The sequence below is a fragment of the Lactuca saligna genome, chromosome 5 (genome assembly GCF_052625555.1).
Source record: "Lactuca saligna cultivar CGN05327 chromosome 5, ASM5262555v1, whole genome shotgun sequence".
Lineage (NCBI taxonomy): Eukaryota > Viridiplantae > Streptophyta > Magnoliopsida > Asterales > Asteraceae > Lactuca > Lactuca saligna.
This window is the reverse complement of record NC_136421.1, coordinates 4,878,142-4,950,230: the sequence shown is the minus strand read 5'-3', so window position 1 is coordinate 4,950,230 and position 72,089 is coordinate 4,878,142. Positions and strand designations below refer to the sequence as shown.

The 72,089-nt window shown below is 34.3% G+C and overlaps 5 protein-coding genes and 2 pseudogenes across 5 annotated transcripts; 4 read left to right on the top strand and 3 right to left on the bottom strand.

Moving 5' to 3' along the window:
- Positions 1–23,016: 23,016 nt before the first annotated feature.
- LOC144998100 (uncharacterized) lies at positions 23,017–23,823 on the top strand. The gene has a single exon (XM_078957920.1). It carries the CDS (start codon positions 23,017–23,019, stop codon positions 23,821–23,823), a length of 807 nt encoding a protein of 268 aa, XP_078814046.1.
- A 2,648-nt stretch (positions 23,824–26,471) lies between these two features.
- LOC144998471 (uncharacterized) lies at positions 26,472–27,556 on the top strand. The gene is made up of 2 exons (XM_078958220.1): positions 26,472–26,595; positions 27,064–27,556. Exons 1-2 carry the CDS (start codon positions 26,485–26,487, stop codon positions 27,328–27,330), a joined length of 378 nt encoding a protein of 125 aa, XP_078814346.1. The 5' UTR covers positions 26,472–26,484; the 3' UTR covers positions 27,331–27,556.
- Positions 27,557–27,705: 149 nt separating this feature from the next.
- On the bottom strand, positions 27,706–28,794 carry LOC144998089 (chitinase 2 pseudogene; annotated as a pseudogene).
- A 9,906-nt stretch (positions 28,795–38,700) lies between these two features.
- LOC144998077 (ethylene-responsive transcription factor 3-like) lies at positions 38,701–39,697 on the top strand (annotated as a pseudogene).
- A 544-nt stretch (positions 39,698–40,241) lies between these two features.
- On the bottom strand, positions 40,242–42,651 carry LOC145048969 (zinc finger protein VAR3, chloroplastic-like). Its single transcript, XM_078997624.1, has 4 exons — positions 42,056–42,651; positions 41,783–41,885; positions 41,417–41,655; positions 40,242–41,283 (listed from the first exon to the last, which is right to left on the bottom strand). The coding sequence occupies exons 1-4, from the start codon at positions 42,529–42,531 to the stop codon at positions 40,413–40,415; spliced, it is 1,689 nt and encodes a 562-aa protein (XP_078853750.1). The 5' UTR covers positions 42,532–42,651; the 3' UTR covers positions 40,242–40,412.
- A 20,902-nt stretch (positions 42,652–63,553) lies between these two features.
- Positions 63,554–66,069, top strand: MGE1 (Co-chaperone GrpE family protein). Its single transcript, XM_078993968.1, has 6 exons — positions 63,554–63,819; positions 64,361–64,571; positions 64,655–64,851; positions 64,946–65,113; positions 65,475–65,603; positions 65,738–66,069. Exons 1-6 carry the CDS (start codon positions 63,670–63,672, stop codon positions 65,834–65,836), a joined length of 954 nt encoding a protein of 317 aa, XP_078850094.1. The 5' UTR covers positions 63,554–63,669; the 3' UTR covers positions 65,837–66,069.
- Positions 66,070–67,513: 1,444 nt separating this feature from the next.
- Positions 67,514–71,545, bottom strand: LOC144997063 (phosphatidate cytidylyltransferase 1-like). The gene is made up of 12 exons (XM_078956885.1): positions 71,352–71,545; positions 70,540–70,656; positions 70,153–70,406; positions 69,798–69,949; positions 69,419–69,560; positions 69,134–69,290; positions 68,941–68,988; positions 68,778–68,852; positions 68,249–68,377; positions 68,118–68,174; positions 67,913–67,996; positions 67,514–67,827 (listed from the first exon to the last, which is right to left on the bottom strand). The coding sequence occupies exons 2-12, from the start codon at positions 70,624–70,626 to the stop codon at positions 67,741–67,743; spliced, it is 1,272 nt and encodes a 423-aa protein (XP_078813011.1). The 5' UTR covers positions 70,627–70,656; positions 71,352–71,545; the 3' UTR covers positions 67,514–67,740.
- Positions 71,546–72,089: the final 544 nt, after the last annotated feature.

Genomic DNA, 72,089 nt, shown 5'->3' with positions numbered 1-72,089 from the left:
TCATTTATTTTTGTCTTAGCATAACAATTATTTGCTGTATGACCATTACGCCCACATTTATGACAAATAATAATATCTTTTGATTTTCTTTTAGATTTTTTATAATTTTGTCTATAGGGTTTTTTGGCTTTTGAAGCGTAATCTTTACCCTTTTTATAATTTTCTGGAAGATTATATTTCTTTTTCCTGAAATATTTTGAAGATCTTTTCTTAAATACTTTAGATTTTGAAGTAGACGGACCATTCAAGGGCTGATAACCATATTGTTGGCAAAAATTTCCCAATTCATTTTTACTGTTAATTCTATCTTTTTTGAGTTTTTCTTTAAACCTAAGATCAGCACAAACTGATAATCCCTCTTTATTAATATAGTTTATTAAATCTCCATAAGTTAGATTTTGATAAGGGATGGTATTATTAAAATTTTCTCTTAATTTTTGTCGAACTCTTTCCGCAAAGAGTTTTGGAAGGCCAACAATAAAACGTTCTTTCCAATAAGACTCTTTACAATCGGGTCTTGAAAAAACTTTAACAAGATAATTATCTTTATACCATCTAAAATCAGTAAGTTTTCTGCAATGTAAATTCATTAAAATTTCTGAAGTTTTTTCTTGAAAAGTAGTAGGATCCCCTACAAAGTTTTTGATAATAGCAAAAATTAAAGTGTTAACCATATCATCTTCAAACGTTTGTATTTGTTGATTATTTTCTTGTTTTATAATAGTTTTCTTAGCAGATAAAATATAATCCTTTTCTTCTTGTGAAATCTAGAAATCCCACCAGCCTTTAAGACTGCCAGTAAAACCAGAAGTAATAATATTAACAATTTGGAGTTGACTATTATTATGAGCTTTATAAGCATTAACACCCATAGTCATTTCTTGTACAATATTCATAATTTGATGTTCAGAATGGCCATCAATATTCCATTCATAAACAGAATTACCATCATATTGAGAACGATCAAATTGAAAACTTCGTTCTTCAAGTTGAACATCTGGAAGAGAGGGTCTATTTCCAATAATTTCTTATGGTTGGTTTTGGATTTTTTCCGAAAGTGCTTTGCTTTGATTGATGAATTTTATTAAGATTTGAAAAGTCATTAGTGAGTTGATTAATATCATCATTTGTATCAAATTGTTGAGCAAGAGTTTCAAAATTTGTTTCACTATTTTCAGATTCTTCATTCGTAAGAGTATTAATATTATTAGTGTTTGAGATATGAAGTTTTGAAAGTCTTTTTTCTAATTCGTTAATTAAATATGTATTTCCTAGATTAAAATTACTATCGATTTGGCAAGGAACAAAACTTAAATTACTAGTGCTTGCCATATCTTGCTTGTTAATGTTTTTATCTTTGAAAATTTTTTCTTCAATTTTAACTAAATGCTCGGTAATACTAGATAAGGTTTCATTTGCATAATTATTTTGGTAAATAATTTTTTGAAGACCATTTTCAGTAGTTAATTGATTTGGGGCTTGAACTAAAGGAGTTGCAATAAACATATCGTTAATAATAATTTCTCATTTTGGTGGAAAATTAGCAATAATTTCTTTATTAGAAATAATATCTTTATATTTTTTCTCTAAAATGGGAGTGATAGAATCATTTTTAAATGGGTAATTTATTTTATGTTTAGGGGCATAAATTAATTCAAACCATTGAAAAAAAGGAGAATGAATTTTATTTGATAAGACATAATCTTCCCAAAGACCTAAATGGAGAAATCTTAAGTAGTATGAAAAATTTTCTTCGTGCCAAGCTCTTTTTTTACGGTTATAATCTTTATAATACTCAATATTTTTTAAGTAATCAAAATCAACTTGATATTCTAAATTCGAGAAATTCATTTTAACAGGTTGTTTTTGTTAGGATTGAAGAAATATGCTTTATCGATTCTAAATTATGACTTCTTGATTTTTTGTATTTTTTTTTATTCTTATCTTTAGCCTAGAAATTTTTTCTATTTGTTTATTATATTTATTAGTATATGGAGATATTTTGTATAAATTATAATTTTCATAAGTTTTAGTTTCTTCTAAATGTTGAATTGTTTTGCATATATTAGAATTTATCTTCCAATGTCTTTTTAACATATTAGCCCAAAGCTTATTATTTTGTGAACAATTAATTTGTATTTTAGAACTCATAATTGTTGTTTAAAATTCTGAAGTTCATCAATAAAATCTGATTTAGTAGGACTAGGAAGACTATTTTCACTATTTTGATCATCTTGATATAATGGTTTGGGAATAGAATTAGTATAGTCAACAGTTTTTAGTTTTAAAGATCTCGACTTTAATAACGAAGATTTTGAAGAGCCTGTTTCTGGAAAAGAAGTTGATAATCTGGATGATGAAATATTTAAGGAAGAAAAATTTATATCTACAGAACCATCATTATATTCAATAATATTTGAGATTTGTTTTGAAGAGTCTAATGGTTTTGGATCAATAACATTTTGTAAGTTCCAATTACATGATTGGGTTATATCAGACCATTTTAATCTTTTTGGTGTATGAACTTTGGTATGGTTAGTATTTGCTTCAAAAATAATTGTTTCATTTCTAGGACTTGATAAACGTGTTTTTGGTTCAAGTGTAGTTGTCATAGTTTTGTAACAAACACGATAAATTATTGCTAAAGGCTTTGTATCATCTTTAAATTCTAAATTTTTTGTTTCTATAGTTAAAACCAAAGTATCTAAAATATTTTTATCAAATAATCCTACAGAGAAATTCGGATAACAATTGAAATAAATGGGTCCGTTAGCAATATTTGTTTCAGCCATAGCTAAAATAGAATTTTGAAAATCTTTATGTCTCCTGTCTCTTAAAATAAGGAAAACAGGGGCATCTATTCCAATTCTAAATAGAGGCTTGATAGCAATTTGGACTAAACCGACATGTAAAAATTTATATTTCGTTCTATGCTCTAGAATAGATCGTGATGATAACAAATGTAAATTTTGTTGGTTTTGTCCAATAGACAAAGTTTGTTCTGTCATTTTAATAGAATAACCTTGAAAGTAATCAAAAGTTCCTATTTTATATATTGTATTAATATTAGTTTTAGGTATTGTCCAATTATTCAAACTTTGTTCTATGTTATTAACGGTTTCTTCAATAGAATTTATTTGATTATCATTATTATCTTGTTCATTATTGATATTTTTACCAAGAATATATTTTTTAGATAGTATGCCTGAAAATTTATTCATATTTAATTAATTTTGTTTTAAAATTCTATAAGAAAACTTACCTGTTTAAATAATGGTGAGCAGAGGGGATTCGTCCCGACGATGATTGTGGTCCGGCACTGCGACTTACGTCCTTATCTGCGCGCTTTACGCTAATCCAACCAATCACTGGTCTTGTCTCTGAATCATGCTTATTAAAACTTATATTTTTCTTATAGGATATTAAACCAAATTTAAATAAATTTGAAGTAAATATATCATGCATAACCACCCCAAAAACTTTTCTTGGCTCTGATACCATTGTTGTTCTTCAATTTTATAACTAGAAAATGACTATATAACTAGAAAATGAAATGACTATATAACTAGAAAATGACTAGTTTTGTTTTTAGATAACGTATCTGTTTGTAACGAATTTTAATACTTGCTCTTATGAATCGTCTAACATCATGAATATGATTATTGTTTAAAATTGTGCCTTGATTATTAGGTTTATAAGAATCTTTAAGATTTTGCTCAGAGTTATTAATAGATTCTTGAATTTGCTGTATTTTTAAAAGAATATTTCTATTAGGAATACAATTCATCAAGATTTTGCTAGACATAATTAAATGATTTAACCATGAATTTGATTAATTTGATTATTAAAAACGAGTACTATTTTAACAAAAATTTCAAATCTTGTAGAATTAATAGTTAGAATAACTCGAAATGAAATTATCATAAAAACAACACAACGATAGAATATTTTAGATAATACCTTCTTGAATTAGGCTTGAATTACAATCAGTACATACTTCTGGAGAAAGAATTATTTGAAAATCTAAAGACTTTGAACATCTACTAGTAGAAAGAGAGACTCTTGGAGATTTTTTAGACATGGGATGAACATTTTTTAGAAAATGAATTTTTTTCTTGTGTCTTCAACTAAAGGATAGTCTCTATTTATAATTATCTTGGAGTCTTCAAAGTCTTGAAATCATCTCGTAAGAATCCATGGCCAATCAATAATTACTTGCAAGTGGTTGTCCTTAAAAGTGGTTGTCATTCATCTTTTGAAACAGTTGTCGTTTGTAATCAATGACCATCTTCTTTTGATAAAGCAAGCAATTATAGAGCATCTTCTAAAGTTTTTTGTCTTCATATCATCATTGATTATAGATTTGATAATAATTTTGATAAAAATTGTTTATACATAAATACATGAATACCTACATAGTATATATGTATTCGTACTTGAAACGAAATTTTGATAATAGAAGAAACGAAATATCCTACATTTAAAGTATTACATCAAATTTATGGATAATGATTTCTTATTCTTCATAAGGATCATCAAAAGGGTCTTGAGCGTCTTCAAATAAATCATTCTTTATAGATTTTGGAGAATCGTCAGAAACTGATGGAGTTTGGCGAATTTCTTGAAGTAATTTTTGAAGTTCTTGAGGAGAAGAGGTAGCAGCATCTTTAATTCTTGCAATTAGATCCACATCACTTTTGGGAAGACTGTTGATAAAAGTGGCTTCGACTTCTGGTTTTTGAATATATATTTCTTGATAATGTTTAATTACTGCTTGTTCACTAGCTTGAGAAATCTTCATTTTATCCCACCATTTTGAGCGAAATTGGCGATTAAGCCAGGGAGGAGAGGAGTCCTTTGCTTCTTGATAATGAAAAGTCCAAGACATTATCCATGGAACTTTAAATATCATAGTGAATTGTAACATGTATTCAAATTCTGGAATTTGTTGAATAAACAATTCTTTAAATTTGAGATATCCAACGTAAATTTCTTTTGGTAAACAATTTGGAAGAATACCCATATATTTGTACCAATTGATAAACCATCTTGTACCAATTTGGAAGAATATTCATATATTTTGTAAACAATTTGGTACAAATATATGGGTATTCTTCCAAATTGTTACCAAAAGAAATTTACGTTGGATATCTCAAATTTAAAGAATTGTTTATTCAACAAATTCCAGAATTTGAATACATGTTACAATTCACTATGATATTTAAAGTTCCATGGATAATGTCTTGGACTTTTCATTATCAAGAAGCAAAGGACTCCTCTCCTCCCTGGCTTAATCGCCAATTTCGCTCAAAATGGTGGGATAAAATGAAGATTTCTCAAGCTAGTGAACAAGCAGTAATTAAACATTATCAAGAAATATATATTCAAAAACCAGAAGTCGAAGCCACTTTTATCAACAGTCTTCCCAAAAGTGATGTGGATCTAATTGCAAGAATTAAAGATGCTGCTACCTCTTCTCCTCAAGAACTTCAAAAATTACTTCAAGAAATTCGCCAAACTCCATCAGTTTCTGACGATTCTCCAAAATCTATAAAGAATGATTTATTTGAAGACGCTCAAGACCCTTTTGATGATCCTTATGAAGAATAAGAAATCATTATCCATAAATTTGATGTAATACTTTAAATGTAGGATATTTCGTTTCTTCTATTATCAAAATTTCGTTTCAAGTACGAATACATATATACTATGTAGGTATTCATGTATTTATGTATAAACAATTTTTATCAAAATTATTATCAAATCTATAATCAATGATGATATGAAGACAAAAAACTTTAGAAGATGCTCTATAATGGCTTGCTTTATCAAAAGAAGATGGTCATTGATTACAAACGACAACTGTTTCAAAAGATGAATGACAACCACTTTCAAGGACAACCACTTGCAAGTAATTATTGATTGGCCATGGATTCTTACGAGATGATTTCAAGACTTTGAAGACTCCAAGATAATTATAAATAGAGACTATCCTTTAGTTGAAGACACAAGAAAAATTCATTCTCTAAAAAATGTTCATCCCATGTCTAAAAAATCTCCAAGAGTCTCTCTTTCTACTAGTAGATGTTCAAAGTCTTTAGATTTTCAAATAATTCTTTCTCCAGAAGTATGTACTGATTGTAATTCAAGCCTAATTCAAGAAGGTATTATCTAAAATATTCTATCGTTGTGTTGTTTTTATGATAATTTCATTTCGAGTTATTCTAACTATTAATTCTACAAGATTTGAAATTTTTGTTAAAATAGTACTCGTTTTTAATAATCAAATTAATCAAATTCATGGTTAAATCATTTAATTATGTCTAGCAAAATCTTGATGAATTGTATTCCTAATAGAAATATTCTTTTATAAATACAGCAAATTCAAGAATCTATTAATAACTCTGAGCAAAATCTTAAAGATTCTTATAAACCTAATAATCAAGGCACAATTTTAAACAATAATCATATTCATGATGTTAGACGATTCATAAGAGCAAGTATTAAAATTCGTTACAAACAGATACGTTATCTAAAAACAAAACTAGTCATTTTCTAGTTATATAGTCATTTCATTTTCTAGTTATATAGTCATTTTCTAGTTATAAAATTGAAGAACAACAATGGTATCAGAGCCAAGAAAAGTTTTTGGGGTGGTTATGCATGATATATTTACTTCAAATTTATTTAAATTTGGTTTAATATCCTATAAGAAAAATATAAGTTTTAATAAGCATGATTCAGAGACAAGACCAGTGATTGGTTGGATTAGCGTAAAGCGCGCAGATTAGGACGTAAGTCGCGGTGCCGGACCACAATCATCGTCGGGACGAATCCCCTCTGCTCACCATTATTAAAACAGGTAAGTTTTCTTATAGAATTTTAAAACAAAATTAATTAAATATGAGTAAATTTTCAGGCATACTATCCAGATCTGAAGACTACAGGTTCGAATCCTGTCCCCGCCTAATCACTTGAGATCTTTTTTTGGGTGGTCAAAGTTGTGTTGCCAGCTAGCGAATGTTCGGATGGTGAACAGTTCAGTATCAAGTCTGTAACGAAGCTAGTACGGTTCAATGGTTTTAGAATAATAGTGAACCGGGTAACTGGATCGCCCCGGCGGGGTTGCTCTGACTCAGACGGCCGTGACGATATTGATGCTAGTGACGATATCCTTGATATGGAGCTGGAACTGCTAACTAGAATGAATGCGCTAACTATGGCTATGATGCCTGAAGATGAAGACCTACTTTATATCACCCTTCAATTCGAATTAGCAAAAGCAATGTCTCCTTGCATAATATGGATTCCAAACATTCATGATCTGGATGTGAATGAGTCGAATTACTTGTCCCCAGGTCTATTAGTGAACCTTCTCTCCAGGGGAGCCTCAAGTCAGCCCATCCATCTTCCCTCGCTCTGAAGCTAGAGCAAGCTCCGTTTCAATCCAAGGAAGGTTCGGAAGGTAATACCAGGAAACTAAGAACAAATCCTCGCTTCGTAGCCAGCCGGTCTAGCTTTTGAATATGAGTGAAAAGTAGCTTCTGCTTCGCTATTAAATCCCTCACTTTCTAAGAAGATCAAGGGCAAGCCCTCCTACGATTACGATGACTTTTCCAACAGCTAGGCCATCCAAGGGGAGGGATGACAGCCCTAGCCCAGCTAACTTCACTCTTATGATGATTCAATTGCTTACACCGGCTACTGGTTGAGCTGCTACGAAAGCAGTTACCTTTCTTACAGCAGGGCAGATGATTTCACAGTTAGCAAATCTTTCTTCTGAACTCTCACAAAAGAGCTTACTCTCTTTCGAAAGACCGGATACGGTTAGATCTAATTCTAGCACTTAGAGTGTCCTGCTCCCCCCTTTGCCATTGTCACTACTGGTACCTGACCCCGTCGGCTCGACATTTTTGCAAACACCGACCCGACCCTTACTCAATAGGGCAATTCAAAGAGGAGAACGAGGACAGCTGACTACCGCTAAAAGTCAGACTACGAGTACACATTGTATGATTGAAAACTGCCGCTGCATACTACCCGGTAATTGCAGGTCTGACTGATGCCTTCTCTCCAACAGCTGCTTGATTCTGATGTAGGGTGGGATAAAGTTGCCAATGCGAGTCACGCGCAGAGTTGGACACTTTTTTTGAAGCGTGATGCTGATAAGTCCACTCGATAAGATACAACTTCCGGGGCCTTATGGGGGAGGGCCGACCTTGGTTTTAGCTACTGATGACGGGGCTGCATCGGGGACCGGAACAGGGGCACGAAGCTGCTCTGTGATATTCCAGATGAGTTGAAAGACTATGATCCCCTCCCTTGACATCCACTCGCCCTAATGAATAAGCAGGAGAAAACCCATAAGCTTTTATCCGCGCCATGGCCTGCCAAAAGTAGAATCGGGGGAGGCTTTGGAAGAAAGGTTATGAACTAGAGAGGGACCTCCCTACCCCGCGGCAGATTAACTAGAGGAATGCCAGGTGATTTTTAAAGGAGGCGGTTGAAAGACCGGCCTTGAGAGGACATTCTCTTTCTTGAGCTTTCGTGGGTTACAAGATCGACTAGCACATCCAGCTTACTCTATCGACAGCCTAGCCAGATGAAGGATCAAGGAAATCGGGATCAGCTGCCTTTACTTTATTTAAGGGGGTCTTGAATCTCATGTCATCAAAAGTAGGCAGGCTTTGAACAACCAGATAAGAATCAGTTCCACTTGAAAGGGCTTTCGTCCATCTTTCGCCCATTTATCTCCGGATGCAAGCATTGATCTTGAATGGTGCAGTTATCATCTCTCTTAGGAGGCACTACCTCCAGACCTGCCCGACTTCCTCAACCTATCGGTCGAGTCACTTCCTTCCACTCGCCTTACAAGGACCTACTGGACTATCGGCTTTAGATAGTCATCTTCCTCCCCTTATCCTTCCTTTTCACTCGCTTCCTCTCGTCTTTGAGTCGAGTAGCTCTTCTCGATTGCTCTCAACCGCTTCTCCTTGAAAAGGAAAGGTAGGAGCACTTTAACAACGGAATGTACATATGCGCGCGAAGGTGCCGGACAATTTAAGGCTCTTTTTGCCTTCAGTAAAACCGGGCAAAACATTGACTAAGTTGATTTAATTCGCATGAGAGGGCTTCGGGACAATCGAGGTGTCAAACATCCTCATTTTGTCTGTTCGCAACTTTCTTTCAATTGCTGGCAGTTGTCCCTGTCGGTGGACCACCCCCCCAAAAAAAATTCCTAGATTGAGCTTTCTTTTTTTTGCCAAAATGAAAAAGAAGTTCTCGCTTATTTTTAGAATTTTTTTCATACTTTATTTAGATGTGGGCACTCTTCAGCCCGAGGACAATCTCTCAAATACACATTAAGATGTTGACCCTTTTTCTTTTCTTTGCTGATTCCTCTCAATGAAATTTTCCATGTTGCACTAAGTTACTTACGGATGTATGCATGCAGTCCGGGAACACTTTGGGGTAAACACCCATCCAAACAACTCCAACAAGAAAAGGTATAAATATGAAAACTTCTCTACCATTTAGATCGGAGAATTTATGGAGGAAATCCGGTTTTAAATTCCCAGAAACCACACGATTATATAGCCAAAGGGAATACGCCGCGCCTAAAATCATCCCAAGCGCTGCTAATGTGGCTACTAAGCTATTTCTTTGGAAAGCTCCTACTAAGATGAGAAATTCCCCGATAAAGCTGCTTGAAGGAAAAAATAAAAAATTTGACCTGAACTCTTTCTCAGGATACCACCACCTGCACTCTCTCCCATAGTAGCTGATCCATCTATGTTGAGTTTGGTACATTTTGGGGGAGGAGGATTTGATCCATATCCCGCTTTTATTTCCCTTCGGGCTCCTTATTCCGAGGCTGTTCTTTATCACGGCTCTTCTGAGGCTTTCCAACCAACTCCTCTAATAGCAGAAAGCTTCCATGCCCTATTCTCTATTTTGGAAAAGGACCTCTTACGGCAGTTGACAGTGGAAACTTTCCAGCTAGCGATTGATCCAGTTACCGGTAAAGGACAGTTGACAGAAGAAAGAAGAGAGATGAGCTACTATCACTCAAGAACTAGAAGAAGGAAAGAAAGAGATTCACTTCGCCAGCCTTGAACTCCTCTTTCTTGGATCGTTGTTTGCGACAGACCGATTAAGGTACGAACGAAGTGACGGGCCCTTTTAGAGAGAGGGGGCGGCTTTCTTGTGGTAGTCATTGCGAACATCTCTCCTCTTCTCTTAGCGTGCACAGTTTGCTTACGCCTTAGGCACATCTATCTTTCTTAGTTTCACGCTGGCCTAATGAATTGAATATGAATAAAAGTCAGTCTTTTAGTAAGCGTATATAAGCAGCTGTTTAGTGTACATTATGGCTTTGGGGTCGACCCCGGTAACAAAGAAGGAATCCATAAAAACTTAGGATCCGACACCATGATAAAATACTACCCTCATGATTAGACCATGTCCCTGAGATTTGATAAAAGAAAGGTGCATTTGCGGTTAATTCGTTGTCATTGGATAAGTTATTAGGAATATGACGGAACGGAAGACCAAGGAAAGAAAGAAGAATGCACCAAAATGCAGGTGCTGCACCAAACACTGGTGGTTCTTTCTTGTTGTAAGTGAATGCAACGAAAAGACCCGGAAATAACGAATAATGAAACAATTCATATATTGACGTGCTCATTTCAAAATTTATGCTTTGTTATTCCCATCATCCTGTGGTTTCAGGATGATCCACAAGAAAGGTGGCAGGATTCGAACCTACACTCTGACCATGCCTCACCGCCTTCAACCCATTAGTCTCCGTTACAAGGTAGTTCTTCTCAATCAGCGACCTAGCCACGTGTAAACAAGGAATTTCGTCAATCTAATATTATCTAATAGTAGTAGAAAAATAGCATCGGTGTCTATTACTATTAGAAGAGTTGCCTCCCCCAGATAGCCTAACCGAACAAAAACTGAAACTCTCAGGAAATAAGCAACCTAAGGCTATTTGTTATGATTGGTAAGTTCCCAGCTTCATATATCGATTTATGCCTTGATAGACTCCTTGAGCACCCTTGGAAAGAAGGAAAGCGTTCATCCCAGACAACTCCGCAACTACAAGACGGTATCCTCTCCTTAGCGTAAAGCACCCCCTTGGATTCATCCGAAATCGATTCCGATTCAACCGCAAATGCTCTTTCCAACTCCCTCAATAAACGCTAGCATGCAGCTCCCAGAGCCCCCCATTTTCTCTCCCTTAAAGTCCTTTATGGATTTCAAGTCGGGAATAGAGCTGTGACTTATTCGGCGCTATATCACAATTCATTCATTCTCGGGCATAGCTGTTCACGAAACGTGGCATGGGACATCTGTCGGCGGCGGGTGAATTCCGAGCGAGAGGTCAAACCAATCCCATTCATCCTGGTCTGATCCGAACGGATCTTGTTGAATGAATTGATCCATTGTTCTATGCCCTACTTCTTAGTTCATTTTTTCCTACTCGGACCCGCCGTACTTCCTTTGACTACTCCTGAGATATAGTGGAAACATTTTGTTCTGGTGGAGAGTGGGGAGTGAAAACACCAATGCAGCAGAGAACGACCACATGAATCGGAATCCGCTTAACTTCTTAAGACAGACGACCGAGAAAGAAAGGCTCCGCGTTCTCCAAGTGGTTGATCTTAGCTTAGCGTGCTAGCCGCTGCTTCATTTCGTATAGTGATAACGCTTTCTCTTTCTTAGCGCTCCGCCCCCCCTTGTATAGTAAGGGGAACTTTGGTTGCGCGGCTTTCTCTTATACTTATAGGGGTCTATTTTCTCTGACTTGACTCAGCTTGACCTACTTGACTCAGCGGTTAGAGTATCGCTTTCATACGGCGAGAGTCATTGGTTCAAATCCAATAGTAGGTAAAACCGACCGAAAGCCCCACTTTTGCCAGCATGACAGCAAGCACGGACTGGCAGCAAGGAGTCATTAAAATATCAATAATGAACAAGATAATAATGATAATCAAATAAATTCTATTGAAGAAACCGTTAATAACATAGAACAAAGTTTGAATAATTGGACAATACCTAAAACTAATATTAATACAATATATAAAATAGGAACTTTTGATTACTTTCAAGGTTATTCTATTAAAATGACAGAACAAACTTTGTCTGTTGGACAAAACCAACAAAATTTACATTTGTTATCATCACGATCTATTCTAGAGCATAGAACGAAATATAAATTTTTACATGTCGGTTTAGTCCAAATTGCTATCAAGCCTCTATTTAGAATTGGAATGGATGCCCCTGTTCTCCTTATTTTAAGAGACAGGAGACATAAAGATTTTCAAAATTCTATTTTAGCTATGGCTGAAACAAATATTGCTAACGGACCCATTTATTTCAATTGTTATCCGAATTTCTCTGTAGGATTATTTGATAAAAATATTTTAGATACTTTGGTTTTAACTATAGAAACAAAAAAATTTAGAATTTAAAGATGATACAAAGCCTTTAGCAATAATTTATCGTGTTTGTTACAAAACTATGACAACTGCACTTGAACCAAAAACACGTTTATCAAGTCCTAGAAATGAAACAATTATTTTTGAAGCAAATACTACCCATACCAAAGTTCATACACCAAAAAGATTAAAATGGTCTGATATAACCCAATCATTTAATTGGAACTTACAAAATGTTATTGATCCAAAACCATTAGACTCTTCAAAACAAATCTCAAATATTATTGAATATAATGATGGTTCTGTAGATATAAATTTTTCTTCCTTAAATATTTCATCATCCAGATTATCAACTTCTTTTCCAGAAACAGGCTCTTCAAAATCTTCGTTATTAAAGTCGAGATCTTTAAAACTAAAAACTGTTGACTATACTAATTCTATTCCCAAACCATTATATCAAGATGATCAAAATAGTGAAAATAGTCTTCCTAGTCCTACTAAATCAGATTTTATTGATGAACTTCAGAATTTTAAACAACAATTATGAGTTCTAAAATACAAATTAATTGTTCACAAAATAATAAGCTTTGGGCTAATATGTTAAAAAGACATTGGAAGATAAATTCTAATATATGCAAAACAATTCAACATTTAGAAGAAACTAAAACTTATGAAAATTATAATTTATACAAAATATCTCCATATACTAATAAATATAATAAACAAATAGAAAAAATTTCTAGGCTAAAGATAGGAATAAAAAAAAATACGAAAAATCAAGAAGTCATAATTTAGAATCGATAAAGCATATTTCTTCAATCCTAACAAAAACAACCTGTTAAAATGAATTTCTCGAATTTAGAATATCAAGTTGATTTTGATTACTTAAAAAATATTGAGTATTATAAAGATTATAACCGTAAAAAAAGAGCTTGGCACGAAGAAAATTTTTCATACTACTTAAGATTTCTCCATTTAGGCCTTTGGGAAGATTATGTCTTATCAAATAAAATTCATTCTCCTTTTTTTCAATGGTTTGAATTAATTTATGCCCCTAAACATAAAATAAATTACCCATTTAAAAATGATTCTATCACTCCCATTTTAGAGAAAAAATATAAAGATATTATTTCTAATAAAGAAATTATTGCTAATTTTCCACCAAAAGGAGAAATTATTATTAACGATATGTTTATTGCAACTCCTTTAGTTCAAGCCCCAAATCAATTAACTACTGAAAAGGGTCTTCAAAAAATTATTTACCAAAATAATTATGCAAATGAAACCTTATCTAGTATTACCGAGCATTTAGTTAAAATTGAAGAAAAAATTTTCAAAGATAAAAACATTAACAAGCAAGATATGGCAAGCACTAGTAATTTAAGTTTTGTTCCTTGCCAAATCGATAGTAATTTTAATCTAGGAAATACATATTTAATTAACGAATTAGAAAAAAGACTTTCAAAACTTCATATCTCAAACACTAATAATATTAATACTCTTACGAATGAAGAATCTGAAAATAGTGAAACAAATTTTGAAACTCTTGCTCAACAATTTGATACAAATGATGATATTAATCAACTCACTAATGACTTTTCAAATCTTAATAAAATTCATCAATCAAAGCAAAGCACTTTCGGAAAAAATCCAAAACCAACCATAAGAAATTATTGGAAATAGACCCTCTCTTCCAGATGTTCAACTTGAAGAACGAAGTTTTCAATTTGATCGTTCTCAATATGATGGTAATTCTGTTTATGAATGGAATATTGATGGCCATTCTGAACATCAAATTATGAATATTGTACAAGAAATGACTATGGGTGCTAATGCTTATAAAGCTCATAATAATAGTCAACTCCAAATTGTTAATATTATTACTTCTGGTTTTACTGGCAGTCTTAAAGGCTGGTGGGATTTCTAGATTTCACAAGAAGAAAAGGATTATATTTTATCTGCTAAGAAAACTATTATAAAACAAGAAAATAATCAACAAATACAAACGTTTGAAGATGATATGGTTAACACTTTAATTTTTGCTATTATCAAAAACTTTGTAGGGGATCCTACTACTTTTCAAGAAAAAACTTCAGAAATTTTAATGAATTTACATTGCAGAAAACTTACTGATTTTAGATGGTATAAAGATAATTATCTTGTTAAAGTTTTTTCAAGACCCGATTGTAAAGAGTCTTATTGGAAAGAACGTTTTATTGTTGGCCTTCCAAAACTCTTTGCGGAAAGAGTTCGACAAAAATTAAGAGAAAATTTTAATAATACCATCCCTTATCAAAATCTAACTTATGGAGATTTAATAAACTATATTAATAAAGAGGGATTATCAGTTTGTGCTGATCTTAGGTTTAAAGAAAAACTCAAAAAAGATAGAATTAACAGTAAAAATGAATTGGGAAATTTTTGCCAACAATATGGTTATCAGCCCTTGAATGGTCCGTCTACTTCAAAATCTAAAGTATTTAAGAAAAGATCTTCAAAATATTTCAGGAAAAAGAAATATAATCTTCCAGAAAATTATAAAAAGGGTAAAGATTACGCTTCAAAAGCCAAAAAACCCTATAGACAAAATTATAAAAAATCTAAAAGAAAATCAAAAGATATTATTATTTGTCATAAATGTGGGCGTAATGGTCATACAGCAAATAATTGTTATGCTAAGACAAAAATAAATGAGTTAAATGTCTCTGAAGACTTGAAAGAACAAATAAGAAAAATTATTTTAAATACTGATTCAGATTCCGATGAAAGTATTTCTGACTTTCAAACAAATGATTTAAATATTCTCGAAAATACTACTTCAAGTTCTGAAGATTCTGATATTTGCGAGTGTATTGGTAAATGTCACTGTAACAATTTAATCAATGTAATCACTAGTGGCTCCATTAATGTTCTTTCACAAGATGATAAAGATCTTTTAAACTCTCTTGATTCTATAAAAGATAAAAATATCCAAGAATTGCTAATAAAACAGATGTTAAATAAAACTAATAACATAACTCCTGCTAATAATGAAAATTTTAATTTAAAAAGTATATACGAAAGATTTACTGAAGCAAAGCCAATTTCTATGCAAGAACTTCAAGAAGAATTAAAAATAGTAAAACAACAAATAAAAGAAATAAAAAATAAAATTTTAATTTTAGAAAAGGAAAAACCTTCTACTTTTAAAAACAAAAATATAGAAATTAATAATGAAGAAGAAAATAAAATTGAAAATGTAACTATTGGTAAACTTATAAATAATCAAGTTTCTCAAAAATGGAACACTCAAATTACTTTAGTTAAGGATAATTTTAAAATCAACCTAACTGCTTTAATTGATAGTGGTGCTGATATGAATTGTATTCAAGAAGGAATTTTTCCTACACAATTTTATGAAAAAACTACATCTAGACTTACTGGTGCCGGGGGTACAAAATTAATTGTAAATTATAAAGTTTCTGATGTTCATATTTGTAATGACCAAGATTACTGTTATAAAACTCACCTAATTTTAGTAAAAGATCTCTCTTCTCCTTTAATTCTAGGAACACCTTTCATTACAAAACTATATCCGTTTATGGTTCATGATGATGGTATAAGAACCAATGTTTTTGGAAAAGAAATTATATTTAAATTTTCTGAACCTCCTCTATATTCAACGATTAATGTCCTTAATTATAAAACGCAACAAGCCAAATATCTTATTAACGAAATAAATAATGTTCGAATAACTAATCAATTAAGTGATAATAATATTCAAAATAAAATAACCGGATTAAAATTAAAATTTGAAAAAAATGTTTGTTCTAATATTCCTAATGCCTTTTGGAATAGAAAGCAACATATTGTCAAACTACCATATATAAAAATTTTTAATGAAAAGGATATTCCTTCAAAATCTAGAGCCATTCACATGAATAATGAATTAGAAAGTCATTGTAAAAATGAAATTCAAGATTTAATAAATAAAAAACTCATAAGACCTTCTAAGTCACCATGGTCTTGTTCAGCATTTTATGTTATGAATGCTGCAGAATTAGAAAGAGGATCACCAAGATTAGTTATCAATTATAAACCTTTAAACAAAGTTTTAGAATGGATTCGTTATCCTATTCCTAATAAACGAAATTTGCTAAAAAAGCTTTATGATTCAAAAATATTTTCAAAGTTTGATATGAAATCAGGATTTTGGCAAATACAACTTCATGAGGAAGATAAATACAAAACTGGTTTTAATGTTCCCTTTGGGCATTTTGAATGGAATGTAATGCCTTTTGGATTAAAAAATGCTCCTTCTGAATTCCAAAATATTATGAATGATATCATAACTCCTATAAGTAGTTTTGCTATTGCTTATATCGACGATGTCCTAATTTTTTCAAAATCAATTGATCAACATTTTAAACATTTAAATCAATTTCATGATTTAATTTATCAAAATGGTTTAGCTGTCTTTGCAACAAAAATGCATTTATTTAAAAATGAAATTCGTTTTTTAGGACATGATATTGTCAAAAACACTATTAGACCTATAACAAGAAGCTTGCAATTTTCTACTAAATTTCCTGATGAAATTAAAGATAAAAAACAACTTCAAAGATTTTTAGGATGCTTAAATTATATCCATGATTTTTTCAAAGATTTAGGGATCATATGTAAACCGCTTTATAATCGATTAAAAGACAATCCTGAACCATGGACTCAAAAACATACAGATATAATTAAATATATAAAACAAAAGGTCCCTACTTTGCCATGTTTAAATTTACCTCATCCCGATGCCAAAATCATAGTTGAAACCGATGCTAGTGATATTGGATTCGGAGGAATTTTAAAACAAAAATTTGTTAACTCAACTGAAGAGCAATTTTGAGCATTGTTTTATGTATTAAGAAATTTGGAGGATATTACTCTGGTGCATGGAATGATACACAGAAAAATTATTCAACTGTCAAAAAAGAAATTTTGAGCATTGTTTTATGTATTAAGAAATTTGAAGATGATTTATTTATGAAAACTTTTTTATTAAGAATAGATTGTCAATCTGCAAAAAGTATTTTGGAAAAAGATGTAAAAAATATTATTTCCAAGTAAATTTTTGCTCGTTGGCAAGCCCTCTTAGGTAACTTTGATTTCGAAATAGAATTTATAAAAGGAGAAAATAACTCACTTCCTGACTTTCTTTCTCGAGAATTTTTGCAGGGAAAATGAGTTCGTCGTCTTCTTCCAAACATGATGACAAGAAGCCAGTCTCTCAAAATCTTGTTCCAGCCTCTCAAAAGCTAGTTCCATTTCAAAATCAAAATCGTTTTTCTCCTTTAACACCTACTTCTAAGAATTCACAACTTTATTCTAATATCCTTCAGTCAAAACTTGTTACTCCAAAAGTTACTTCAACTGACACAATAAGCCCTTTTGCAAAACCTATCACTCCTCAAACTCAAAAATCTGTTACTCCTAGCCCTTCTACAAAAACTCCTTATGTTCTTAATCCAAATTTCCTAAGAGTTCAAATTCTTGAAGATTTTCAAATCCATAAGTTACACCAAGGTTTTCATATTCTTACCAATCATCTCTTTGGACAAGGAAAAACCTTTTATGTTGATTCATATAAAACCCGAGAATATTATCAAGCTATTCTGCAAGAATCTGGTTCAGTCAATTTTGTTCATCGTTCTAATTCTAAAGAGGGAAACATTGATTTTAGCAAAGCTCATATTATCAAAATCATTTCTCCAGAAAGTTGGGTTCCAAACCTTCACTCTGAAAAACCTCTTATAAGTTATCCTGCTTATCCCAAATTTTCTTACTATGATTATCAAGACGCCTGGACTAAGGCATTCTTTATTCGGAATTATTCACATTCATGGTTTATCTTCTTTGATTTGAACTTCAATTGTGAATATCCAAGATGGTTTATCAATTGGTACAAATATATGGGTATTCTTCCAAATTGTTTACCAAAAGAAATTTACGTTGGATATCTCAAATTTAAAGAATTGTTTATTCAACAAATTCTAGAATTTGAATACATGTTACAATTCACTATGATATTTAAAGTTCCATGGATAATGTCTTGGACTTTTCATTATCAAGAAGCAAAGGACTCCTCTCCTCCCTGGCTTAATCGCCAATTTCGCTCAAAATGGTGGGATAAAATGAAGATTTCTCAAGCTAGTGAACAAGCAGTAATTAAACATTATCAAGAAATATATATTCAAAAACCAGAAGTCGAAGCCACTTTTATCAACAGTCTTCCCAAAAGTGATGTGGATCTAATTGCAAGAATTAAAGATGCTGCTACCTCTTTTCCTCAAGAACTTCAAAAATTACTTCAAGAAATTCGCCAAACTCCATCAGTTTCTGACGATTCTCCAAAATCTATAAAGAATGATTTATTTGAAGACGCTCAAGACCCTTTTGATGATCCTTATGAAGAATAAGAAATCATTATCCATAAATTTGATGTAATACTTTAAATGTAGGATATTTCGTTTCTTCTATTATCAAAATTTCGTTTCAAGTACGAATACATATATACTATGTAGGTATTCATGTATTTATGTATAAACAATTTTTATCAAAATTATTATCAAATCTATAATCAATGATGATATGAAGACAAAAAACTTTAGAAGATGCTCTATAATGGCTTGCTTTATCAAAAGAAGATGGTCATTGATTACAAACGACAACTGTTTCAAAAGATGAATGACAACCACTTTCAAGGACAACCACTTGCAAGTAATTATTGATTGGCCATGGATTCTTACGAGATGATTTCAAGACTTTGAAGACTCCAAGATAATTATAAATAGAGACTATCCTTTAGTTGAAGACACAAGAAAAAATTCATTTTCTAAAAAATGTTCATCCCATGTCTAAAAAATCTCCAAGAGTCTCTCTTTCTACTAGTAGATGTTCAAAGTCTTTAGATTTTCAAATAATTCTTTCTCCAGAAGTATGTACTGATTGTAATTCAAGCCTAATTCAAGAAGGTATTATCTAAAATATTCTATCGTTGTGTTGTTTTTATGATAATTTCATTTCGAGTTATTCTAACTATTAATTCTACAAGATTTGAAATTTTTGTTAAAATAGTACTCGTTTTTAATAATCAAATTAATCAAATTCATGGTTAAATCATTTAATTATGTCTAGCAAAATCTTGATGAATTGTATTCCTAATAGAAATATTCTTTTAAAAATACAGCAAATTCAAGAATCTATTAATAACTCTGAGCAAAATCTTAAAGATTCTTATAAACCTAATAATCAAGGCACAATTTTAAACAATAATCATATTCATGATGTTAGACGATTCATAAGAGCAAGTATTAAAATTCGTTACAAACAGATACGTTATCTAAAAACAAAACTAGTCATTTTCTAGTTAAATAGTCATTTCATTTTCTAGTTATATAGTCATTTTCTAGTTATAAAATTGTTTATATATATATATATATATATATATATATATATATATATATATATATATATATATATATATATATATATTAAGCTTGTAATCATATAAAGTATAAGGTTGAATTTTAAACTTGTAAAATTCTAGGGTTTGAAATTTAAATTGTCCAAATTAAACTTTTAATCACAAAAACTAAATTTCAAAACTTGAGGGTTAGTTTTAAACTTTTCAAAACATAAAGGATACAATAACAAATAATTTAAATTAACCATTTAATCTCATAATTATCCATATTTGATGTTTCTTGCAAAGCAATTTACCAATTTAATTAAAATAATTAATCAATTATCACATAAGGAAATTATTATTCAATTAATTGGTAATTATCTTGAATTAGTTCAAGGATATACTCATATATATTATAAAATCGGATTTATATTGACCCATTAAGATAAAGGCAAGTTTCCATAAGATAAACAGCAAGAAATCCCGAAATTGGCTCTTCCTGACGCTCGGACTCATCGAGTACCATAATGGACTCGCCGAGTTGAGGCCCACTCGCCGAGTCCACTATGGGACTCGTCGAGTTCATCAGGCAGATTGATAAAATTTGAATTTTGCAATCAACAATCAAGCAACCAATGCATCAATTCAATAGAAACCAATCAAGGCTCTGATACCACTGATGTGTTTTAGCCATAAGAACATTCCTACGCGCACATACAAACCCTAATGCTTGGATCTAGGTTTCTCTAATTGAACATGCAATGTATCCAATACTTTGATTGATAGATCTAGTATAATAACATATGAAATCTGATCTGAAAGATTACCTTGAAAAACTTGCTTGAATCTTCTTGTCCTTGGAGCTTAGAGTCACAAATGTCACTCCTCTAATGGCTTACAAACACCAACTAGCAAGAGGATGATTAGAGAGAGAGAGAGAGAGAGGGGAGGGTGAGAAAAATCGGCCAGGGTCTCTCCTATACCAAGGGTGCCGATTTCCTCAACCCTATGGGTGTATTTATACTAGTGAGCCTCCTAGGGTTTCCCCCTTAAACCCTAATTGGATAACTTAAGCCCTAAGCAATCCAATCTCCTTATGATAAGCCTTTGGACGATTTCTAGGCTCATCTAATACCTAAAATCGTCCACCCCTTATCCCTAAGGAGTCACTGCTCAAAATACAACTATCATACAATTGACAGTTTATACCCCTTTATTCAATTAATCTCTTTAAGTCACCAAATTAATTCCTAATTAATTTATGACTTATATTAATCAAATAACAATATTATTATCCTTATATTATTCTCATAATATATTAATAATATTTCTTCTCTCATTATAAATCAACCTATCAAGTTGCTATGGTGAAGGCAACCCAAAAGGACCATGCTCAATTGGGTCAAGTACTTACCAAATATAGTTGCAGCCTTAGACACTATTCCAACATGAAGGCCATTCTTGAGTTTGGATCGTCGGCTAAAGCTAAAGATTTCCTGTCGAACAAAAAAAACTGGAAAGATATATTTAACTTTATCAAGCATGTTGGAGAGAATGATTATAAATTTGATCGTGTTGCAAATGTAAGAATTGCTGGATTGCCTATAAGGTTATGGAGTGAACCAAATTTCTCTGCCATTGTGTAGAAGTTCAGGAAGATAATTATTCTGTTTGATCATACTGGGGATAGAATGGACCTCTCAGTAGTAAAAATCGGCATCCTTACGGAAGAAAAGAAAAAGTTCAATGAAGTTATTAAGACTGAAGTTGGTGAAGAAACGTTTGACATTGGTATGGTTGAGTATGAAGATGAACCATGGTTTCCCTTCAAGTTCGATGATGTTGATCAACCATATCAATCTGAACCTGAAGATAATTCTGACGGGGACACAAAAGTTGTTGAATCCGACAAAGATGATGGTGTGCATGGTTCTAATGAAGATGAAGATGATATTTCAGATACATGGATGGATGATATTGAAGATGGTGAAATAGTTAGAGATGTGAATATGAAAAGCAATGGAATTAGATGTTGTGGGATTGTCGATGAAGAAGTATCTTCCGATGGCCCGGATGCAGCAGCAGTCCCGAACCAAGCACCTACGGCGATCTTGGAATCTGAAAAGGAATTTACTCATTACAATGAAGCGAAAACGATTCCAGTTCCCACTGATACTGGCCTAACTGATGATAATGAAGCATGTGGAGATAAGCCTAAGGAACTCGATCGGGGCACAGTTGGCCTGGCCATACAGGATGCTTGTAAAATGGATAGTCCGCTATTGGGCTCCCTAAGGCCCATTTCGCCCACCTCCTTCCCTTCCATGTTAGCCTAGTCGGTTTGTTTTGGACCGTTTCCATACAACAAGCAGACCCCTTCCCCCACTTATCAAACACCCCAACTGCAAGGTATCAATATTGGGCATTCATTAAAAAAGGCGATTCTCTCAAGTCCTCTCCCCGACAAGAGACTTATTACAGTACCCTGTCCAAGCTTTATTTCATGATGGAGATGAAAACGTATCAACACCTGACTCGCATCAGAATGAGATGGTACCAAGATCTTCCCTCAATCAACCTCCAGATGCTAATAAATCTATTCAAATCAACGAAATCAAAGCAACATCTGAAATTGGGGGCTATGCTTGGATTTGAGATCGATGCCAACAACAAATTGTTGGCAGGAATCCTAGGAGTATCAGGTGAGACAAGAACTTCCAAATGAATTTTCTGTCCATCAACATCAGGGGAATAGGGGAGAAATATAAGGTGGATTGGATTCGAACATTAAAATCAAAGTATAGAATATCCTTCTTAGCAATACAAGAGACACAATTACTTGAGGTAGAAAACATCAATGCTCAAGCTTGTTGGGGTGCAGAAAACTTTTGAGATAGTCGTGTAAATTCATCAGGTAGGTATGGGGGTTTGTTGAACTTGTGGGACAGGGACTTGTTTAATTCGCTTGAGTTTATTTCATCTAGACATTACTTAATCAACATTGGCACTTGGAGGGGTATTAATGAGAATGTGATTTGTGCTAATATTTATGGGCCTCAATCCATTCTTGAGAAAGAGGCATTATGGAAAGAATTAATTGGCTTAAAAAACTCTAAGACAAGAATTTGGATTATGATGGGCGACTTTAATGTGGTAAAAAGGAGTGAGGAGAGGTTAAATTCAATCTTCTGCCCAAGAGCTGCTAAGGAATTCAATAATTTCATACATGAATCAGGCCTCATAGATCTGAAAATGGGGGGCCATCGCTTCACATGTTTTCGTAATTCAGATCTTAAACTTAGTAAGTTAGATCGATTCCTGGTTTGCCCAAGATTTTTAAATCTTATTACTAATGTCTCGGTTACTGCTCTCCCAAGGGAAATTTCGGATCACTGTCCCATTCTGTTGTCCTCGGCTCGTAGAGACTTTGGTCCTTCCCCATTTAGATTCTTTAACTCCTGGCTGTTAAGGGACGATTTCGAAAAGACATTCATATCCAGTTGGAATAATTTCGTTGGATTTGGTACCCTTGACTTGTATCTAGCTGCTAAACTCAAACACATCAAGAAAGGATTGAAAGAATGGAGAGCATCTGCCCATCCTAAAGAGGAATTTGAATTGTCTCGACTCAAGAAGTTGATGGACCAACTTGATATGGCAGCCGAGACAAGACAATTAACGGAGGATGAGATCAAGGTTCGTAGTTCGGGGTATAAATCAATAGTTGAGCTGGAAAAAATCAAGGCCCTTGATCTTAGACAAAAATCTAGGATCAAATGGGCTATATATGGGGACGAAAACACTAGGTTTTTTCACGCACATATAAACAAAAACAATCGTAAGAGCTCGATAGATGGTCTGTTGATCAATGGGGAATGGTGTACAGATCCAACATCTATAAAACAGGAGGTATATTCATTTTTCTTTGAAAAAATACAATGAAAAGTTCCCTGTCAGGCCGAAATTAATCAATCACCGCTTCAAGAAAATTTCTAGCGAAGAAATGCAATAGTTGGAATCTCCTATTTCCCTGTGTAGAATTAAGAATGCAATGTGGGCGTGTGGTAATGAGAAGGCACCGGGGCCTGACGGTTTCACGTTTAAATTTATCAAAAAATATTGGGAGGTTCTCTTGGGTGACATTGCAGCGGTTGTTAAATATTTCGAGAGTTATGGGAATCTTGACTCGTCTTGTAACTCTTCTTTCATATCGTTGGTGCCTAAAATCAAGGATCCCCTTCTAATCAGTGACTATAGACCGATCAGTCTTATAGGCTGCGTTTACAAAATCATCTCCAAAATTCTTTCGTTGAGACTGAAGAATGTCGTGGGGAAGTGCATTGACGAGGCGCAATCAGCGTATATTGAAGGTCGGAACATATTGGAAGGGCCCCTGGTTGTGAATGAAGTTTGCTCCTCGGCAAAAAAGAATAAAAAGAAGATACTTCTTTTCAAGGTTGATTTTGATAAAGCCTTTGATTCATTAAATTGGGATTTCCTTGACTCAAATTTAGTGAAGATGGGATTCAGCAACAAAATAAGAATGTGGTTAAAAGGATGTCTTGTTTCCTCCAAGTCCTTAGTACTTGTAAATGGCTGCCCAACCGAAGAATTCTCTATATCCAAAGGGGTCAAACAAGGCGATCCACTCTCACCGTTTCTGTTTATTATAGCCATGGAGGGTCTTGGTGTAACGATGAAGTCGGCGTGTGAACTAGGCATCTTCCATGGGATTAATTTGCCAAATGGGGGGCCAACACTCTCCCACTTGCTATATGCGAATGATGCTCTTTTCTTGGGGGAGTGGTCAAAGCAAAACATCAAGAACCTATCACGCATCTTAAACTGCTTCCATGTTGCATCGGGGCTTAGAGTCAATTTCAATAAATCTAGAGTATTTGGAATTGGTGTTGACACTCAGGAGGTGAAAAATTAGGCGAGACCTCTAGGATGTGAACCGTCCTCCCTTCCTTTTACCTATCTTGGTGTCCCGGTTGGAGCCAATATGAAGTTGAAGAAACATTGGAAGCTGATCATAGACAGATTCAAAGAAAAACTTTCAAAGTGGAAATCTAAAAATCTATCCTTCGGTGGTAGATTGACCCTCATCCAATCAGTCCTCGGCAACTTCCCAACTTATTATTTATCTTTATTTGTGGCTCCAGAGGGCGTCATCAAAACTCTTGACAGGTTAAGGAACAGATTCCTTTGAGGTGGATCATATGAGAGGAAGGTTATTCACTAGATTTCGTGGGACAAAGTGACAGCCCCTAAAGATTCGGGTGGACTTAGCGTTGACACGATAAAAGCCCTGAACATATCCCTCACTATGAAATGGTGGTGGAAGCTTAGAACCAAACCTGGATAATTATGGGCAACAATCATATACAGTGTGCACAATATTCGATCATATACAGTGTGCACAATCTTCTTTCCAAACCTGACGTTTGTTACTTGATGAAGACTTTACCCGGGGTATGGAACAACATTGCAGGTATAAAGAATGATCTCATGAAAAAGAACATCCCTGTTTTCTCGGTGTTTTCCAAGCATCAAGGCCCCACATGTGAAATCTAGAAATATGGCTTAACTCTGGATGGTTCATATTTGGTGTGTGCCCTGAGGAATAAATGGGACTATAGATCCCCTACCATTGATTCTAATTTTCAATGGCTTAAAGAAATACCACTGAAAGTATCATGCTTCATCCGGAGGGCGCAAGCGGGCATAATTCCAACCGTAAATGAACTATCAAAAAGAGGGGTATATGTGGAATCATTGACTTGTCAGATGTGTGAGAAGATAGAAGAATGTCCAGACCATACTTTTGTGGCATGCTCTTATGCAACGATGGTCACAGAAGGGATATTAAGATGGTGCAGGGTGCAAGCTGGAAGCTTTCATAAGGTGAATCAAATTCTAGAATTTCTTGTCAAGTGGGGATCATGTTCCAAAAGAAGAAGGACTTTTATGGTCATTTGTTACTGTATGCTATGGTCTATTTGGAAAGCAATAAACGATAGAGTTTTAAATAACAACCGGCTGCCACCGGATAAAGTCATATATATTATCAAATCCATAAGCTTTCTTTGGGTGAAAAACAAAGGGTAAAATAAAGAAGTTAGCCTGAGCAAATTGATCTCAATACCCGTTTTCTTAACCTGTAAATTCATATGTTTTATGTTGTTTTATCTTCGTGTTACTCGTGTTTCTGTGTTTTACCACTAGCTTTACGTAGCCTATACTGTTATTTTCCCTATTTTATCTTCTATATTAATCTATTGGTCGATTAAAAAAAAAACTATTTATGGAGGAAACAGTTAATTCCTTATCGGAAACCAAACCAATAAACTGGAAACTCGACGTCGAGGACCAATACAACAAAAATCAAATATACTTTTATACAATTTTTTGGAACACGTTAGCGCACGGGGGCCACGTGCAGCCACTACGTTTGCACACATGGAGTTATTGTGAATGAGGTGTCAACCAGCCACTCACATCTCCCTGAAAGCTGACGTCATTTTCACTACTCTTCTGCTTTTGAGATGATAAGTCGCGAATCGTGTCTTTTCGACCACCTCCTTATCTCAATTCTCCGGAATGGGTCGCCGCCATCTTCTCTACCTTCTCTACACATCTTCAGTACGGCCGCCGTCCTCCACTCCTTACTTTACTGCGCCGCCTCCTCCCCCCGCGTTTCTAACTCGCAAGGTACAGTAATTCAATCAATCGATGTTTTTACAAAACCATGATCATTTGAATTTGTTTTTCTTCTTTCCTTCTTAATCTGATATATCGCCTTGTCACCAACTTTATCGTATCTTGAACGGGATTTGAATGATGGGAGAATTTCATCTACAGAGTTGCCATTGTTGTTTGAGTTCATGGATTTCAACTCGTATTTTGGCCATCGTTTTATGTTTAATTAAGTCGTCGCGTCTTTCAATTTTTGATGTCAAATTTCATTAATTAAACGTTTGATTTTTTTTGCACAAAAAGTTTTTTTGTATCCGACTTTTGGAGAATTGCCCAGAAAATTTTAAAAGTTGGTTTATCTTGGCCAATTCATTTACTTCACGTTTATATTTTGAACTCATCGACCATTGGATAAGATGAAATAAAATCGAAACGATCCTTTTGATGGAAATTAATTGTGTTTAGTTTGATGTTGGAATGAAGGGATACATGAGTAGTCAAGAAAGTAGCAAAGGAAATCATATTCATGCCGATGAAACAATCAACCACGGCAGAGCACCATCGACGCTAGAGGAGTTCAAAAGGCTGGAGGAAGAAAAGGCAAGTCAAGGAGTTGCTAGTCAGACGGTTGAGAAGGCAGAAGATGGTGCCATGGAAGCAGTCGCCGGCGACGGCAGCCTGGAGTCCGTCAAGGAAAGTTTCAAGGAGCCTGTCGGCGTCGGTGATTTCCATAGAACCGGAGATACATGATCAAATGAAGATGCTCCGATCGAAGCACCAAATGAACACTAGCTTGTCTTTCATGTATATATATAAAAAGTCTTTTGAGAGTTGAGATCTTGGACTGTATGTATCTGGCCGAGAAAAATATAATAATCAGCCTACATACAATATATTTACGCGTGTATGTATTAAGCCTTTGAGCTAGCTTTTCTATACAAACATATATGCATTTTAAATTTTATTAAAATTGTAAGCCATGAAGAGTTGGTTGATAAAAAAAAAAAAAAAAAAAAAAAATCATCGATTTCTTATATAAATGAAAACTAATTGTAATTAACGGTTGTATTTGATTTTCTCTTTTCAAAGAATTATTGTAATCACTTGATATTTTTTAATAAAAACTCAAACCCTTGAAGAATTGAGCAAGAACTCCTGTGATTTCTGCTCGTAATAGAATTTGGTGGTTAAATTGGTTGAAGCAGATGCATCTGCTGAATATATCATAATCCCATTGATATCGAATCCATTTTCCTCCAAAATATGCAATGCATCGAAGAACGCCTCGCCTTGGATCCCTCTTCCATCGATTTCATAACTCGGCAACACCTTCTCTTTGTCGAACTGCGCCGTCCTCAGCTGGAAATCTTCCAGGTACGCTTCCGTCGTCCTCACTTTATCTGTGTAAAATTGGTGGTTAACATAATCAATAACGCCGCCGTATGCGGCGAATAGTTGCACGTAAGGTATCGTCGTTAGCCGATACGGTGCGATTGTAGCGACTGAAATGACGCTTTGGTTTTTTAGGTAGGTTATGAGTTCGCCAATGCAGTAACTGAAACTTTCGTTATGTTTCGGAAAGTTCTCGTAATCGATATCGATACCATCTAGATTGTAGGTTTGAATTATGGATTTGAGAGATTTAAAGGCGTTTGAGATCCACGTCTGAGAGTTTTCCGGTTGATACCAACGAAGTGTTGTGGAATCGAGACTCCAACCAGAGAGGCTCGCCATAGCTTTTACATTTGGGTGCTTGGATTTAACTGCGGCTACGGACTCCGGCGTTAACGATGACGCCCAGTAAGGTTTGAATATTCCGTTTTGGGGGTTGCCGGAGGCATCTGCGTCTATAGCAAAACTAAGTATGAAGTGGAAGTCGATGCCGTCGTCAATCGGAACCTCGTCCATCGTCACAGGCTTTCCCGTTGCTCCGATGTATTCCATGAATACTTTTCCATCTGAAACAAAGCAAAACAAAATCTGCAAATAAAGTGAAAATACAAAAATCCATTTTGAAAAACAACTCAACCCGCTCATTGTAAGATTAGAAACATTAAGATAAATGCACAACAAATCATACTTTTATTGGTTTTTATAATTGTGTAATTATAATAATTACTTATATTTGTATAACTTACTGCAAAGTTGTAGCAAGGTTAGGATGATGGTGATGATAAAGAACCAAAACCCGCCAAAAATAGTATGGGTTTTCATGTTTTTCTTTGGAGTTGTGTGTTAATGAAAAGCTGATATACTTATGCACATGAACATGTGGATAATTTTGTTTGACTAGTAGGAATAGATTTATATATGAAAAGTTTGTGAGGATCACAAAGAACAAAATTTGTATTAGTTGTCAACGTTAAAAGCCTAGCCGAGACAAAATCACAGAATTTTTAGACTTTGGATACATCTCAGTTTAAGACCTAACGATTTGATTGTCTTTTGGTAGATCACTAGATCCCGTTGAAATATGTAATTATGTCTTTTTAATTGTTGGCTAAATTACATAATTTCGTAATTCACTTCTATAACAAAATTCTTCAGTTTACGAGGTTTATTAGTTTGTTGAAATTTAAGTAGTTTTCTGTACGGATGTGCGCTTGGACTGAATATCTGAACCGAAACTCGGACTGGATCGATCCGAATTAGGATCAAATAAGTTATTTGGGTCGATTCTAGGGTATCTTTTTTTTTTTTTTGCCAAATTCGGGTTTTGAGTTATTCGGGCCGGGTTACCCAAATAAATGTTTAATCCGACCAAAAAGACCGACCCGAAAGTGAATAGTCACTCAAACTGAATAACCAAAATAAACCGAAATGACCGAATAACCCAAATAAACCGAAATGGCCCGGATAACCCAAATAAGGATCTTCTGTATCGAGTTTAAGAAAAAAATATTAAATTAATATTTTTTTTCTTGAACTAAATATAGAATTTCCTTATTTGGGTTATTAAGATCGTTTCGGTTTATTTAGGTTATTCAGGTCATTTCGGTTTATTTTGGTTACTCAGTTCAAAAACATAGTATAAATGTTTATTTAGGTTATTTCGGTCCTATCGGGTTAATAACCGAACCAAAACCCGTATTACCTGAACCGAACCGGTCTGTATTAGTATAACCAGTTCGGGTTTCGGTTCCTATTTTTCATCCAATTCAGGTTTTAGATTATTCGGGTTCGGATTGGTTCCGGCCTGAAACACATCCCTAGTTTTCTGTATGAAGTGGAATGAATTAATGGAATATTACAAACATTGAAAAGTTTTATTTGTCTGTTATACTTGTATACAATTAACTATTGAGCATTCCTTATTTATTACACTTGACTGAATTCGATCCATGGGGATGGGATGAGAGTTTTTTCTATTAAAGATAACTAGGTTATAACCTGTGGAAACCACGGTCGGTATATTTAAAATTTTTATATAAATAAAAAACTAATAAATATCAAAATAAACCAAGATTTTATCAATTGTAAGTAATTATGAATTAATTCGTAAAGCAAAATAAACATAATAATATTATTGGGATATGATTTTGTATTTTCAAAATTTGAATTGAATTTGATTTATTACCAAAAAAAGAAAATAATAAAAATCATAAAAAATACCACATGTCAAAAATACATTCAAAAAAACCGATACATGTTATTTTTAGGTTTTATTTATTAAAAGAAGTAGAACTAGATTACCATAACATGATATTTTTTTCCTTAGTTTATCATCTTGTTTTTTTCATTTGGTTTTATCAATTTATAACAAACAATATATTTAAATGAACATTTCCAATTCTTTCAACTACAATAAAACACCATAAGGAAATGTAATGATCGCTTACATAACTTGACACATTGCGTAACATTATTCAACTCATTTCATCATACCATAAATACCTAACAGAGCATTATGTACGATTTTTGTTGTTTTAATTCACTTTCACTAAGGGTGAAAGATCGTTATTAATGATTATACAAAATCAGAGTAAATGAAGTTATCATATATGTTGTTGAATATAGGTGACCAATTAAGAATGTTGATGTCATAATCGAACCGAAAGAACCAAAAAGGCATGTCAATTCCACTGATCATGTGACGCCGCCACTTCAACTATGACTATTGGGTGACCATGATCACCTCGTGTAAATTGATCATAGTGTGAGGTAGGACAATTTTCCCATGCCCAATGGATACAATCTAAATTTTATATCTTTCTAGGAAAGCCATGTACGATTGCATAATGGACTTGCAATTGAATGGTGTCATTGCGTGTAGGCTTACGTAAATATTTTGGATCATAAATCTCAATCACATGTTTTCAAAAATAGTGGAGACTATCTCGTGTGATCCTAACGGAGATCCTAAAACTCTCATCCAACGCACCAGGAAGGATGTCATATGCCAATTGACAATGTGTAGTTGTGTATTTTTGTAAGGGAGTGAAATCAGGTGTACCTCTAGCATCGAAACATTGTTGGAAATAACTACACTCCCTCATCACGTCTTCGACTATACATCATATAATGGTTTGAACATTTTGAACCTCTTTCGAAAATAATAGCCTTGAAAAGTGGCACCTTATTTGGCCAAAATAGGAACCAGAAATGGCGGTTTCTATCTTTAATATATATTAACACATAAACTTTATGGCATCATCTTAAACAATATAAGCTCTTGATTATATTTCAATCCTATGTTTTCAATCCTTGGATCAAACCATTGACATCATCTTCCCCAAATGGAATGCATTTAATTCAAATAAAAACTTTATAATTGTCAAACAAAATTAACTTATATCCGTTGAAATGAAATGTATTTAATTCCAATAAAAGCTTCCCTTATTTTAAATCTTAAAATTTCGGTTATAAATGTTTTAATATGGTCAACTTTAAAAACATATTACTAAAAACCATTTCAATTATGACATTAAATATCAACCATTAATATAAATTCGTTTATATTTGTAAACCATTAATATAAAATCCATTTTTATTAGGAAAACATTAATACCAAAAAATCATATTCAACTTATCACATACATATATGATTCATCCTTGATTCCATGGCTCACACTTATTTTCAATCGTTGGTTTTTTCTTCAAACATTCTCCTAGAACATCATAATTATTGCTTATAACTTCATCATCATTCCCTGCTTCAAACATTTATTGCTATGCACTAGAAGGTCTATACATTCTTTCGCTTTTTATATTTTTTTCGATTATTTTTTTGTTCATATATCAAATATATGTATTCATATATTTCGATTTTCTTTGTCAAAAATTACATGAAATTGGTTAACTACTTCTTTGAAACTTTTCAAATAAACAGGAAAAGATAGTACATACCTTTAATCTAGGAAAAAAAAGTGCTTTGTTGGAAACCAATTAAAACACATTATAGCAAAGTACTTTGATGGAATGACAAATGCACCCCTACCTATTTTCTTGTTCATGGTAATCAATTTTTTTGTGTATTCGTTTAGCATGATACTTTCATTTTTTATCCAAAGGGTAAATCATTAATTTAGTATGTATAATGTTCATCAGAAGGGTAAATCAATAATTTAATTTAAACATGGATCAAATCGTGAGATGCTACTATTTCCATTTGTTTGATTATCTCAATCTCGTTACTGTTTTTGATTGTATATAATATCTTAAATTGTTGGGTGATATTGAGATGACACGTGTACTAAAATGATTCTTTTAGCATGAGACTTCCATTTTTTATCCGAAGGATAAATCATTATTTTAGTATGGACAGTGTTCATCAGAAAGGTAAATCGGTAATTTAATGTAAAAATGGATCAAATCGATTGCTACTATTATTTTAGTTTGTTTGATTATCTCAACTTGGTTATTGTTTCCGACTTTAATGTTGAATATAATAACTTCATATTAACCCATTTTTTAGGAATGCACTTTTAGAGTATATTTTTATAACATATTTAACAGTAACATGTTGTGATTTTTTTGTGTTTTAGTGTCTCTTTTAATTTATATTTTATTCACTATTAAAGGGTTGAATTTCATAAACAATTTAATCCAAAAGTGTTAAACTATAATTATTCTAATTTGTATATGTTTGTGTACGGAAAATACAACATTTCAAGGATTTCTTTCTGTGACTAACAACATTATGTTTCTATTTTTGAAATCTCATAAAACATTACATAAGATTTTTTAGCTTAACATATTATATCATTCAGTCTAGACTAAGTCAAACAAAACAACAATGTATTGTTTTTTATATTGCATGCTTAACCTATTAACTTGGACTAGATCTTCAATAACCTGTAACATCCAATAAATACGGTCCAAAATTTTCATTTTTAATTTATAAATAAAACCATAGTAAACCAAATTATCTCATAAAAACATATGTGATACTATCTTAAAACATCATATCAAAACACTGTATCAAAATCACATGTCCAAACATCAGAGTAAATCATCCCAGGCTAAACGTTGTGATGTGTGCAATGCAGTCATCCCGAACTCTTCCCCTTACTAGCGGAAGTACCTGAAACCAAAAACTGAAAACTATAAGCACGAAGCTTAGTGAGTCTCCCCAAACTACCACATACCATACACATAATCACATAACACATAACTTGGGCCTAGCCCACCACATTGGGCCCCGCCCGGCATCGAACCAAAGTCTGGCATCGGGCTTCGCCCGACATCGGACCAAAATCCGACATCGGGCCCCACCTGGCATCGAGCAAAGCTCAGTATACATAAGCATATCAACAAATACATATATGTAACTTCCCAAAAATTGAGACCAATTTTTTTTTTCCATTTTTAATTATATTACTTGTAAAATTGTTTAAGAAAAACATTATTGATATCATATGAACTCACAAACCATAGTTACATGTATCAAAACAATATCATCAAATAGTAATAATGTCAGAGTACAATCCCAGTACAATCCCATAAATCTCAAATGTGGAATCATGTGTGTGTGATGCGTTGCTACCCCGCCGGCTCCTTCCCCTTAGACAAAGAGGTACCTGAAACCAAAATTGAAAACCGTAAGCATAAAGCTTAGTGAGTTCCCCCATCATACAACATACCACATAATAGTGCATATTCCTCAGTATCTTTCAACCGGTAACTGGGAACTAACCTCCCCTTTGGTACCTTTCAACCGGTAAGTGAGAGCTAACCTCTACTTTGGTATCTTTCAACCGGTAGCCAGGAGCTAACCTCCCCCTTGGTATCTTTCAACGGGTAACCAGGGACTATTTCACCCCTACCACTATCGCATAATAATGTAACATGATAATACGGCTAGACATGCATGGGTACTATCCACCCATTCAATATCTTTTATGATAATACAGCTAGGCATGGATGGGTACTATCCACCCCTTCGATATCTTTCAATTGGTAACTGAGAGCTATCCCACCCATATCAATACTACACATATATCATAGCATCCTAGCACATAATAATATACTTAACATGCTAGACAATTATCACAAAGACAATCATATTTACTATGTACCACTGCTAATGGGTCGGCCTTGGCGCCTTAGACCTGTTTCTACTGGAAGGTGACTGACCTTGATGTCGTGTAGTGTCTGCACTGTCCTCAATATGGAAATCAACTCTTCTCGACTCCTCAATCCCTACACAAAATTCTCTCTACATTACTATTTCATACTCATAACCCTTACAAGGGTCAGTGGGTCACTCAAGTCCAAGTCAAAGTCAATGTCAAAACCCTGGTTAAAGTCAACATCTGGCTGACTCGACTAGTTGAGTTGGTACGCCAACTCACCGAGTCCCCATATCTACAAAAGCTACAACCCCGTCCCTACTCGTCGAGTCTACCAAGAGCTCGATGAGTTTGCCTTCAACAACACATCAAACCTTCTTCAACCGACTCGCCAAGTTCATCTTCATCCGCATGGATGAGTTCAGTTTATGACTCGCCGAGTCTCTCCCTGAACTCGTCGAGTCAGTCTTCATGAGGTTGGGACATTGCCTTGAATTCATCGAGTTAGCTCATACACTCGTTGAGTTCTATGATTTCTAGGCCCCAAATGAGCCTAAACAATTGAAGGACCTTCAGTCTTAGCATCTGGTCCAACAACAGAAGGATTTGATGGAAAATATGTCCCGAATCGCCTAGTCCCATGAACGACTCGTTGAGTCCCACTTTGTCCCAAACTATACAGTCGATTATAATGAGTCTTAATGCATCAAAATAATAGATCTGGCCTCCTAAGGTTCATTTATACGTAAAGTTTCAATCTTGACGTCCATGCATGGGGCTTTTGGCTCAAAAAGCCCTAAAAAAAGGTATATAAGAAGCATGGGTCTCCCATGGCCATAAAGTTGGCACCTCTATGCCATGGGAACCCTTAATGGTTCCAGATATGAAGTGTAGCTCCAAACACACTCACAAAATCCGATTATAACTTCACCAACTCATGAAAAGGGTAGAAAATAGCCCCAAAATAGGATCTAAGAGATAGATGGTTAAGGTTCAAGCTTTTTACCTTGAATGAACTGAGAATGAAGCAAAACCTCCGGATCTACTAGCTTCCACATGAACTCCCAAGCTTCCTTCTTCTCTTCCAACTTCAAATGCACACAAAAGTCACCAAAAAGCTTAAGAACACTCAAAAGAGGCTTAGGGTTTGAGTTAGGGCTTTCTCTAGGTTGGGAGGAACAATGGAGGCAGAATTGGGGCGTTATAAGTTGTTTAAATATAGTGCAAACCCCAAATATTAGGGTTTCATCCAGACAATCCTACTCGTCGAGTCGGTCTCCCGACTCGTCGAGTAGGTTACTTATCCCACTGATCCAAAGTCGCGTCTACTCGACGAGTGGGCCTCCAACTAGCCGAGTCCCAGAGCAATACATGAGTTTACTTTAATTAAAATACGTACCAGGAAACGAGTGTTACAATATAAACATAAAAAGATAGCATAAACATATAAACATTCATCGGGCCCCGCACGACATCGGACCGAAATCCATAAGCATATAAACATTCCTCGAGCTTTCCCCAGCATCGGACCAAAGTCCGAAAACATACAAACAAACACATGCAAGAATCACGAAGACGTCAAGCATACAAATATTCCTGGTTAGGGTTGTATGTTCTGTTTGATGACTTGAGGGTTGTCGTGTAGGGATTGAGGAGTCGAGGAGAGCCGACCTTCACGTCGTGGACCGTTCAGACACTACATGACATCGATGTGAGTTACCTTCCAGTAGAAGTGGGTCTAAGGCACCAAGGCTGACCCACTAGTAATTGTTAGTTGGGATGGTTATCTTTGTTATAATTGTCTGGTCTGTTATTATTGGATATGTGAGTATGCTAGACTACTAGATATGTGAGTATGCTAGTTTGCTAGTTGCCATGTTATATGAGATAGTATCAGTAGAAGGGGACTAGTCCCCAATTCGGTCATTAGGACCAATGGGTAGGTCAGACACCCTAGATATGTCTGATAGCATGATTATGATATGATATTATGTGTTAGTAATATGGGGTGTAATAGTCCCTATTTTCGGTTGAGATAGATCGGAGGGTAGGTCAGCATCCCATAATAGCTTGACATGGGTAGATCAGCACCCCAAAATAGCTTGACATGGGTAGGTCAGCACCACAAAATGGAATGACAAGGGTAGTTCAGCACCCCAGAATGACTTGACATGGGTAGGTCAGCACCCCATAATGGCTTGACATGGTAGGACGAGATCCCCAGAATTGCCCAGTAGTATGTATGCTATATTGCTATGTGATTATATGGTATGTGGTATGATGGGGGAACTCACTAAGCTTTGTGCTTACAGTTTCAAATTTGGTTTCAGGTAGCTCTTCGTTCAAGGGGAAGGAGTTGGCGGTGTAGCAGCGCATCACACATACACACATGATTTCCGCTTAGAGTTTTCTGGGATTATACTATGATATTTTGTTGCTTCAGATGATTTGATTTTGAGACATGATATTATGGTTTTATGTATTGACATGATCTTGGCAATGTTTTGATAAACTAATTTATGAATCACTTAACAAAAAAACAAAATTTTGGCCTCAAATTTTGGGATGTTACACAACACCACCGTGAGGTGGTGGCTGACTGGCTGCCACCTCATGCTGTCATTCCGGCGCCACCAGACGCGACCTTGGGTGACTGTGTGCACTTGTGTGTGAGTTGGGTTGTTGTTTGGGATGCTTTTGATGTGCTTTGGACTAGAATCATAACCACCACCACCACGAGGTGGTGGCTGCCGCCGTGAGCTGCCGTTGACCACCACTGCCCGAGGTGGTAGCGGGTGGTGCATGACTTATTTAACCTTAATTAACCAAAAAATTTAACCATTGGACTAATTGGCTTATGATTGGGTTGGAAACCCTAATTAGCGTTTAGAAAACCCTAATTTTGGAGATGTTGGTTTTGATTTGTCGGGACCTGTATTTGGACCAGTAGATTGAAGCCATGACTTGTGCCCGATTACATTGTATGATTGGTCTAATGGAGTGAAGGACTTAATGGATTAAGTCCTTAATGGGTTAAGTAAGAACACTTAACCTTAATCGTTATTTTATGTGAAAACCCTAATTATGTTGGGTTTTGAGTTGGGATTTTCTGTTGGGCTTAGATGTTTGGATTCTTGATGGATTTTGGAAAATTAGGCTATAATTGGGCCTTGGTTAATTGTTTGGCTTTTAGACCTTTAGAGTGTGGGTTTGGGCCTTGGTCATGGACCAAGCTAGGTTAAGGGTGAAATGGTCTTTTCACCCTAAGTATGGACTTATGGTTATACATTCAAAACCCGAATGTTAATTGAGTTTTGTTTTGACGATTGACAGTTCGGGGATTTGTTAGCCAACAACCAGAGAATTATTCACGAGACTTCAGCAGTGCGCAGTGAGTTTTCCTCCTGTTTGAAGAGGTCGAAGGCACCAATGTCGACCCGTATTTATGACGGTATGCATTATGGACTAAGGTCTGATGTCGGGCGGTGCCCGATGTATGCTTATATGTTTTCCGGATTACGATTCGATGTTGGGCAGTGCCCGAGGAATGTATGTATGCTTGATGTCTTCATGATTATTGCACGTGTCTGTATTTGTATGTTTCTAGATTACAATTAGATGTCGGGCGATGCCCGATGAATGTTTGTATGCTTTCTGGATTACAGTCCGGTGTCGGGCGAGGTCCGATGAATGTTTATATGCTTATGTTATCTGATTATTCTATGTGCCTTTATTGATATGTTTATATGCATACCGAGCTTTGCTCGTGCCGGGCAAGCCCCGATGTCGGACACTGTCCGATTCCGGATAGAGCCTGATTTTATATATTTTCATTTCATAAATTTTCTCTTAAGAAAAACAAAGCGACATCAATATACTCTTTACAATTTTTTTTCTACGTTTTATACCTTCAATCTAGCGCTTTTTGAGTTTTTTGTGTGATACATGTGGAAATATTGTTTTTAGAGTTATATTTTAATATACCAGTTGTAAAAATATTGTTTTTTCGTTTGTTTTTATATGTCTTATAGTTATTTTTATGTTTTTGGTTGAATTAAAATACTTCATTGGGTGAAAAACAGTTATTATTAGGTGAATTCATAAATAACAAAAATAATAAATGTAACTAGGGTTACTTTGGTCTTTATCATTCCCTTCACGATTTACGCCTTGTTTCGGAGTTCTACTTAAGAAGAGAAATTGGAGGAAACAGAGGGAAAGTGAGGGGTGTCGAAAGAAAATCGTGTTTCTGAGTTTTATTAATGGAAAGAAGGTGAGGCGAAGGAAATGATTTTTGAGACTTATTTTCCTTCCAAAATTTCCTCCCAAATTGGGTGGATTTGGGAAGAAAGCGAGGGGAAAGAAAATTTTAAGTTTTATTTTATGTTTCCTCTTGACTCGGGAACACAAAAACTTAAAATTTTTCCTTTCATTTCCTTCGAACTCGAGAGCACGAAATAATGAATATTTTTCTTCAGATTTCTTTTTTTCTGTCAAAATTTTCCTTCTCTTTCATTTAATAATAATAATAATAATAATAATAATAATAATAATAATAATAATAATAAAAACAATAATAAAAACAACGTTAGTAAAGAAATCAGGAACGATGAAAAGAGGGGGAAATGGGGATCGAGACGAGTTAGGGTTTGTGGCAGCGATTTGTAACTCAGACAAAAAGCAGACGAATACGCTTACTATCTATCGATCTCTTTGAACGTCGTAGCCATCGAAGTTTGAGAATACAAGAAATTATGAGTTACAGAGTTGGAGAGAGAAAACAATAAATTATGAGTTATAGATACTGGGGAGTGAAGTTGGAGTGTTACTTCTTTTTCTTTGGTCTTTGATCTTTGGTTTTGTTTAACCAACTATGTGAAGAGGCAGAGCAGTGCCGCCGCCGGTGAACAATGGATCGGAAACAGAAATTAGATTTAGAGAAGTGCGGAAGAGACCGTGAGGTAAGTTTGTTGCGGAGATTAGAGATCCCTGAAGGAAAGCTAGGGTTTGGCTTGGCACCTTCACTTCCGCTGAGGAGGTTGCCCATGCCTACGATAACGCTGCTTGGAGCCTTCGGGGAGCTAAAGCGAAGATGAACTTCCCCTCAACTGTTACTACCGAGTTTCTAGATGATCATCATTTGTTGTTTCATCAACATTTATACAACCATATGTACAATCGTTCTCGTTCGCATCAATAATCGGAGCACCAAATTGTCGTCCCACAGAGGCCATCTTGTAGTGGTATGAATAAATAGTACCTTGGAGTCCTGTAGTGGTCCCAAGCCTATGACGGCAGACGTCGTGTGTCCCCGGAGACATCATCCATGGCCGACTCCTTTATTGTCAGATGACAACAATTGCGATTCGTCTAATTCGGTGGTGGTTGATGAAGGTGATATTGGAGATATCGCTTCGTCTTCGCCGATGAAGCATTTCCTACGGTTCGATTTGAATATACAACCCCCATTGCATGAGATTGAATTCCCCACCGAAGATGACCTTATCTGCACAACTCTTCAGTCTTTGACGGTTGAATTTCCCTTGCATCTCTCGATCTTACTCTATTTTTGTGCCGAAAAATTAAGCCTCAAAATCCAATTATAGACATGATTAATGCTTTATTATGATCAAAGATCAAGTTATCTAAAGCCTTTTGTCGTTTTTTTTTTCTAATCTCATGACTGAAGATCAGATATGCTTTGCTCTCGACAAAAACCTCATGTTCATAATCTAATGAATCGACTAATTGTTCTTATCGTCATGTTCAAGGGTGTTTGAATGTGCATATAAGCTTGATTATTGTGGCGTTTTTTATTATCTTTGATCTAAACAATCTGATTTTGAGAATCACGAGATGACTTGGTCACCGATTAAACAACCCAACACTGTCTCCCTCCTACTCCCCGAATACGTGGTTTGTTGGGTGTTGCATCCAATTGAGACCCGCCCGCCCCCTGACAAACATCAGCCGTCTAATTGTAATTGTAATCAGATCGGATGCGTTCAAAAATTTATACGCCAAATCAATGATCATCTGACCAGATCTGTCTATTCTATAAAAGCAGACAATTTGAAAAGGCCAAAGTCTTTTTCATGTTTTATAAAAATAGCGGCATGTCCACAATGTGACGTTTGATGGATAATATCATTGTTTTGCAACTTTTTTATGATGACCAAATAAGTAACTTATGAGAATATAATTCTATCAAAGGTCCACACCACACGAACACGGCATCTTGTGCTGTGCTATTAGTAAGCCTCTTGTAAACAAGCACCAGCCGCAGTTATGATACACAATTAAACAAAAATTTACCCCAAGTCACCTGCCATTGTTATCCTTGTGTAGTCGGGGAGGGGGATTCGTTAACCTCCTTTCTAATGGTGTTTTCCTCTTACTCACAACAAAACGATTCACCCCTTTCCGCATCGGCATAATCTCTGGAAAGTCTTCATCCGGAATTTGACTCAATTCCGATATATCTTTAATCTGTGCAACACGTCGGAACCATCTTTCCGCTTTCGCCTCTTCCGACATGTCCAAAGGATCCGTTTCCTTCACCGCCGACCCCTCCAAGCTCTTTCCATTCCACCCGTTTCTAACCTCTTCATTTTCTTGATTCCGGAGGGGTTCTCGCACAAGATTCGTGTCAGGAGCTTCATCCGTTGGAATTGTGTTTTCCGTCACCTCCTTGCTGTCATCTTTCTTGGAAAAATAATCGGGTGGAAATGGAACAAACGGAACGAAGTTGGTGCCGCTTCCTTTCTCCATGGATTCTTGTTTATATTTAGGGGAAGTTAATGATCGATCTTTTTTCTTGCTAACCACAAACCGGTTTTCTCCTTTACGGAGTGGCATAATCTCGGGAAAGTCTTCATCTGAGATAACACTCGGCAAGTCCGTGGCATCATGCAACTCCGCCACCTTACTGAACCATTTCTCTGATTTCTCTTCTTCAACCGTATCTTTAATTTGACTTTTAATGTTCGATGCCGGTTTTTTTTCTTCATCAGGCTTTTTAGCAAACATATCGGCTGGTAATGGGACAAATGGGGCGTAACCAGATTTGGCTCCGTTTGGAACTTTTTTGGCATCTTGTCCGGATGTTTTCATCTGCCCATTGGGTTCACCTGATCGACTGCATTCGCATTTTAAGCACACCACATTCCTACCATGATTGAAAAAATTACATCTGGAAAGGAAAGAAAGTTCAACCCTTTCAATACTATAGAATATACAATAAGAATTTTGGTAGAGGTGAGGAAATGTAGTTAGATGATTACTCCTGGATTGCTTGATTAAACAAGACAAGAAATGCAACTTACTTTGAGCATAGCCATTCACCTCTCTTCATTGTTGGTCCAATTTCATTAAATTTCTCCACAGTGGGCAGGCTCAAAGCTGCCCCGCTACTGTTAAACTTAGCCATCTCTCTCAACAAATTTCGGGCAGATGATTCAGTAGCCTCTCTAATGTTTCTTTCAGGATATATAATAGGATTGCTTGCATAACTCAATATGTACTTCATCAAGTCCACAGTTGTTGCTTCATTTGATTCGTCCCCCTGCAATTGTTGAAAAAATATGCATTTCATATATAAATTGATGAATCACACCCAAAATCACATCCATGTAGTGTCGGTTCTAGCAATATAGTCTTAACTGATCAACCACAATCAACCAGATACAAACCTGTAAGAAAGATCTCATTTTTCTCTCAGTTTCAAGGGAACTTTTGAAAAGGAATGGAGTCCCTTCGTCTATTAGCACCTGGATATCATCCTTCGGAAGGCACCTGGACACAAAAATCATATGAATGATTTGTTGAGAAATAATACAAATTGAAGGTGGTGTTTTGATATGCGTTTTAAAAGAAATGATCAAATTACTATTTCGAGAGCTGTTCGAAATTGGGTGAGGAAGAATAAATGAAGTGATAAGCATCGTGAAGAGGGGACTACAAACCCTAATATTTCAGGCCTATCATGTGCAAAACGCAAACAGGAACACGCAGCATCCAGAAACTCCATTGATAAGCTCTCATTTGGCACAAATTCCTCCTTAATATTCCTATTTAGGTCGAAAGCACCGGACATGGATATAGATTCGAGAAGGAGTGACCATTCCGGCCACGGGTGGGACGGTGAAACGAGATAGGCGTCGGCGGGAACATGATTTTTCTCTTGCAGAGTGGATTGAGTGTAAAATTGTTGAGAGGATTTGATCGGAAACAGTGAGTTAGCGCGATAGGGGAGGAGGAGGTGGCGAGGGACGGTGGAGAGGGGAGACAGTGGACAACTAAGAGAGTGGCGGTGAGTTACGCAGAGGAGAGTAGACGGTCTGTGATGGATATGAGAGATTGGACCGTTTAAGAGAATGGAAAGTCTTGACGAAACCCCGAACATTTGATCGGAGAAACGGGAACCACCGACGACGACCATGTTTGGATTGGTCACCGGAGAAGATGTGGCTTTAAACGCATCAAAGACTACCAGATATTGTATTTGAACACCGTATACCGCTTTTACCCCTCTGCCTGGAACAAACAAACGAACAATTTTGTTCTTTTTTATAAAACAAATATTCTAAAAATGATCGGTACCCCCGAACATCCTGACCGAACTACTCTCAAATTCATAACAATTTTTTAATTTTTAATTTTTTTACTTATGTCTGAAATATTTAATTCGGATTTTGGAGTGTGGAATATCATCGTTTTTCAATCATGTGTGATTGATTTTATACCATGGTATCTTATATAGTTCATTAAAAATATGTTTGTATAATTTTTTGTTGTATATTAATAAAAACAAAAACAAAAATCTTTAAATCCGGAATTTTTTATTGGATTTCATTTTTTTTTTTTTTTGAAATTTCAAAGTTTTTTTTATTTGAACTCTGAAATTTTAGTTTAAAACCCAGATAGTAAATAATTCAGAATGTAAATCTGAAACTTGTCTTTTTGTCAAAATGACAAAAAAAAATAATTTGGTCTAAATGCCTCGTTCCGAAATTGGTGATTATATTCCCAAAAAATCTATTAAACATACAATTAAACATTAAAAATAAAGTTATTCCCTAAAATGACGATACAATTCACCATATGCCTATATTTTTCGGATTCTAACAAAATATTCATTAAAACCGTGAATAAATGCATAAACTCACGTAAACTTTTTGTCTAACACGTATCGTTGATAAATATTCGCAGCCACACTTTATTATTTGTGAATAATATTTTAAGATGGATTCAACGGTTTGTAACGAATAAAATCGCTTAACATACCTCAAAAAACTTTTTCTTTTTGATTAGTTATGTGTAGCTCATTTCCGACATATCGTTCAACCATGCAAAAATAATTGATTATCGCTAAAGAATCGTGAGGCTACTAATTTCGGTCTATTTAAGAGTTTGAGAATTATATCTTTAGGTATTTGTCTAATTTTTGCAATGTGTTTATCATGGTTGGTCAGTTAATTTTGAAAACCTTATACGGAAATTAAAATTAGAAATATATATATATATATATATATATATATATATATATATATATATATATATATATATATATATATATATATATATATATATATATATATATATATATATATATAGGTTCAGGTTCATTTGAGATCATTCTAATTTTGTGAGACCGTAATATCAAATCTAAAAATAATTTTAAAATGCAAAATAAATAGAAAAATCCAAAAATTCTTTTTTAAATATTATTTTCGGAACTTGAATTTTATATATATATATATATATATATATATATATATATATATATATATATATATAAATTAAAAAAAAAATTCCGTTGTTTTTTTTTGAAAAATACGTGAAATATTCTAAATAGAATATTACACTGATATATTCTAAAAAATAATTTTAAAATGCAAAATAAATGGAAAAATCTAAAAATTCTTTTTTTAAATATTATTTTCGGAACTTGAATTAACTAAAAAAAATTTAAAAAATTCTATTTTTTTTAAAATACGTGAAATATTCTAAATAGAATATTACACTTTTGGAACATGAATTAACTAAAAAAAATAAAATAAAATAAAAAATAAAAATAAAAAAAATACGTCTCACGGTCTCACAAAATATAGGTGGTCTCAAATGAACCTAACCATATATATATATATATATATATATATATATATATATATATATATATATATATATATATATATATATATTTAAAATTTGTCATTTTTGTCTTTATGTTCAATTACTATGTTGTAAATAAGAAAAACTCCAAATCCAATTACAAAACCAAATCAAAGTCAAGATTTTAGTGATTGTGTTGTAAGTACAAAAAAAACACCAATCATAAAAAAAAAGTCACACAACAAATATATTCAGACACATAATATATAGAGACGACCACACATATAATGAGAAAATTACACAACTTAAGTGAAAGTACATTGCTATGAAAACTAAGAAAAGTATTGTTTGATTACCCAAAATAACCATGGTTTACAAATACACAAACATTGTTTTTCAAAACGAAAAAAAACTAAAAAAAGTATGATGCTATAATATGCTAATTAGACATTAACAAAAGTACATTGTTGTTTTTGCATTTAAAAGGGGTGTATAAATAAATGAAAAAATAGCATGATACTTTTGTAAAGTCAATTAACAGGGATAATTTCTGGAAAAAAAAAAAAAAAAAAAAAAAAAAAAAAAAAAAAAAAACTTAAACAAATGAAAGGACCAAATTAACCTTTTTGCCTTTTATTCTTTTTATTGCACGGGATCATTCATCCATAGTTGATTTTAATAACACATATATTAAAAGGCATTATTTTATAATCAATGTTAAAACAACTACCATTATTTCTTTTAAGTAGAAAAGGACCATTATGCCCTTTTTTATTAATGTTGTGCCTTATCAAGAGAAAAAAACCTGTCAAGAAATATCCAAAAAACACCAATTCCCCCCCCCCCCCCCCCCCCCCCAAATACTATTTCTTAAACAAATTATGAATCGAAACAAACATACTCAATGGAGGATGTTTCTCCAAATTATGAATCCACCTGTTTCATGATTATAGCACATAGAAACCATTAAAAACACCAAAAGTCATAAAATGTTTGAGCCAAACAAACCATAATGTCAAAAAAATAGTAGAAAAAAAACTTATAATTGTACTTAAAAGTAAAAAATCAATTACTTTTCAACCTTGACATTCAATCTGTTCTCCTGGTGATGCTGATGATAGCTTTGACCTTTTTGCCCTTTATTTTTTTATTGAACCAGGTCATCTATCAATAAAAAATCGATGACTAAACACAATATATGAGACAAAATGTCAAAATGGTCAATTTAAGTAAAAAAAAATACAGAAAAAATAAAAACTTTAAAAAATGAATAAAAACATAAAAAATAGCATTGTATTTGGATTGAATGGTTGAGGATTTGGTAAAAGCCATCAAATGACCAATTTGCCCTTTTTCCCATTATTCTTTTTATATCCACCCTTAGAGTAAAAAAAATGAAAAATCTAAAATTTTTGTTATAAGAGTTTTACATAAGAAAAGCCTAATGCTATAATGTGCTAATTAACTTTAACAAAATAAGAATATTTGAGTAAAACACATCCTTGTTAAAAAGAAACAAAATATAAAAAAAGATTCATACTTTCAATGATGTGTAATTTCACCATCAATAAAAAATAGAGGACTAAATAGCATGGTATTTTTGCAAAGTTATTTAACATGGAGAGTTTTTGAAAAAGAAAATTAATATATGAATTAAAACATAAAAAAATAGTATTGCAGTTGCATTGAATAGTGAATTTGAGTAATAAATCTCAAATGAAACAAAATAAACATATTTATATCAAGCAGAAAATACTAACCTTATGTTCTTTTAATCATTTCTTCTTAGTTTTGGTGGGTGTTCGGAGTTATGATCAACCAAAATTAATTTGTACGAGTAGGTAAGAAGAGCACAACAACGATTGAAATTTATGGCAGAAGACCATATTAAGCATATGTATATGATTTATTTTGACCCTGTTGTTAGGCGTGTCAGACCCAACAAATAAAAGGGTACAATAGACTCCAAATACACTGCTTTAATGCACTAAAAAGTAGTACAAGGCAAGCAGGGTCGAACCACAGAGACACGGGACAAAAGTCTATACCTTTTTGCACAAGGTACTTTGGTCACAAAGAGGGGGTTTGTTTGCAAAAGTAAATAACTAAATAACAATCTACTTTAAAAGTATGCACCAAATGAAATAGATTTGTAAACAAATTGATTGAATGGTTTTAGTTCTAGTTCTCAATGTTGTTGTTCAACTTGATTATGACTTGATCTAATTCAAGATTGCTATTCTATGTTGGTACTGAAAGATATTAACACGCTCTAATAACTCTCGCTTGCCAAATTATCTAACTAAAACACGCTCTTTGATTAGATCTAGCTTTACTAATTTAACCTAAACACGCTCTTAGATTGTATTGAAAAACTGCATTAAGTTTTGTACAAGCTTCCCAACAATGTTCATTTCTTCTCATACGCTCGGAAGTGTGAAAACATGTGATATATGTTTTACAATAAGAAAACTTATTGTTTGTTACCAATTATTAACTCAATAGAACGATTAGGTGCCCTAAAAGTTAATTAACTGCACAAAAATTCAATTCATGAAAGTGGCCAATCAAACACAAATCAAATTCAAGGATTCTAGTTTAAACAAAAACATAATCACTAGAATAGAATCACAAATCAAACATCAAATCATATGCTTCAAGTCAAGCAATCAACATTTTTTGAACAAGAACTAGAAACTAGGGTTTCTTAGCCACACATGGCTAAGAACAAATCAAACAAGAATAAGATGGAATTGGAATGTTTAATCCTTACAAAAATGAAATCCAAATGTTTGCAATGATTAAGTCTTCTCAAAAGCTCCAAGGATTCTCCCAAAATTGCCCTAGATCGCCAGAAACTACTCCCAAAACCGTTCTCCCCTTCAAAATGACGTCTCCTGCTCTTTTATTAAAGTTCACGTGACATGCCATGAGGCCATGCGTTTTTAGCATGGCCATGCCTTTTGCCCATGTGTTTTTTTTTTTGGCATGGCCATTTGTCTTGACCATGTGTTTTTTGGCATGGCCCATGCTTTTTGCTAAAATTCCAAAAAGTCTTCACTATTGGCTCCATCTTCATGTTTTCTGCCATGGAATGACCGGTTCATCTTCTCTTCATGTTCCAAAGCTCTACGCTCCAAGCATCCAAGCATCCATGCATCCAAGCTCCACGTTCCATGCTCCATAATGCCTGCAAAATAAATCAAAAATAGTGAATTACCAGGCATTCTTAATGAAATATGTAATTGCCCTAATAATCAACTAAATGCAAGAATTATGAAGTAGAATGCTATAAAAAGACGGAAATAAACATGCAAAATAGGTGCATAAAATGCACCTATCAAACCTCCCCAAGCTTAGACCTTTCTTGTCCTCAAGAAAGAACAAAATTGAGAATCAACCTAGAGAAGACGATAGGCAACTAAAAAGAAACTAAGATGAAAAGAATGGAAGGAACGAAAAGGACTAAATGGAATTAAGAATGCATGCATGCAATAAAAGAAGTGTTGGGTCTTATACAAACAATCCTATGTGTGCATGCAACCCAAGTATTGGATCTATGTTTTCACTATTAGTTATACAACTTTATGAACACAAAAAGAAACCTGGCATGCTACTATAATTTTCGAAATTCATATATAAAACTAGAATACATACCTTTTGTTGTTATATAGCAATAACAACTAGTTCCTTGAATTTCCTTAGCTCTTGAAAGCAAGTACCACAAGTGTAGTACCTCTAATGGAGTCACAAACACCATATGCAACTTGGATGAAGAGGAGAAGTAAGGAGGCTGCCCAAAAACGACTAGAAACCCTAGAGAATCAGTTGTCCACGTTTTTGGGGCCTAAGGGGTCCTTTATATACTTGTGTGGGCTGCTAGGGTTTCAGTCAAAACCCTAATGGACAGCTTAAACTCTAAGCAGCCCATGGAACCTTCTGGACAAGGCTATGGACGAAAATATGATGGGCTTCCATCATAATTTCGTTCACCCCTTATTCCTTTAGCATTCCTTAGCCCAATAACTCAATTATCCAATAATTGCAGTCCAGTCCCCTATATTTAATTAATCTCTTTTAGTCACAAAATTAATTCTTAATTAATTATTGACTAATATTAATTAAACAATATGATTTCCCCTTTAATATATTATTCTCATAATATATTAATAAATCATATTTAAACCTTTCTCTCCTTAAATCATCCTACATATTGCTATGGTGAAGGCAACCCAAAAGGACCATGCTCATAATCGGGTCAAGTACATACCAAAATAGTTATGGACTTAGACACTAATCCAACAGTCTCCCACTTGGATAAGTCTAATAACTATTTTCCGTATGACTTCAGAACCTGATCAGCAATCGTAGCTTTCAAAAGCCGCTGTCAACTCTGATCTTATCAGATAGCGCGTCCTCTAGATAAGGGATTATATATTCCTCCATTCTCAAGATATCGTATAGACAAAAGACATGAATTTCAATCATTCTCTCTATACTATTTCTCAACTTCCGATTCATGACGACTGATAACAGACTACAATTAAACACATCAACTTAGTCCCGGCTTGGCCAAGCGCTTAGGTGTCATCACTAAATCATCGAGAGGCCCACATATATCGCTTTTATCCCACTTTGGGTAAAAGGAATGGATAAACTTCGACTCAAATGCTCGCTTGCATTTACTGATCAAATCACACACAACAATAAGTTTTATAACACCAAGTTACTGGTGCGTTTACTTATTATCAATGTGTAACTGACCAACAAATAACAACTCACACGTCTCGGTTTCAAGAATATACAATATTATCGTCTCACTAATCACTCGTGATAAAACCGTGAAGTGATCCAAGTGAGCGTGGGTTTAATCCAATACTTTAATCTTATCAAAGCACTCACGAACTCTGCAGCAAACTTGTGCCATGTCTAAACACTTCAGACATTCTACAGACAGATTCATGACAGTCTTTATTCATACCTACTCCCAACGTATGACCAACTGTGGATGTTTGAATAACCTAGTTATTCTGGAAGTCAAAACATGCAAATTGAAACATGACAACAATACTTAATCCTATATGGCCCCAAACTTGTGAGAGTAAATAAAACCCTTCTATTTATCCACCATATTGATTACTCATTATTTATCATTTAATGTTTCGGATAATCAACTCATTGCTTGAATTACAACAACAATTGTCCCATGCTCTAAGCATGCACACCGTGTTTCCTATGGTCCATGCTTTGTGAAATAGATCACCTGAAAACTTTTCCAATGATGCTCATTTCACAATTCCTTAATCCTAATTATTAGTGTAAGAACACAAGGTTCTTGCCACTACTAGAATATGCTAGATTCTAACATTTTATGCAACGATCCCTTTGCAAAATCATAGCACAAAAGTCACCAAGACGTAGCTAATGAAATTACAAAGTACTTTCTTAGAAATTATTACAAGACAATTCCATAGATGTGAAGTCTCACATTCAAAGTACATTCCTTTGAACATCCTTCTTGCATAAAAGTTTCTAATCTAGGCACAGACTCTCAATATCCAACTCCCAATATGAAAACATTTCCACATTTGCCATATGACAACTCATTCTTAATAGAATCTTATCTATTCATAATAATGTGGATATGGTCCATCCAATACCATACTTCCAACTACTTACAAGCGATCAATCCTCAGCGAACTTTGGATCGTCCTTTGATAGTTGTTAAATTCTTTCAGTCAAAACCAATTCTATTCCTTTTTCCCTCTTAATGCGCTAGACATTTGGAAAATTTTAGAATGGTAAAATACTATAGCATTTACAATCGATCCTATACCCGAAGCGTAAGGGACATGATGCATAATGTCTTACATAAAGATATGATACTTTACCAATCTTTTGCCATAATATTTTATGTGTCATGTTCTCACAATTCGAACTATGAAGAGGGATGCCGTAATCATAATTGAATTTTAAGAACACACAATGTATCCTTTTACTGAAAATATTAAAATTTCTTAATCTAAGCTTTAGATTTTGAAACGGAGTATAATATTCTCTCCCTTAATTATAGCAAAACAACTTTTCAACCCATGCAACTTTGCAAATGGAATCTTTGTTTTTCTATAATTAATATTGCTAACTTGCAATACTCGCCATAACAATCATACACTTATGCATAACACTTATGCTCCCACTATCATGATGATTATCATATAAGCATAACATTTATGCTCCCACTAGCTTTGCATGTATTCAGAAAACAAATGAACTTCCAGAAAACAATGCCTATTGAACTTCTGAAATTCATATTTCTACTACCAGATGCTTCGATAAGCCTTTATCTAAGCTTCTTAACCTTATACACCTTTGCCTTAGATAGCTCATATGTGTGTTTAAACAATTCATAACTTATGTTACTAAGTTCCAAATGTTGAAACTAATTGCCAAATCTCACAATTCGAACTATGGAAAGGGATGCTGTAACCATAATCGAATTTGAGAATGCAATTTTCACAATTGCTATCTTCTTGAAATCTCTCTTAGTGAAAGCATTTCCTCACAGTCATTTTCATGAAGGAGGGAATCTTATGACACTTAGATTTTATGGTGTATGAGTTCCTATCCATGTGAATTTGCCAAAACCAAGGTTTGCGACAAATCCAAACTCATATGGACTGAACTTTCTTAATCTTGATTTCTTGCCCTATGGTAACACGAGTGCCCACCATGCCTTCCAAGTAGTTTAGTAACTTGTCCTTACATATCAATTTACTTTCCATCGACTAAGGCTTTAGTGTGTATTCAAATGAGAACTCATAGAACTCATATACACAATTAACTCAATTGGAATGGCACAGAAACAAAACAATGTCAGCACGATAGGTTGTAAACCTCAAGTCGTGTGCTAGTGATGATCGATAAGGTTTATTCTTGATTTGTTCTTGAAACTTTTTAAGACCATTAAGACTCCCACTGACTTCTTGACATATAAGATTCTCTTGTCAAGAAACATTTCTTGACAAACAAATATTCAAGAGTTAGTGAAGCATTTATCAAGACAAAACACTTCACACAATTGGTCCTAGTTGGTCTTTGTCATATCCAAGACAGCACAACTTACCAATTTCAAATGTGCAAGAATAAGAAAACTTTTCCAAATTCCACATTTGATGAGTGTTATAAACCTACTTAAGACTTTTCACTCAATGTCACAATCTTGACTCTAAGACTTGATATTGGAACGAAGTATGATTGACTTATTGATATATCCATTTCTACAATACTTGATACCTCTTCTTAGACATGCAAATGCACTAAGACTCACTTAGAGGATCAATTGAGATATGGTTCTTAATCATTAAGACTTATCATAAAACACAATAAAAGGTACTCTCCCTTCTTCTTAGAATAGAGAAACTTTTATCTTTCTGCCTACTTGATTCTTCTTTATTCGTTCTACTATTCATTGAAACTTTTTCAATCAACTCAGAATTATACTTAATCTTATAAGTATAATCATATTTACTAAGCTTTAGTAAATCATGACGAATATCTTTGTCACTCTTGTGGTGGACTTGATCAACACACAACCTTGTGTACTTGATCTCCTAGTCCTTCAACTGACACTTTGCCAAAGAATTAGTCTAAGTTTCCCAAATGTGAAAGTTTTCCATTCATCATACAATACACATTGCATGATTCCAAGTTTCTGTCCAATTGAAACTTGGGCGATGAGAAAGTCTCCCTATTTGGTACACTTTTGACATTTCCATAATTAAGAATCAAATCCATTTTGCTAATAATAGAAGTACATGAACATCAATTTTTCATATATTTCATTGTAAGGATAAATAAATAAGACAAAATCAAAATTTATTTTATTGCGGAAAAAACTTGTCCTTACAATGCAATTCAACTGAAAAACTATGTTAACAATCTATTCTAACTCCAAGTTGTAGCTTAAGAATCCATTCTTCAAGTAATGCGATCGAAATCCATTTCTTCATGATTAGATTCAGCTCACTTCTTTTCTCAAGCTTCCTCTCTTTTCTTCGATCCTACAAAACATCAAAATGTAATCTTATCACATCATGTATTAAGAATCTAGAATAGGAACTCAAAAGAGTTAGTTAATGGATTTTACCTGAAGCAGAGCCATACGTCTTGACTCTCCCATCTCTTAGATCTCTCAGGTAATTAGGGCAGCTTCGTCTCCAATGCCCCTTCTCTTGGCAATAAAAGCAAATAGACTCCTTCGGCACAACACATCGGACAATCACAGACTTAGTTCTTTCTGGACTTCCAATGTTGCCAGTGCCCATTGAAGTTTGGGAGTTTGATTCACTAGAAAATTTTGCTTGACCAGCTCGCCAAATCATTGCTGATTCAGCAGCTATAAGCAAATAGATGAGATCAATTAGGGTCACGTCGTGGTCCATCATATAGTACTCTCTAACGAACTCACTATATGATTCAGGAAGTGACTGAAGAACCCAGTCAACAGCCAACTCACACCCAACATGTTTAACCTATCAATGTATGACTTCATCTCTAAGACGTGCGCACACACAGGTTTCCCATCTTCATGTTTACTTGCCAAAAGGGCTTGAGTGAGCTTGAACTTTTCAAGCCTTTGAACTTGTGGGTCAGGGAGAATAATTGGAGGAGGTGGAGGAAGTGAAGCATGACTCTCATTTCCTTGATCGTATCTCTGAACGTCATCTTCATTTGGAAAGCTTGTTCCAAAGGATTTGGGAAGACCATTGTAAGATTCAGACATCTACAAAACGGGAGAAAATTCAAGTTAAGTTGATTAGAATTCTTGATGCAACACCCAAATGAAACATCAAGCTAGGATCCAACACAATACTCTACAACCTAGAAGAGGGATGCCGTAATCTAGTTGCAGAATATTTGAAGGTAGGTAAATGACGATTTACCAATTTCCACCATGAAAAACGAAAAAGAAGTTTAAGTTTTAAATGAATTGAAACTCCTAGATCTTTTGAGACTCATTGAACTCTTCAATGGCATGTTTAATCTCGATTATGCCCTACTATTAGTGACTGGGATGCCGAGGATCACAAACAAGGTGTAAATAACCATACGAATCACGTGGTGCACCCAATGTTACTATCACCTAATCAATGTGCCGGTTAGCCACACACGCTCCATTGATCTATGACAAACATCGAGTCACCCTTCGCTACCAATGTCATCCCCAAATTAGTGTGCCGGTTAACCACACACGCTCCACTAACGTTTGACAAGGGTACGAAGTGTAACTCCATGGGTTAGCATACAATTTCACATTTTGCCTAAAGTAACTATGATTTGGGAATTTTAAAAAGCATTTAGTTACTTTGTACTTCATTATACTTATAATGGAAGGTTTCTGTCCTATCCTACCCGTTCGGCTAACGACCCTCCACTAGTCAAGAGTGCGGTGGGTAAGAGTGGATACCCATTCAATCGCCATTTTATAGGCAATTTCCTTAAACACCCCTTATAGACTAGTTTCGTGAATGAGGCCTACTAACGGTAAGACTGACCTTTTAGTTATACATATATAATATTAAACTTTTAATGTTATATATAGTATAAGGGTGTATTTTACACTTTTAAAATACTAGGTGGTTTAAATTATACTTTTAACTAACCAAAATCATTATGGATTTATTAAATCTCTTTTAATTATACACTTAATTAATTTAATAAAACCATAAGGGTTTAATTTGAACTTTTCAAAATCAGGGTTTTGGAATTTAGACTTTCAAAATTAACTTTTAATCAACAATTTAAATTCCAAAACTTGAGGGCAAGTTTTGAAACTCTTCAAAACAATTAGGTTTTAATCTCACTTAAAATTTTCGAATTTAAGACATTTAAATTAAAATTTTAAATATTAAAACTCTTGATTTAATAATTACCATAAATTAAACAATTAATTTAAATTATTAAATCACAAAGGATTATCTAGATCATGAGGATAATTACCAATTATACATCTAAGATATCCTAATCCCTTGAATCCCTCTCTAAATCTCGAAAATAAAGGATGGGATAATTCAAGATCTTTAATTACCATATTTAACAATTAAAAGATAATTACAAGATATGGGATTATCCAAATCCCTAAAATTTAGGATCTAACCTTTAGGAAGGAGGTAATTTCGAAATCCAAGGGTTGGATAACCCTAGATTTCAAAATCTTGGAGGCTAAGGAAAGGATTTGGGAAACCCTAGCAAAAATCGCCATCTAGGGTTTTGCAACCCTAATTGCGAAAATTACCTAGCCTTTAGGGTTTATTAGCCATAAACCCTAATATGTCAAGTTCACAAATTTGAATAAAAGCTAATTGAAAACAAAAACCAATGGCTTTGATACCACTGTTGGGTCTTATACAAACAATCCTATGTGTGCATGCAACCCTAGTATTGGATCTATGTTTTCACTATTAGTTATACAACTTTATGAACACAAAAAGAAACCTGGCATGCTACTATAATTTTCGAAATTCATATATAAAACTAGAATACATACCTTTTGTTGTTATATAGCAATAACAACTAGTTCCTTGAATTTCCTTAGCTCTTGAAAGCAAGTACCACAAGTGTAGTACCTCTAATGGAGTCACAAACACCATATGCAACTTGGATGAAGAGGAGAAGTAAGGAGGCTGCCCAAAAACGACTAGAAACCCTAGAGAATCAGTTGTCCATATTTTTGGGGCCTAAGGGGTCCTTTATATACTTGTGTGGGCTGCTAGGGTTTCAGTCAAAACCCTAATGGACAGCTTAAACTCTAAGCAGCCCATGGAACCTTCTGGACAAGGCTATGGACGAAAATATGATGGGCTTCCATCATAATTTCGTTCACCCCTTATTCCTTTAGCATTCCTTAGCCCAATAACTCAATTATCCAATAATTGCAGTCCAGTCCCCTATATTTAATTAATCTCTTTTAGTCACAAAATTAATTCTTAATTAATTATTGACTAATATTAATTAAACAATATGATTTCCCCTTTAATATATTATTCTCATAATATATTAATAAATCATATTTAAACCTTTCTCTCCTTAAATCATCCTACATATTGCTATGGTGAAGGCAACCCAAAAGGACCATGCTCATAATCGGGTCAAGTACATACCAAAATAGTTATGGACTTATACACTAATCCAACAAGAAGAACTAATGAAAATAACATATGTACAAAAAGATTTTTTTTTTTTGACATTAATGCAATAAATAAAACAAAACAAACATATTCAATCCAATTAACCTCATTATGTCATTAAGTCGAAGGTGTACCTATCGGGCCTTGAGATAATTTGACATTAACCCCATAAAGATATATAACATGTAAAACAAGGTTTTTAGCCATTCCCTAACGCAACTCAACAAAATCAAAAATTACAACACTTGTTCACTTTTACAGGTATTGGGTTAGCAATGGAACAAATTATGGTCTTACTCTCGTGAAAACATGTGATGCAAAATATGCTCATTTTCATTTTTCAAATCATGACAATGACCGACTCCAGCTATTTGTTGACTAACAACAATCTTTTTCTAAAAAAATATTTTCTAAAAATTCCCTAATATTTACCCAGATTGGTTACCTGTTTCAAACCACTTACACCAGTCAAAGTAGTTTACAGTCAGTCTCAATGTTTACAACCAAACATTTTTCAAACACATTATTCAATTAAACTATAAACATAAATATATACAAACTATCTAATTATATTTTTCTGCAAATAAAGCTCATGGCTTCCTTTGAAATCCGTGTAACGGGCTTCCAACCAATACATCCAAATCAGATGACCTTAGTGTGCTAGATTTAAAGAGATCCCTCGGGTTTACTTGCCCGAACCTCAAAGGCCACATATTAGCTTTATTTGTTATTATTAAGTTCATGACTTTCTATGGAACCCGTGTAACGAATTTTCAACTCAATTAGTCCCAAACTATTCAGCTTTAGGCGATTAGGTGTAAAACACCCCTCGGAGTCTACTTGTTCGAATCCCAAAGGTCACAGATTAACTTAATAATATTTTTATTTATTTAATTTTTTTTATTATTATTTTTTAATTATTATTTTTTTTATTTTATTATATATATATATATATTATTTAATTTAATTTAATTTTTTTTTTTTTAGGAGGACTGATGTAAACGCGCAAAGACCCGTAAGTATAGTCGGAAACAATGTCCCCAAGCAGGGTATTTAGAAGGGAATAGGTAGAAAAGACTTTTTAGAGCGCTGGAGAATTCGAGTCACTGAGATTTTATATTCATTTTATGACTCTTTGAAATTGGAGTTTAGATATGAGTGAGCACTTACTAATCATAAGACCGGTTGTGTGTTCCATGGGCTAACTTATACCTGTCTTTATGCTTCGGTGTTGATAACCTTATCATTTTTTGTTTTGCACGAGTAGCTTCGGGAGACGTGTTCGTGTGAAATTAGGTTGCTTCAAGATTTTTAATGAAAAACGAACAAGTTCTAATCTCAAGCCACGACTAATTTACCACTTCAACTTATTCAAGAAGATTAGGTTTCTTTAGATTGAATTTTTTTTTTAATGCTTTTAAATGAATGCATGAAAAGAAAATAAATAAAAAGGAAAGAAAATAAAAAATAAGAATTTTTTTTTTATGCATGTTGAAACTAAAACCTAATGTACAAAGACCCCTCCCCAAGCTTAAGAGTTTGCATCGTCCTCGATGCTCGGAGAAGATAGGGCAACCTACTAACCACGAATGTATAACTATTTAGAGCATATGAACGAATTCTCAACAATTCTAGTCAAACAATCTTAGGATTCATGCATTAAACTTGAGATATGGAAGGAATGTACCATTCAAATGCTTGAATTTGTAATGTGTGCTTGACTTTTTCCACTTCATCTTCAACCTCAAGAAAAGTTGAGCTCTTCAATGGTGGAATGCACAAATGGAGGTAAAAGCTTCCATTCTTCTTTACAAAATACTTCACCAAGCTTGCTCTTGAAACCCTACAAAAGAATTTTGAAACCTAGATGAAGGAGAAGATGGAGTTAGGAACTTAAAACAACAAACCTTTGAGCTTTAATGTTGGAGTGATTGATGAAAGTCAAAAGTTTATGAGTGTTTAGGAGGAGAGAGTGCACGGTCGTGAGTTGTTAGGAGGAAGAATGACACAAAACACATGGTCCAAGCCAGGCCGTGCTTTTTTATGATAGCCCATGTTTTTTTAGCATGGGCCGTGAGATTTTTGCATGGTCCATGCATTTGTTTTATGAAATGGGGGAGTTATGTCGACAACACATGATCCAAAGGTAGGCCGTGTGATTTCAAGTTTTGCTCATGCGTTTTTAGCATGGCCCCTGAGTTTTGCTTCAGCCCATGCGTTTTTAACAATCGGCCGTGCAAAAAAAAAAATTCTTGAAAACCTGATGGTAGTGCACGGTCTAAGGCTTAGGCCGTGCGTTTTTCTTCTAGCCCGTGCTTTTTTTCAAGTTTGCCCATGCCAAATTTTTTTTTTATTAAAAACCTCGACTTCCTCGCATGGGGCAAAAATTGGACCATGCCTTTTATGCCTAGCCCATGTGTTTTTTTTTTTTTTTTTGTGAGACCATGCATTTTTCTTTCTGTGAACATCAAAAGCTTGTTTTTTTTTGTAACCTCACAAAAACGTTTTTTTTTTTTTTTTTTTTTTTTTAACACATGACTCCCTCTCAATTTTTTTTTTTTTATTTTTTTTTTTTGCATTAAACTCTAAAAAGACTTAAAAACATTGCAACACAACAAAATAAAATAAATAAATAAAAAAAGAATGGAAAGAAAATACTCCCCGAGTTGCCTCTCGGTTAGCCGCCCTTGTTTCAAGTCTTTGGCTCGACTTGGCCCTTAGAATATGTTATTCTTTGAATGTTGGGGCTTTCCAACTCAATGAAATTTTCGCCACTTCCTTCAATGGAACACGTATCTTGTACTTGACCTTCTTTTTGCGTGGGAACCATGTTGGACTTAGACCCTTAATGACAACAATCGTCCAGCCGACCCCTTTCTTGTACTTGTCCAGTAAGGTGGTCAAATCTTCCTTCTTTGATAAGGTGGTCGATTTGATGATCGGTTGGGAGTCTTCCTTCTCGGGGTACATATCCCTTGAAGGGTCCAACAAATGTATCGTTTTCGGCTCTTGTGGTAGGTCTACCGGCGAAAGGAGTTTCTCATTGGTAGTGGGTGGATCAGCCTCTTTTTTGTCAACCTCCAACTCCTCCTCTACAACTTCCATGTCATCATTCTTAATTTTTACTTCTTCCTCGACAACCTTTTCCATTTTTACTTCTTCCTCCTCTTCCCCATCTTCAAATTGCAATGTTGGGTCATCACAAATTTTCCCATCGTTCAAGGTGATGGCAGAAACGGTATGCCTTGGGTCCTCTTCAGTCTGCGATGGTAATTTTCGTTGAGTTTCCAATATACTCACAGATTGGGCAAGTTGTGCAATTTGTTCCTCTAAGCTTTTGAGGCTAGCTTTGGTTGTTTCCTGGAAGATTTGGGTAGTAGTGGCAATGCTTTTCACAATGTCTTCCAAGGACATGCTCGAATTTTCAGCTTGTTGGGGAGGTACAAAATATGGTTGTTGGAACTGTGAAGTTGGTTGGTATTGGTCATTTCCCCAAGCTTGGTATGGGTTTTGGCATTGGTTGTTTCCCCAAGCTTGGTTGTTTTCCCACCATTGATCATGTTGAGGTTGATCGTGACTCCATTGATTTGGCCAGTAGTAGCTTCCGCTTTCCTGCATTTCCTCCCATCCCCCTTGTAAATATGGACACATGTTGGTGTGATGTCCATTTTGCGTGCAAAAATCACAAGGAATAGGTGTGGGCTGCACACTTCTGTCATTTTCAATCATCATAACTAACCGAGCTAGCTCAGAAAGTTGGTCTTCCTTGTAAGGAGTATTCATTTCCGAGCCACACTTTTTTTTTTTTTTTATAGATGTACCTACTCACAAAAATCTTGGCATAAACAATTAGTAACACCGTGTCCTCGGCAACGGCGCCAATTTGTTAGGCGTGTCAGACCCAACAAATAAAAGGGTACAATAGACTCCAAATACACTGCTTTAATGCACTAAAAAGTAGTACAAGGCAAGCAGGGTCGAACCACAGAGACACGGGACAAAAGTCTATACCTTTTTGCACAAGGTACTTTGGTCACAAAGAGGGGGTTTGTTTGCAAAAGTAAATAACTAAATAACAATCTACTTTAAAAGTATGCACCAAATGAAATAGATTTGTAAACAAATTGATTGAATGTTTTTAGTTCTAGTTCTCAATGTTGTTGTTCAACTTGATTATGACTTGATCTAATTCAAGATTGCTATTCTATGTTGGTACTGAAAGATATTAACACGCTCTAATAACTCTCGCTTGCCAAATTATCTAACCAAAACACGCTCTTTGATTAGATCTAGCTTTACTAATTCAACCTAAACACGCTCTTAGATTGTATTGAAAAACTGCATTAAGTTTTGTACAAGCTTCCCAACAATGTTCATTTCTTCTCATACGCTCGGAAGTGTGAAAACATGTGATATATGTTTTACAATAAGAAAACTTATTGCTTGTTACCAATTATTAACTCAATAGAACGATTAGGTGCCCTAAAAGTTAATTAACTGCACAAAAATTCAATTCATGAAAGTGGCCAATCAAACGCAAATCAAATTCAAGGATTCTAGTTTAAACAAAAACATAATCACTAGAATAGAATCACAAATCAAACATCAAATCATATGCTTCAAGTCAAGCAATCAACATTTTTTGAACAAGAACTAGAAACTAGGGTTTCTTAGCCACACATGGCTAAGAACAAATCAAACAAGAATAAGATGGAATTGGAATGTTTAATCCTTACAAAAATGAAATCCAAATGTTTGCAATGATTAAGTCTTCTCAAAAGCTCCAAGAATTCTCCCAAAATTGCCCTAGATCGCCAGAAACTACTCCCAAAACCGTTCTCCCCTTCAAAATGACGTCTCCTGCTCTTTTATTAAAGTTCACGTGACATGCCATGAGGCCATGCGTTTTTAGCATGGCCATGCCTTTTGCCCATGTGTTTTTTTTTGGCATGGCCATTTGTCTTGACCATGTGTTTTTTGGCATGGCCCATGCTTTTTGCTAAAATTTCAAAGAGTCTTCACTATTGGCTCCATCTTCATGTTTTCTGCCATGGAATGACCGGTTCATCTTCTCTTCATGTTCCAAAGCTCTACGCTCCAAGCATCCATGCATCCAAGCTCCACGTTCCATGCTCCATAATGCCTGCAAAATAAATCAAAAATAGTGAATTACCAGGCATTCTTAATGAAATATGTAATTGCCCTAATAATCAACTAAATGCAAGAATTATGAAGTAGAATGCTATAAAAAGACGGAAATAAACATGCAAAATAGGTGCATAAAATGCACCTATCACCTGTTTTTTGGGATTCAGTCGATGCATTTCAATTATTTTTTATATAAACAAATTCTGAAAATATTGGTATAACATAAAAGTTGTCAAAATCGGTGGCAAAAAGTTTAGGGAGATTAAGTGTATCTGATTAGAGGTATTTTTGGTACTAGATAGGGTATTTAAAATAGAATTCCTGATTTTAAGGGATATTACCGATTACATTAAAACAAGATTTGAGCGGGAAAAAATTTAGCAGAATACATGAAATTGTGCCACGTGGCAAAAATAGTAGTAAAAAGATGACATGTGGACAAAAGAAGAGTCTTTTATTAGAGATAGAGATTTTATGATATACAAAAATGCATGTAAATTTTTTTGGGATATAATACTCTCATATCTTTGGTTTTTCGAATACGACACTATAAATAGCCAATGATAACGATACTCCAATTATATGAGTATATCAAATTCTCAATATGCTTATTTTGCATTATTTATTATTTAGTGATCTTGAGAAGGCAAACAAAAAACTTAAAAAAATCATAAAATAAGCAAGAATAACTTATGGAGAAACATGAAGTGTTTGGTAATGATGTTTTGCTCTCTTTCGATGTGATCATCTATAGAAATAACATCACAACACTCACCATAATGTGAATGAGTATTTTAGTCATTATGAGTATTTTTTTGAGCAACTAACACACACACACCCATGTAATCATATTCTGAAATTTATACATTTTATCCACTATGTGACTTGAACCCTCAAACATTTAGGAATGACACATATCCAAAACACATAATAACGATAACCTTAAAACACACACCCATCTACTCATATTTATATAGATGATCACATCGGAATAAACATTGTTAGTATTTAAAATAAAAGGCTTAAAACCAAATGACATTTAACTTAGTGGTAAGAAGTGATACTCCCAACTGAAAGGTTATTAATTAAAGTCTCACTTGGTTGTTAGGTAATATAATGTAACAATTTATTCCCTACTAGCTATTTTTTTAATGTAATGTAATAGTAGTTAGTGTGTGACAAAAGTATTGATTCTTGCAAGAAAAAAGATGCATCACGAACAATTGTCGAGTTTTATCGGGTGCGGGGATGAATCTACCAAAATTAGTCCTTCGAGAAATTTTATATATAATAAACGAATATAAAAATGTCTTAAATATTAAAAGATAGGATTTTGACAAAAATTATATTTTACAAACTTATATTAAAGATATTCATGACAATTGATTATTGCACACGACAAATATAATTTTTGGTGTTTATTTATGGTATATATGTTTTTTTTTTTTTTAAAGACTACATTTTTAACAAGAATTTGTCATAAAGATATACAAATATAAGATTTTGTTGTCATTTAGGGTGTATATGAAATTTTTGTTAGAAAAAGCTATATTTTTAACAATGGATGAGCACTGGTCCGAACCCAGACAAAACTTTACCAAGAACCGAAAAATCAGGAACCAATTAAGTGGAAAATAGAGAACCAAAACCAGACCAAATGCTCGGTTTTAGTTTTAGTTTTGGTTTGTTTCGGTTCGGTTCTACTAAGAAATTTGTTCTTAAGGGACATGTTGGTTTCATATTTGGATCGAGAACTCAAAAATCAGAACCAATTTAATGGAAAATAGAAAACCAAAAACCAAACTAAGGTTGCGTTTAGTTACGGAAAAACAATTTTCATTTTCCGTTTTTTGTTTTCCCTTTTCAATTTTCATTTTCCGTTTTCATTTTTCTTTGAAAAATTTAGAGAACGCGTTTAGTTAAACTTATTCATTTTTCATTTTCAGTTTTAGAAAATTAGAAAACGTGTTTAGATGTCTATTTTTCTATCGGTTTTCATTTTTAAAAAACGGTAGTGGTAGTAGGGTGTGGGTGGGGGCGGTGACGGTAGCAGGTCGGCGACGGTGGTGGTGATGACAGGCGATGGTGGTGGCGGTGTCAATTTTATCAGTGGTGGTGCTAGTGACGGGTTGGTGGTGGTGGTGGTGATGGTAGGTCGTTGATTGTTGTGGTGGTGTTGGGTGGGTGGGGGCTCGAGTGTGTGTTTGTGTGTGTATGTGTGTTTGTGGGGGTAAGTGTAGGTTTGTGTGTGTGTGGGTGTGTGTGTTTGTGAGGGTGGGGGTAGGTGTGGGTGTGTGGGTGGGTGTGTGGGTTGGTGTGTGTGTATGGGTGGGTATGTATGTGTGTGTGTTTGTGGGTTGGTGTGTGTGTGTGTGTTTGTGGGTGGGTGTGTTTGTTTATGGGTGTGTATGTATGTGTATGTGTGTGTGTGTGTTTGTGGGTGGGTGTGTGGGTGGGTATGTATGTGTGTGTGTGGGTTGGTGTGTGTGTGTGTGGGTATGTATGTGTGTGTGTGTTGGTGTGTATGTGCGGGTGTGTGTGTGTGGGTTGGTGTGTGTGTGTGGGGGTATGTATGTGTGTGCGTGGGTGGAGGGTGTTAAGGTGGGGGTAGGTAGAAGTGGATGGGGTGAAGTAGGTGTGTTTATAGAAAAAATTTAGAATTAGAAAAATATGGAAAACAATGATTATCAGTTTTCCAAAATTTTCCAACTTCTTTGTAATTTTAGAAAACGGAAAATTTTCATTTTCCGTGAAAAATTTAGAAAAATAGACGAACTAAATGCGTTTTCAAAATTCTCATTTTTCTTGGAAAAATTTTCCGAAAAACGGCCCATTTTTCCGCAACTAAACGCACCTTAAATATCCCGGTTTCAATTCCATTTTTCGACTCCACTTGGTTAAATGAATCATCCCAATTTTTAATGAGAATTTGCCCTAAAATAAACAAAGAAGGGTAAATGCGTCATTTTCTACAGAGGGATGGCATTCTCGAAGGTGCTTTTCCCCGCCCATTTCTTTCTTCCATATTTTGGAACCAAAATTCCTAAAATCCTGGTTGTTTTTTCTTCATCTACGAATCTTTCATTGATTGCAGTACATCTGCTACCGATCATTTGTTTATCGCATGAGAGATGGTGGCCGGCCGCATCATTTCCCAGATTTCAAAGAGTGTGGTGACTCGGTGTCGAGGCTCCTTAATCTTCCATGCAGCGCATGATAATCAGAAGCTCATTCCAGTCATCCGGAATGCTTTCCACTCGCTCCAATCTTTCCGAGACAAGGTAATCGCTATTTGATTTGATTTGATTTCTAGAATTGTTCATTTCTAATTTTTTATAGCCTAGGGTTTAACTAGGATTTTACAAGTAGCTGATCGTATTAGACTATTTTGTGTTTATTGTTTCTGTTTTCACCGTTTAGATTTATTCAGGGCTTTAGCAAGCATAAGACTGTATTCATGATACTGTATATCTGTATATTGTCACGATCTTGTCTTGCTCACCGTGTGGCATTGATATTCCTAGATTATTCGAGAGAAGTTTACAAGTAAGATCTTACAGGCAATTCGATGTATTTTCTGTGAAATGAAGGCTATGTACTCTAAAATTGAAGGCCAAAATCGGCAGAACTATCGAAAACCGTGAAGTAAAATGTCTTTACAATGTCTTTTACACTCTTCAAGGAAGTATAATCGCAGGGAACTCTTGGTTTTATTGAAGTTGGTGCTTTGTTATTTGAAAATTACACACCTAAGATGTCTTTATGGAACTTATCCAAGTGTATAATCATTGCCCGCATCTAAGGCTTGTTTGTGTTCTACAGGTTTTAACAGGTCAAACGGAATTGTACAATCCTGTTCTTAATTTACACTTCATTCAAAGATTTGGAATATCATCATCTGCATCTCTACAATCCAAAGAAAACGGAACTTCCCAAAATGAGGGAGACACTACAGGTATTCCCAATGATGCTAAAGAAAGTACAGATGCAGAAAATCCTAGTAAAACAGAAGCCTCTGATCAGAAAGGAGAAGGTTTGTAATCAGAAACCAGCTTGAGTACATCCAATCTCTTTAGTCTTTACCAGGAAGGTTACTTACCGAATTAGTTCTTTCAGAGTTGGATTCAGATGAGGAAGAGCTGTCAGTGGAGGATCTGGTCAATCTTGTGGCTGAGAAAGAGGGACTTCTGAAGACAAAGCATAAAGAGATTGAGGAAATGAAAGACAAAATTCTTCGAACATATGCTGAAATGGAAAATGTAATGGAGAGGACAAAAAGAGAAGCAGAGAACTCAAAGAAGTTTGCAATACAGGTTTTATGTTAGTGGTTTAAAAGTATCCTGACTGAATGTATTTTATGTTGTCATGTTACTACTTACTAGTAGTTTAACATGCTCAAAGCTGCAGAATTTTGCCAAGAGCTTACTGGATGTTGCGGATAATTTGGGTAGAGCTTCTTCAGTGGTAAAAGAGAGTTTCGCTAAGATGGATACATCTCAAGATAGTGCTGGAGCTGTGCCACTTTTAAAAACCCTGCTGGAAGGCGTTGAGATGACTGAAAAACAACTAGCAGAGGTAATAAATTCTTTTGTTTTAAGTTTGTGTTTTTGTTCTGGTAAATTTTAAATTTTGTCCCTTGACTTTGAGATCACATGCAGTTTTGGTCACTCACTTTATTAGTATATTTACAATTTTAATGTTAATAAATACCCACTTCAGCACTTGGTGACCAAATATTCAAAATCTTTGTTACCAAGTGACCCAAATAACTCTTTTTATAATCCTTCCATTTTATGAATGTTCTCAATTCAGGGTACTTGTTATGTGAGATGAGGGACGTCATAGATAGGGTCCCACAAGTTTTGAATTGTTAAGAAAATATACTCGAAGGGACTATACTTTCTTCCGACATAGGTAATGAATTTGGTGGTTTCAGGTTTTCAAAAAATTTGGAGTGGAAAAATATGATCCCACAAATGAAGAATTTGACCCCAACAGGCATAATGCTGTATTCCAAGTACCTGATCCAACCAACCCACCTGATCAAGTTGCAGTTGTGCTCAAGGTACTATGCATGTCACTTCACTTAACCTAACATTAATTTTTATGCCAATTAATTTAGGTGATTAAACTAGCATTTTTATGTTATTAAACAGTTGCATCATCATTGGTGATGTAATATTTTGGTTGGTTTTGCAGGCAGGATACATGTTGCATGATCGAATTCTACGACCGGCTGAAGTTGGTGTGACCATAGCTATGGACAAAAAAGATGCAAATGAAGAAACCCAAACTTGAAACTGACACCCAAAAATCTCAAGTAAGCTAAGCTTATAGTTTTATCACCGATAGGAGTTCTTGTAGTTTGCATAAAACTCTTGAGCCTGAGTTACACTTGTACACCCTGCTATTTAGAAAAGTTATTTTTTTATTTTTATTTTTAAACAAGGGTCAGAAACCACCTGTTGAAAATGTTCTTTTTTTACATCTAATGGTGAAATTTGAGTAAAAGACCATACTTACCCTTATAAGGTTTGGGGCATGCCCCAATTGATGGCATTCCTACGACACGCACATACTTATTAGGCCCTATCATCTTTAAGGATAACATCCGTTAATCGATCACTGTTAAGTTTGTGTGGGAAACATGTATGGCTCCTTATAGCAACTTTAAACCGAATCCCTTGGAAAGTGCATGAAAACAACATCATTAACATACTCCACCTTCAGACTAAAAACAAATTTCCTGCAAATTGACTAAAATCGTAGAAGTTTACCAACGTTTATTTTTGGAACATAGTCCAAAATTATCACTGGATTTGGTCTAACATTTGTGGTGTGTTGTGGAATCTGATGATTGCCAAGGGACATGACCTATGAATATGATGTTGTCATAGGTTTGGAAGTGAGTTGTTCTAAAAGGCTTCGTAGATGCAAATTTGGGTAAATGTTTAGATTCGGGTATTAGCACTACAAGGCTATATGCTCACACTCAGAGGAAACTACGGCTAGTTGGATGCCTAGGCTTCTGGAAAAAAAAACCCCACAAAAGCAAAACACATGGCTATTGCATAATATGTGAATAAAGAGCTTATAATATGGTTGAAAAACTTCTTATGAGAGTTTGGAATGAAGTAAAAAAATAACCAAAATGAAGTTTATCTTGGAAAGAATCCAATGTATCATAGTAGGACGAAACACATCCAGATGAGATATCATTTCACCAGCTTAATGATAAGTGATGGTAGGTAGTCACTCATAAATATCCTTTGTACAAGAATCCCCCAGATTTGTTTACTAAGTGATGACAATAGAGAAGTTAAACCTTTTGATAGGCCTTTAGATCATGATTGATGAATAGGCATCAGACTAGAGGTATAGTAGTTTACACGGTTTTAGGTTTACGAGAGTTACATGCTTTACCAGGCAGGTTTGGTGATTAGTTGTTCTTCGGTAGAAGATTGTTGCGTTTGATGATTTTTGAATGCTATTTTAGGCCTGATTTCTCTCTACATACTTCTAAACTGTATTATACAACCAATAAGAAATCACTATAGTTCAGTTGTGGATGATGTAGCACGTGCACAATGTAAATTCTTGTATTTCGTTATTTCCTTGCATCTTAAATTTGTATCTATGTGTGTAGATCATATCCCTAACATGTATGGAATTGTTAAGCCAATGATCATGGTTCAAGACTTGCTATTATGTAGTTACTTTCATATTGAAATAAGGATGGAGATCATTTAGGGCATAAATTTTTTTTTGGAACATACCCAACTTATGTCTTATTGGGGTGTTGTGTTTCGGTGTTGGTCTTAAAAATTCAAGAAAACCCTCAAATCTGTTTTTAAATGTAATGTGGATTTTAAACTTCATTTTTCAGTTAAATCTAATTTTGGTTAGTGGTTAACTTACTTATGTGTAACAAAAACAAAATAGTTAATTTCCGAACAATCAAAGTATCAGCTAATGCAGTTGTTTGAGATATATAGAACATGAATCAAGTTGGCATCTAACAACACTTACAGTTGTGTTCATCCTAAATTACATCGTGATTCAGGAGGTACATACACAATCAAAACAGAATAAAAAATCTCTAAAGAATGAATGAATATAATACTAACAAGTATGTATGGACGTATTCAGTGCCACCAATATCACTTTCTGTGGTGTGTAAATGAAGAACAAATCAAATCAAATCAATTCTGGATTTGTCTCGCGTCTATTATTTCCTTCAGTTTTGTGAGTAGTAACACCTGCTCCTCAAAATTAAGGCTTCCTAATATCTATTCCAGAAAAAAAAAGATGATAAGAGATTATATTAACGATAATAGAAATCCACATTAATGATAGATTATCTCATATACCTACCTGTTCCAATAGGATCTCGACTGGATAATATTGTGGGATAACAAAAGACTGATGATAGATGTAAGCAAAAACAGCCATAACCATCTGCAACCAATACAAATTAAAACACACAAGAAAAACATTTAATGATAAATTTATGATTTGATTAGCTTGTATGTTTGAAAACATATTGAAGGACATCAATCGAGAAATTAATGCTAATTACCTGACAATCCATTCTATCAGTAAAGCCACCATGTCCTGGAATACTGCCACCGAAATCCTGGAAAGTTGAAAACATGTTAATAATTAATAGATGCAAAAGTTGTGGTTTTAAGCATAACAATCATGACACACCTTGATATTAAATGCCCTCTTAAACCCACTTGCGAAAAACCCTCCAAATGGTGCAATAACCGATGCAAACAAACCAAGGCATAAAGCGTGCCACTGCACTGGTAAAACTGATATCTCTTTCCATGGCAACTGCGTGCGTGCAATGTTTTACAACAAGTTCGGTGTTGTTTCTTGCTCTTAATGGGCCTAATGAGTTAATAACTTAATCTGGACAGCTAGCTATACATGGTTGTTTCTTTTTGACATAATGACTTAATGGGTTAAGCCAAAAAAAAAAAAAAACTGATTGGATGTATTAAGACACTAAATTTAATGAATATTGTTGATAATGTGAAGTTTGGTTTTTTTTGAAAAGTAAGGGTAAAAAAGTCATTTAGTCTCGTTCGGATGGTCTATTCATTCAGTCTAGGAAAGAAACATGCGACACTCTATCCATACAAACATCATTACTCATTCCAATGACTTAATGAAAAAAAAAAAAAAAAAAGAACCCTTGGTACTTTCAGGTGCATGCTAAAAATTGACTTACCCCACTCGGTAACTCAAATATTTCTGGTGTAAAGATAGGACCAGGATCACATTGCAGCCAACTTGTGGATAAATCCTGCATAGAAGACTCTTTGTAAAAAAACAACTTGCAGTAAAATTACATATTCTGCTTAATTGTGGACAAATGAGGTATTTGAACATACCCTTCTTGGGCATGTAAACCACTGGAAGCGACCCAAAACGTTTGCAAGCTACATATATCAAGGATTAGTTAATAGGTTTAATTAGAAGAATAGAGTAATGACTTCAGACCCCTTGAAGTGCACGTACTTGCTAACTAGTGATAAAACAAAAATAAACCGGGAAATATTCTTTTAGCTTTGAAAATAATCTAACCACAAATGCTGAAATAACTGTTGTGACTGATGCTCCTAAAAAGCCCTCCCATGTCTTCTTTGGAGAAAGCTTGATAAGGGGCGTCTTCCCAAAGAAAAAACCAAAGAAATATGCGGCGACATCATTAATTGCAATAAGTGATGCTGGGAGGAGAAACCTTCAACATTTAATAAAATTGATGATTTCAAGAGATGATAAATCATCGTGACATAATTGTCTCTTGAACAATATATAATACAACAATCAAAATAAACGAATGAGAATGATTTGGGGAACTGGGACTACCAGAATATCCCTTCAAAGATATTTGCAGCAGTGAAGGACGATTGTGTAAATACTACTATCAAAATCATGTGTGTCCATGCATACTGACTAAATTGATATTTGTACATCTTCGCCTTTAGTGTAAGAATGAACCACATGAACCCTGTATCAAATAGGACCTATGGTGTTAGTTTGTAAGAAAAAGCTTCCAAGAATAATATTTCTGATATATATATATATATATATATATATATATATATATATATATATATATATATATATATATATATATATATATATATATATATATATATATGTTATCAAAAACAACATAAAAAATGTAAAAAAAGGTGTAAGATGAAAACTTTCCTATAACTTATAAAAAAGACATAAAATGCACCTGTGATGTACAAGAAATAACAGATAACCATCTGATACTTCATAAAACTGGTTGCAAGCTTGTAGAAGAATTTTTCAGGAGTTACAGCATGCATTATCTGTTGGCTGAGAATGCGACCATACACAAACAACATTGCAGTGAAGAAGAAATGCCTGTAAAACCATGTTTCCATTTACTCATTACTCATAATATACATACATATATATATATATATATATATATATATATATATATATATATATATATATATATATATATATATATATATATATATATATATATATATATATATGTTATGATCATCAATGCAACAATATAAGGAGATTAGTTGTAAACAAACCAAACGGGTTCTTACCAATTGAGAAGTCTGAAGCCTGGAAGACGCCTATCTTCATGAGCTCTTCTAAGTAAATTGAAGAGCTCACTTGCCATTAAGATTTGTATGACAACAATCATGCCCCAGAGATAAAGATGACCTAAATACACAACCAATATGAAGCCCACAAGCATCCAGACCGAAGAATATGTTCGGATCCACATTGATCTGTATTTGTTTTGGTCATTCACGAGCAAATCACTTCCATTTACCTTCATGACATCTGGAAAAGCCTATAAAAATACGGAGTTTTATGCTTAACATTCTATCATTAATTGCATCCGGGTTAGTAAATAAGGTAAAAGTTTGTAACCAAATTAGGATCTTTATAAGAATTGAGGTACTAGACTTGGACATCCCACCAACCTCAGTTGACTTTCTCCGATTCCGAGCTCGGGCATTTGAAGCTGATCTAGGGCTTTGCAGATCTCTCTCCATTATTCTAAAATTCATTTTGGAGGCTGGAATAAAATCTATGTACACCTAAAGAACCGAATCGTACAAGAAAAATGTTATGTTATTAAGATTCATTAAGGATGTTCAAACATGCTATACATATAAAGGCAATTAAAATCAACACGATGGCTTATCAAGAAATTGGATTGAAGTGTTTAACAAATTAAGGTATAACGTTTAGGTTAAAATTTGTCAAAAGGAAATGTTGCAAATATGATCAAACATCACAAAATGGAATTCCTAGCAGTTTTCATTAGTGAGAAGGAGCAGCAAATAGAGTTTTTTTTTTTTTTTTTTAGAGTGAGAATCTAAGTTGAAAGGCTTTCTCCCCCCTACACCATTAATTAATGGCTTAATGCCGAAAGGACCACCTAACTTGCTTCTAGAATGTTCTGACGTAGATATTTACTTATCAAAGACGGTGATCATGGATTTCAAATTCAGTCCTGGAGCGAGGCATTAATTGATGTTTTTGATTATCGAACATAATCCACCGATTGGATGCCATCAACCTCACACAATGAATTCAGGTACGTTGTTGGATAATAACCCGTGAATCGTGATCCCTCATGCAAAATTGAATTCGTTTGTTGATCTAACACGAATTTTTAAATAAAAAGTGATATTGCCGATTCAGAATTGCTTCAAATTCATAAGCATGCAATTGAGGGAAAACAAGAATCCGATATAAAACTTATGAATGAGAGAGAGATCTTACGTACATTAATTTGATTTCTAGATTTCTAGTAATGATATGATGAATATCTGTAGATATAGATTCCTCGTGGTTTACGGATATCGGAATATCTGATCACCGAAAAGGCATTGGTAAATAAATTCTCTTTGAAGAACGAATTGAAGGTGACGAGCATGCGAATCAACCCTCCCCGCTTCATTCCCTGCTGGAAGGCGTTGAAATGATTCAAAACAACATATTCTTTTGTTTAAGGTCGTGTGTTTTTGTTTGGGTAAATTATAAATTTTGTCCCTTCACTTTGAGATCACGTGCAGTTTGGTCCCTTGGAAAAAGTAAAAATGAAATGGAGCAATTTGTTTTTCCTATGTCATGAAACATTTATTTGACTACCAGATCAAGTCTTTGGTACACCATAACCGAGTGATGAACCAAACCAATGTTTTAAAAACCGATTTGAACCGGCAGACGAACCGGTTGGACTGAAAACCAAAGAAAGGAATTGTTTAATTGGTACTGGTTTTATGTTTATTTTTTAACCGGAATAAACCGTTTAGTTTTTACAAAAATCTGGTTGAACCGGTTAAATTAAATAAAAACATATGAAAATGAAAATGACAAACTTTAGTGTTTTTTTTTTATTTTTTATTAATGCGTTTGTATTCATATAAAACTATATTTTGTTTATGTATTATACTTTGTTTTATTTTTGATGTACGTAGATTGATGTAGAACTTACGGTTATGTGTCTTTAATGTATTCGGAT

Bases quoted from the DNA above. Each gene is read 5' to 3' on its own strand.
- LOC144998100 (XM_078957920.1), top strand. From the start codon at position 23,017: ATGGGCGACTTTAATGTGGTAAAAAGGAGTGAGGAGAGGTTAAATTCA.
- LOC144998471 (XM_078958220.1), top strand. From the start codon at position 26,485: ATGGGTCGCCGCCATCTTCTCTACCTTCTCTACACATCTTCAGTACGG. The intron at 26,596-27,063 runs GTACAGTAATTC...GTTGGAATGAAG, and splicing joins CCGCGTTTCTAACTCGCAAG to GGATACATGAGTAGTCAAGA.
- LOC145048969 (XM_078997624.1), bottom strand. From the start codon at position 42,531: ATGGTCGTCGTCGGTGGTTCCCGTTTCTCCGATCAAATGTTCGGGGTT. The intron at 41,886-42,055 runs GTTTGTAGTCCC...TTTTGTGTCCAG, and splicing joins GATAGGCCTGAAATATTAGG to GTGCCTTCCGAAGGATGATA. The intron at 41,656-41,782 runs GTTTGTATCTGG...CAACAATTGCAG, and splicing joins AAATGAGATCTTTCTTACAG to GGGGACGAATCAAATGAAGC.
- MGE1 (XM_078993968.1), top strand. From the start codon at position 63,670: ATGGTGGCCGGCCGCATCATTTCCCAGATTTCAAAGAGTGTGGTGACT. The intron at 63,820-64,360 runs GTAATCGCTATT...TGTGTTCTACAG, and splicing joins TCCAATCTTTCCGAGACAAG to GTTTTAACAGGTCAAACGGA. The intron at 65,114-65,474 runs GTAATAAATTCT...TGGTGGTTTCAG, and splicing joins CTGAAAAACAACTAGCAGAG to GTTTTCAAAAAATTTGGAGT.
- LOC144997063 (XM_078956885.1), bottom strand. From the start codon at position 70,626: ATGAATTTTAGAATAATGGAGAGAGATCTGCAAAGCCCTAGATCAGCT. The intron at 68,175-68,248 runs GTGTGTCATGAT...TCAACTTTCCAG, and splicing joins AGAGGGCATTTAATATCAAG to GATTTCGGTGGCAGTATTCC. The intron at 67,997-68,117 runs GTAATTAGCATT...TATTGGTTGCAG, and splicing joins CTGATAGAATGGATTGTCAG to ATGGTTATGGCTGTTTTTGC.